This window comes from Salmo trutta, chromosome 14 (assembly GCF_901001165.1).
Source record: "Salmo trutta chromosome 14, fSalTru1.1, whole genome shotgun sequence".
Lineage (NCBI taxonomy): Eukaryota > Metazoa > Chordata > Actinopteri > Salmoniformes > Salmonidae > Salmo > Salmo trutta.
In genome coordinates, this window is record NC_042970.1 from 12,542,692 (window position 1) to 12,614,780 (window position 72,089).

Genomic DNA, 72,089 nt, shown 5'->3' on the forward strand with positions numbered 1-72,089 from the left:
TAGGATAGTCTGTGTTCAGATTTCCATTCAAACTTGTAGTAGGCCTGACAATGTTGCATTAGTAGCTGAAAGGAATTTATTAACTGTGGATTGCATCCTAACTTGAATCGTCTGTAACTTATTATTATATTTATTATTTCTGTGAAGTGTACATGGCTTTCCAGTCAGGGTTTGTCCCTGGAGTTCTCAAGTCCTTCAGTACAAGTATGGAGGGATATGCAGTATCACTAGATACTGTAATATCACTTGTATCTAATTTAGCATTTAACCTCATGTCTGCCATGATAAGGCCAGGTATGTATGCATGAGGGCAGTTTTATTCATGAAGGTTATTATAAAGTGTTACCCAGTTCAGTTACAAAGACAAGAGGATTGTTTTTCTATAACCACATTAGCATATATGCTCGGTCTCTAACTGTGCATCTCTGAGCTATGGGTAACTCAGTCATTTAATGCTAGGACATTGATTTCAAGATTTTGGCTCTTTGATCCTTACCCTCTTAACCCTCCTGCTGTGTTCCGGTCGAATTGGACCGATTTACAAGTTTTCTCTCTGAAAAATGTAGTTCATTTAAGATTCCATGACTCTGTCCACACCGGGCATCTGAAAACACAAAATACATTTTGATGATTTTCATTACATTTTGGGTGTTTTATTTAACTTTTGTACACCTGTGGTGTTCCCGGTCAAAAATGACCGGTCATTAGAAATGAATCGGTGAGACTACAATTAGTGTATAAAATTGAGTTCAGGCACATGCCCAGTCATCAGATGGACACACTTCCTCTCCCAGAGCTCCCATATGCATTTGGGACGGCACGTCGCCAAGTGGCTATTAGGGCGTTGGCCCCGTAATCGAAAGGTTGCTGGATTGAATCACCGAACAAACGAGGTAAAAATCTGTCGTTCTGCTCCTGAACAAGGCAGTTAACCCACTGTTCCCTGGTAGGCTGTCATTGTAAATAAGAATTTGTTCTTAACTGACTTGCCTAGTTAAATAAAGGTTAAAAAAATGCATATGTGTTTGAGCACATGCAAACACACCTCACTCCGCTTCCATGGCAACTCCCATGGGAACCTTTCCCCAATAGAATCTTTCCCCCAAGGGAACCACACATGTCGGCATTCTCACAAACAATTGCAACATTGTTTCTATAATATATAGATTGTCACAGCATGACCATAGAGAGCCCTTGGTTCTCTATGGTATAGTAGGTCAGGGCGTGACTGGGGGTGTTCTATGTTGTTTATTTCTATGTTGGTGTGCTTGGTATGGTTCCCAATCAGAGGCAGCTGTTTAGCATTGTCTCTGATTGGGGATCATATTTAGGCAGCCATTTCCCCACTGTGTTTTGTGGGATCTTGTTTTTGTGTAGGTGCCTATTTGCACTTCACTGTCTTCACGTTTCGTTTGATCATTTATTGTTTTTTAGCTGAAGTTTCACATTATAATAAAGGTGTGGAACGCTACTCACGCTGCGCCTTGGTCCAATCATTACGACGACCGTGACAGAAGATCCCACCACAACAAGAAGGACTTGGGAGGAGATCCTGGATGGGAAGGGATCCTGGACTTGGGAGGAAATTCTGGCAGGACAGGATCGCCTTCCTTGGCAGGAGCGGCAGACGGAAGGTTAAGATGGAGGACAGCGATGACGGCGGGGTTCGTGGCCACATAGAAAGCCCAAAAACAGCCCCAAAATATTTTTTTGGGGGGGGGCACAAGGGGTGGTCGGCAGAGCCGAGGAGTGAGCTCGTCTGGGTGAAGAGGGAGAAACTGGAGGAGAGTGAACGGAGAGAATCAGAGACCGTCAGTGAGTTGAGGGAGTATTTGGAAGAGAGAAATGAGAGAGTTATTGAATTGGTGGAGGATGCACGACATTTGCTCTAAAGAGCGTGTTATCGGTTTAATGCCACCTGAGCCAGCTCTCCATACTCGTCCTGAGGAGCGTGCTATCAGTCTGGTGAAAATTGTACCGGCTCCACACACCAGGTCTCCAGTATGCCTTCCCAGCCCTGTACGTCCTGTGCTAGCTCTCCACACTCGCCTTGAGGACCGTGTATTTTGTCCGGTGCCATGTGTGCCGGTTCTACGCACCAGGTCTCCAGTGCACCTCCACAGCCCAGTACGTCCTGTGCCAGCTCCTCGCGGTGTCTCATCGAACCGGTACCATTGATGCCGGCTATACGCACTAGGTCTCCAGTACGTCTCTACAGCCCAGTACGTCCTGTGTCAGCTCCATGCACCAGGCCTCTGGTGCGCCTCCCCAGTCCGGTACGTCCTGTGCCAGCCCCACGCATCAGGCCTCCAGTGTGCCTTCACAGTCCAGAGCTTCCGGCGACGGTCCCCAGTCCAGAGCTTCCGGCGACAGTCCCCAGTCCAGAGCATCCAGCGACGGTCCCCAGTCCAGAGCATCCAGCGACGGTCCCCAGTCCAGAGCTTCCGGCGACAGTCCCCAGTCCAGAGCTTCTGAAGATGGTCCCCAGTCCAGAGCTTCCGGCGATGGTCCCCAGTCCAGAGCTTCCGGCAATGGTCCATGGCCCGGAACCTCCTGAGATGGTCCACGGCCAGGAACCTCCGGCAACGGTCCACGGCCCGGAACCTCCGGCGATGGTCCACGGACTGGAACCTCTGGCGATGGTCAACGGTCCGGAACCTTCGGCGACAGTCAACGGTCCTGAGCTTCCAAACACGGCGTCCAGTCCAGCTCTATGGCAAGAGCTCTCCTCTGCGTCGATGCCCAGTCCAGACACGGCGTCCAGTCCCGCTCCATGGCAGGAGTCTTCCTCTGCACCGATATCCAGGCCAGGGCCTGTGTCCAGTCCCACTCCATGGCAGGAGCCTTCCTCGGCATCAAGATCCAGTCCAGGCACAGTGTTCAGCCTGGGTCCATGGCTGGATCCGCGGGATGAGCGGTTTCTTCGGCCCGCACCAGAGCCACCACCGATGCTGGCGGGATGAGCGGGTACTTCGTCCCGCACCAGAGCCTCCACCGACACTAATTACCCTCCCTATTTGGTTTCAGGTTTTGCGGCCGGAGTCCGGACCGTTGGGGTGGGGGGGTACTGTCACCCCTTGACTGAGTGTTCTATGTTGTTTATTTCTATGTTGGTGTGCTTGGTATGGTTCCCAATCAGAGGCAGCTGTTTAGCGTTGTCTCTGATTGGGGATCATATTTAAGCATCCATTTCCCCACTGTGTTTTGTGGGATCTTGTTTTTGTGTAGGTGCCTATTTGCACTTCACTGTCTTCACGTTTCGTTTGATCATTTATTGTTTTTGTATTTTGCTGAAGTTTCAAGTTATAATAAAGATGTGGAACGCTACTCACTCTGCGCCTTGGTCCAATCATTACGACGACCGTGACATAGATATACTGTATGTGAGGCTCTTGATCATATCTTTGATCATGACACTGGTGAGGAGGAGAGAGTCCTTGTTAAACTTTGACAGAAAGTAGTCTGTGATAAATAGCACAATATGTTTCATCAGAGTATTGTTATAGTCAAAATAATCCATGCATTATGTTTTTTTTACTCAAAAACAAGTTGTATGAGCTCAGGTCAATGAGGCCTACAGGACATAAATAGAAGTTCAAAACTTGTAATGTTCACAAGAACTTAAGTTGATTAAAAGATCTAACACAAAAAAAGGTGACAATATATGGATTTATAATCAGCTATAATGGGGTGGTCATTTTGGACCGGGAACACAGAATTAATTAACATGAAATGAACACAACAGGAGGGTTAATAACTGCATAATGGTAAACTTAGACACATGCATCTTATAGTATTCTGAGTGGTGACGCAAGGCTCACAACCTTGGCTATACCCACTGGATATGATTATGGACCTATAGCATTCACAAGGTAATGGAGTCAGATTGATAAATGTTGTTTATTATTCAACATCATTGTTAAACGTCTACATAATGGAGACCCCGTCATCCTCAATTGATGGGAATTTCCACCAACTACATAATGGTTGGGCAATTTCCACCAACCCATCCACCAACCCACATAATGGTTGGGAAATTTCCACTAACCCACATAATGGTTGGGCAATTTCCACCACACTATAAATGATGACTCATTCAGTTGATGGGGTGTTCTATATTACACAACATTTACAGGCCAGAAACACACTGTAAATATTTGGGGCAACATGGGTACCTAGAAAAAATGTTGAAAGGCTGTGGAGGCATGTTCTGAATCATAATGTCACATCAGATCCGATAGGTGTGGGGTCACATTAATAGAGAACGCTGGGGTGTATTAACAGATTTGGCAGCGAGATAAAGAGTGCTGCTAACATGCTGATGCAAGTGAGGCCAGAGGAATAAGACACTGAACAATGGAGGTGCAGCAGAGGGTGCAGCAGTTCAAGAGTGTGAAGAACGGAAATAGGCCCATACCCTTCAACTGTAGTGTAACAATACTTTTATATCCAATGGGAATATACAGATGTAGGATTTTAATTTGCCATCACTAGCACATTAGAGGATGCTGCCTATATGCGTAGACTTGAAATCACTATCCACTTTAATAATGGAACACTAGTCACTTGAATAATGTTTACATATTTTGCATTACTCATCTCATATGTATATGCTGTATTCTATTCTACTGTATCTTAGTCTATGCCGCTCTGACATTGTTCGTTCATATATTAATATATTCTTAATTCCATTCCTTTACTTAGATTTGTGTGTATTGTGTGTATTGTTGTGAAATTATTAGATATTACTTGTTAGATATTACTGCACTGCCGGAGCTAGAAACACAAGCATTTCGCTACACCCACAAAAACATCTTCTAAACATGTGTATGTGACCAATACATTTTGATTTGATTTGATTTGGAATTTGAGACAGTTTGCTCCAGAAGGAAAATAATCTTGTAGCAACAGGAAATGTGATTTATTACATGGATTATAATTAATTAACATTTTTGTAGGGGTTGATACATTTTCCATAAGGGAAAATCAAGTCTGAAATTTCAAAGTGGATATTCCAAACTTTAGAAGCCTTTTTACACCTCAAATACACTGCAAATGTTCTTGCAACAGGGGGGTCAAATTAAGATCATAGATCTGTCTGAACATTTATTTCCTAATCTGACAGTTTATTTTTTTCTTACTGTTGTTCCTAATTGGAAAATATTATATGCAATAATTGCTGCCAATGAATAACAGATGAGCAGATTAAGCAGATCAATAATATCTATTCGATGAGGGTCACATTTCATAATCAGAAACAACAGTAGAATGACCCACACATCTAGATATGTCCAGTTAGTTCTGTACTGTATGTGATGTGTATCAGGGCTATCCTGTGCTGCCCCCTCATGCTACCTGGTGACCACTTTGAAGAGACTGGCCCTGTAATAACTCAGATCAGAGGTCACAAGTCAGAGGTAGCCTAATGTTGAACAATGCTCTTTTGTTCTTTGGCGGAGTGGTGCCTGGCAGAGTTCTTCCTGGCGGAGTGGTGCCAGGAAAATAACCTCTTCCTCAATGTAAACAAAACAAAGTAGCTGATTGTGGAATTCAGGAAACAGCAGAGGGGGAACGCCCCTATCCACGGGACCGCAGTGAAGAAGGTGGAAATCTTCAAGTTCCTCGGCATATACATCACTGACAATTTGAAATGGTCCACCCGCACAGACAGTGTGGTGAAGATGGCGCAATAGCGCCTGTTCAACCTCAGGAGGCTGAAGAAATTTGGCTTGGCCCCTAAAACCCTCAGAAACTTTTACAGATGCACAATTGAGAGCATCCTGTCGAGCTGTATCACCACCTGATACGGCAACTGCACCTCCCGCAACCGCAGGGCTCTCCAGAGGGTGGTGCGGTCTGCCCAACGCATCACCAGGGGCAACCTGCCTGCCCTCCAGGACACCTACTGCACCCGATGTCACAGGAAGGCAAAAAAGATCATCAAGGACATTAACCACCCGAACCACGGCCTATTCACCCCGCTATCATCCGGAAGGTGAGGTCAGTACAGGTGCATAAAAGCTGGGACCGAGACACTGAAAAACAGCTTCTATCTCAAGACCATCAGACTGTTAAATAGCCATCACTAGCCGGCTCAACCCTGCAACTTAGAGCCTCCTGCCCTATATACATAGACATGGAATCACTTGCCACTTTAATAATGGAACACTAGTCACTTTAATAATGTTTACATATCTTGCATTACTCATCTCATATGTATACACTGTATTCTATTCTATTCTACTGTATCTTAGTCTATGCCACTCTGACATTGCTCGTCCTAATATTTATATATTTCTTAATTCCATTATTTTACTTTTAGATGTGTGTGTATTGCAGTGAATTGTTAGATATGACTGCACTGTTGGAGCTAGGAACACAAGCATTTCACAACACCTGCAATAACATCTGCTAAATATGTGTATGTGACCAATACAATGTGATTTTATTTAAAGTGATGTCAGACTTCATTCTGGGGTAAGGTGTTAAAATGTTCCTGTGCAAATGCTTTTCTGTGTTTGTGGAAGGGTCTGCATGTACAGTATTAGCAGGGGCATGAGCTACTCATTGTATGTGATGCTGGCTACCATGGGAACTCCTTCAACACTGTCGGAAAAGCATTCCAACGTTCCAACATTACATATTGTGGGGTGGCAGGTAGCCTAGTGGTTAGAGCGTTGGACTAGTAACCAAAAGGTTGCAAGATTGAATCCCCGAGCTGGCAAGGTGAACATCTGTCGTTCTGCCCCTGAACAAGGCAGTTAACCCACTGTTCCTAGGCTGTCATTGAAAATAAGAATTTGTTCTTAACTGACTTCCCTAGTTAAATAAAGAAAAAAAATATATAAAAAAATGTCAGATGGTGGTTGAGAGAATGCCAAGAGTGTGCAAAGCTGTCTTCAAGGCAAAGGGTTCTACTTTGAAAAATGTATTTTGATTTGTTGAACACTTCTTTGGTTACTACATGATTCCATTTGTGTTATTTCATAGTTTTGATGTCTTCACTATTATTCTACAATGTAGAAAATAGTCAAAATAAACAAAAACCCTTGAATTAGAGGGTGTTCTTAAACTTTTGACTGGTAATGTATATATATTGTCAAAAGCACAACTTACCTGCAAAAGAGGCAGGTTGGAAAATCAATTCTCATCAAATTAATAGGAAGTCTGACTGAAATATGGGACAAATCAATATTTTTTTGTAAATTTGTGGTGTTTTAATTTGTTAATAAATTGCAGGACATGATTGATTGGTTTGCGGGACTTGGGACGTGGGTCAAAAACGTGGTGACTGTCCCACACAACCCGGGACAAGTGGTCACCCTACCCTGCCTCTCTGTCTCTGACTGCCTCCTAAGGATGTTCCCTGGGGGATGCTTTCTGTCTTTGACTTGAAAAGTTTGCTGGTGCTTGGGTCCTATCTCTGTTTCTTTCCCATCTTGTGGCCATCTTGTTGGGCTACAGCGCGGCCCAGCTAGGCTTGACTTCAACCAGCACCTGTTTTTGTCTCACCCCCATGTTGAGCTAGAGACTGTAGAACTGGTGTTATAGTGCTATTATTCCAGAATAGGGGACCCTAGGGAAAAGATGCACAATGCCACTCTTGGTTTGTTGATGTGGTTCATGTTTCCCTCTAGGCAGAGCCACAGAGTTAGTGTTGCCGACCACTGCACAGTCACTGGCACTTTGACTAGGGAATCAATGGTGACCTTTGATTTTCAGCCTTGAAATGCACAGACTGCAACAATGAGAGAGCTGTAGCGAGCTGTATCACTCTCCCTGGAGTGCTGCTCACATTGAGGACACCAATCCAATGAGAAGATACATTTCAGCTGTGCTGTTACACTCAATCAAGCTGTGTGAGAAAAGGGCTGACACACTAAATAATTGCTTTGATCCATTGATGGAAATATAATAATAGAATGCTGTATAGAATTATTAGAATTATGACTTTGCTCTTCTGTTAGTACATTAGTTAGGACCCTACTGTCTTGGTTGGAGAATGCTCTGCTGTCTCACAATATGCACTTGTTCTGCAACAGAGGAGGTGGAGGAGGCCGTGGAGAAGGAGGTTGCAGAGAAGAAGGAGGAGGTAGAAGAGAAGAGGTGGAAGAGGTGGTAGAAGAGGTAGGGGAGAAGGAGGTTGCAGAGGAGGAGGAGGAGGAGGATGTAGAGGAGGTTGCAGAGGAGGATATAGAGGAGGAGGAGTTTGCAGAGGAGAAGGAGGAGGTAGAGGAGGTGGTAGCATTTGCATATTTCCATTAGGGAACGCCTACTCGGTGAAGTGCGCGTAGGCAATAAATAAATTCGCTTTTGCATTTCTTCTAAACAACTACATTATTTTAAACGGTTAAGTCTACACATCTTAGTCCACTCTGTTCGTAACAGATTCTAGTTTTGTGAACAGAAAACTACATTGAGATCGAATGTTTTATCGATGAGAACATTAGTAGAATGTTGGCCAAACTCCATCTCGTTCCGTCTTCTCCCACTGCCGGCCACTGGGCTTCCTCGCTCTACCATATTTGGTAGTGAGTGGAAACGCCAAGCAGATGCTTCACATTTACACATCCAGTAAAATATCTGTCTCTGGGTGATTTGAAAAGTTATAGTCAATCAATCAATAATTTAATAATAATTTTAGCAAAATGTTTATCTTTAATTTACAATCTCTAGAAGATATGAGAATAGAGAGGTTCAGTATTTTTGTGAAACATCACAGCACAGTTGAAAAATATATGGTAAATAGAAACCCAAAATGGACGGTGTTAAGAGATAGTTGGGAGGAGTTGAATGGAGCTGAAGGGTGGGACTAATAACAACAAGATAACCAATGTAAAACATACAGGGTCTGTACAATGTATATAGGTTCAGAAATGTTGTGAAATAGCACAGTTACAAATAGAAGTCAAACTGGATGGACATCAATAGAGGAAGGACTAAAAACAAACAAAATATAACTATTGTAAAATAGATTGTGTCTGAAAAATGTGTATAGTATGCATAAAAAGGTAGAAGCCTAAGTGTTATTGTTTATTAGTTTACTCCAATTGGGGGAGGGGTAGTATGGTTTGTGGCGAATAATAAAGGTATATTCTAAAAAAGTATGTATGTGTATGTATGTATATATGTATGTATGTATGTATATATGTATGTGTATGTATGTATATATGTGTATATGTATGAATGTTTATGTACACATATATATATATGGGTATGTATGTGTATGTATGTATGTATATGAATATATATATTTACGCAGAAAATATATGGAAGAAAAAATTGATTTTTTCTTTAATGAGTCCGACGTGAAGGATATACTGCTTTCCCAAGAACAGGTCCAAATCCCAGTCGTTTGCATGAAGAAAAGACGAAGACAATTAGGGAGAAGGTCGGGATGTCTTGTTAGGATTCGTAGGCGAGTGAGTAAATCACCATTACCATCGGTTCTATTGTCCAATGTGCAATCACTGGAAAACAAACTCGATGATCTACGGTCGAGACTATCCTACCAACGGGACATTAAAATCTGTAATATCTTATGTTTCACCGAGTCGTGGCTGAACGACAACACATAATATAGAGCTGGCTGGTTTTTCTGTGTATCGCCAGGACAGAGTAGCTATGTCTGGTAAGACGAGGGGCGGGGGTATGTGTCTATTTGCCAACAACTGCTGGTGCACGACGTCTAATATTAAAGAAGTCTCGAGGTATTGCTCACCCGAGGTAGAGTAACTCATGATAAGCTGTAGACGACAATCTACCAAGAGAGTTTGCATCTGTATTATTCGTAGCCATCTATATACCACCCCAAACCAATGCTGGCACTAAGACCGCACTCAACAAGCTGTATAAGGCCATAAGCAAACAAGAAAATGCCGACGACGTCCCCACAGTGACCGTACGTACATATCCAAACCAGGAGCCATGGATTACAGGCAACATCCTCTAAAGGCTAGAGCTGCCGCTTTCAAGGAGCGGGACACTAATCCGGACACTTATAAGAAATCCCGCTATGCCCTCAGACAAACCATCAAAAAGGCAAAGATTGAATCCTACTACACCGACTCTGACGTTCCTCGGATGTAAACTATTACGAACTACAAAGGGAAACCCAGCCGTGAGCTGCCTAGTGACACTAGCCTACCAGACGAGCTAAATGCCTTTTATGCTTGCTTCGAGGCAAGCAACACTGAAGCATGCATTAGAGCACCATCTGTACCGGACAACTGTGTGATCACGCTCTCCGTAGCCGATGTGAGCAAGACCTTTAAACATGTCAACATTCACAAGGCCGCAGGGCCAGATGGATTAGCAGGGTGTGTACTCAGAGCATGATCGGACCAACTGTCAAGTGTCTTCACTGACATTTTCAACATCTCCCTGACCGAGTTTGTAATATCCACATTTCAAGCAGACCACCAAAAGGCTCCTTAACAGCTTCTACCCCCAAGCTATAAGACTGCTGAACAATTAATCAAATAGCCAGCCTGACTATTTACATTGACACCTCCCTTTGTTTTTACACTGCTGCTACTTGCTGTTTATCATCTATGCATAGTCACTTTACCCCTACCTACATGTACAAATTACCTCGACTAACCTGTACAACCCGCACATTTACTCGGTACTGTATTTCTACTGTGTTACTTTTTATTTTTACTTTATTTTATTTATTTTGTAAATATTTTCTTTACTCTATTTCTTGAACTGCAGGGCTAGGGTCCTTTTTTCTCAATTTCTGCCTGACTGACATGCCCAAAGTAAACTGCCTGTTGCTCAGGCCCTGAAGCCAGGATATGCATATAATTGGTAACATTGGAAAGAAGACACTTTCAAGTTTGTAGAAATGCAGGAGACTATAAAAAATAGATATGGTAGGAGAAAATACAAAGACAAACCAACTGGAATGTTTTTGTTTTTGAGAGCCCTTGCTCTTCCAATGGAAAGTATAGGGAAATAATTAAATCTAGCTCCCAGTATGCAATTCCTATGGCTTCCACTGGGTGTCAGTAGTCTTTGTTCAAGGTTTCAGGCTTGTTTCTTCCAAAACGAGGAAGAATAATGAGTTTTTGTAGAAGGACATCTGCTTGGAAATTCATGTGTGGCCGCGCCATGAAGACAATGCGCACCTGCTAAAATCGCTTTCCTATTGAACATACTTCTTTCCATATTAAATATTATAGTTTGATTACATTTTAGGGTGTCTGAGGATTAAATAGAAATCTATTTCTACTTGTTGAAACAAAGTTTAGGGGAAGATTTTCAGATTCCTATCTTGGCAAGTTGAACGAGTTGATTACTAAAATTGATGGTGCCAACTAAACAGCCTTTTTGGGATATAACCTGTTGGGGATAGGGGGCAGTATTTGCACGGCCGGATAAAAAATGTACCCGATTTAATCTGGTTACTACTCCTGCCCAGTAACTAGAATATGCATATAATTGCTTGATTTGGATAGAAAACACCCTAAAGTTTCTAAAACTGTTTGAATGGTGTCTGTGAGTATAACAGAACTCATTTGGCAGGCCAAAACCTGAGAAGATTCCAAACAGGAAGCGCGCTCTCTGACTATATCTTGGCCTTCTTGATCATCTCTAACCAAAACAGGGGATCTCTGGCATAACGTGACATTTTCTAACACTCCCATAGGCTCTCAGAAGGCGCCAGAACGATGAATGGTGGCTTTGCAGGCCCTGGCTGAAAAACATTAGCGCATTTGGATAATGGTCGATCTGAGGACAATGAGACTGGAGGCGCGTGCACGTGCCGACACCATGTTTACTTTCTCTCTCTTTGAACGAAAACAACGACTCCCGGTCGGAATATTATCGCTTTTTTACGAGAAAAAAAGCATAAAAAATTGATTTTAAACAGCGTTTGACATGCTTCGAAGTACGGTAATGGAATATTTTGAATTTTTTTGTCACGAAACGCGTCGGGCGCGTCACCCTTCGGATAGTGTCTTGAACGCACGGACAAAACGCCGCTATTTGGATATAACTATGGATTATTTGGAACCAAACCAACCTTTGTTATTGAAGTAGAAGTCCTGGGAGTGCATTCTGATGAAGAACAGCAAAGGTAATCAAACTTTTCTAACAGTAAATCGGAGTTTGGTGAGTACCACACTTGGTGGGTGTCAAAATAGCTAGCCTGTGATGGCCGGGCTATCTACTCAGAATATTGCAAAATGTGCTTTCACCGAAAAGCTATTTTAAAATCGGACATAGCGAGTGCATAAAGGAGTTCTGTGTCTATAATTCTTAAAATAATTGTTATGTTTTTTGTGAACGTTTATCGTAAGTAATTTAGTAAATTCACCGGAAGTGTTCGGTGGGAATGCTAGTCACATGCTAGTCACCTGCTAATGTAAAAAGCTGGTTTTTGATATAAATATGAACTTGATTGAACAAAACATGCATGTATTGTATAACATAATGTCCTAGGATTGTCATCTGATGAAGATCATCAAAGGTTAGTGCTGCATTTAGCTGTGGTTTGGGTTTATGTGACATTATATGCTAGCTTGAAAAATGGGTGTCTGATTATTTCTGGCTGGGTACTCTGCTGACATAATCTAATGTTTTGCTTTCGTTGTAAAGCCTTTTTGAAATCGGACAGTGTGGTTAGATTAACGAGAGTCTTGTCTTTAAAATGGTGTAAAATAGTCATATGTTTGAGAAATTGAAGTAATAGCATTTCTAAGGTATTTGAATATCGCGCCACGGGATTACACTGGCTGTTGAGAGGATTACACTGGCCCAGAGAGGATAAAGAAGGATTTTATCTAACAAAACGACACTACATGTTATAGCTGGGAACCTTTGAATGACAAGTCAGAGGAAGATTTTCAAAAAGTAAGTGCATTTTTAAACGCTATTTGTGAATTTATAAAACCTGTGCTGTGGAAAAATATGTTGATGTGGAGCGCCGTCCTCAAACAATCGCATGGCATGCTTTCTCTGTAAAGCCTACTGTAAATCAGACAGTGCAGTTAGATGAACAAGAATTTAAGCTTTCAAATTATATAAGACACTTGTATGTACATACATGTTTAATATCCATAATTGTTATGATTATTTATTTGAATTGCATGCCCTCCAGTTTAACCAGAAGTTGTCCCGTTGTCCTAGCGGGACGCCTGGCACAAAGAGGATTTAAAGGCTTGTAAGTAAGCATTTCATGGTACGTGACAAATACGTTTATTTCATTTGACCTTCCTAATGTTGAGTTGCACCCCCTTTTGCCCTCAGAACAGCCACAGTCCGTTGGTACGTGGACTCAACAAGGTGTCGAAGCGTTCCACAGGGATGCTGACCCATGTTGATTCCAACGCTTCCCACAGTTGTGCAAGTTGGCTGGATATCTTTTGGGTAGAGGACCATTCTTGATACACACAGGAAACTGTTGAGCATGAAAAACCCAGAAAAGTTGCAGTTCTTGACACTTCAAAAGCCCTTCAATCTTTTGTCTTGCACATTCACCTTCTGAAATGCACACATACACAATCCATGTCTCAATTGTCTCAAGGCTTAAAAATCCTTCATTAACCTGTCTTCTCCCCTTCATCTACACTGATTGAAGTGGATTTAACAAATTACATCAATAAGGGATCATAGCTTTCACCTAGATTCACCTGGTCAGTCTATGTCATGGAAAGATCAGGTGTTCCTAATGTTTTGTTCACACACACACACACACACACACACACACACACACACACACACAAACACACCTTCTCTCTTTTCATGCACCCATGTGTGTTGTTCATGACAACATGTGTGGCTGTTTCAGTGAAATGCAATTCCGTATATTCTAAATCTGGAATAGGACAGTAGAATAGGATATAGGACAGTAGAATAAGATATAGGACAGTAGAATAAGATATAGGATAGTAGAATTTAACCCTCTCTATGGCTCTTGAAACCTGAGATCAAGACAAATTGCCTTAAATGCTTCTGATCTGAGCAAAAATAAAAAAAAGGTCTGGTTAAAATCAGCATAACAAAGTGAGTGCCAAAACCTTATTCAGAAAATGGAAGCTACTGTATGTGGTGTGTTGTTAAAAGTGTAACTTTTTTGTCAGGCGGGTGTGTCCCTATATTAATTGAATCTACCCTGAGTTGAAAGAGAGAGTGTATACAGTGTGGAAGAGAGTGTTTAAGCAGTGGTAAAAGACTGGAGAATCTGTTTCTGTCCCTAGGGGCTCAGGAAGGTAAAAGCGATGCAGGTATGGACACACCTAAACCACACCTGCACACCTTCCTTATGTAGTATGACTCACACAGATTCAGGCTGAACCAGACAATGCAGTGTTGTTCAATACCGTCACGGTCTCATCTCAACGGATTATCTAAAACAATAACATGGCGAGTCATAGGTCTATAACCCGTGGGTTAAATACCTCACTGGCTAACTCCATCACTATTGATAGCAACTGCTTGACATGCATGACAGAGCCTGTGTTCGAAAGGCCTGTATATGGACAAGGGACAGAACACCCAGAAGAGGAGAGAAGTGAGCTGGGGGGTAGGAGGACTGGCTGGGGGGTAGGAGGACTGGCTGGGGGGTAGTAGGACTGGCTGGGGGGGAGTAGGACTGGCTGGGGGGGAGTAGGACTGGCTGGGGGGGTAGAAGGACTAGTTAAGGCAGGCGAAGTAGGACTGGATGTTGGGGGGGTGGTATTACTGACTGGGTGGATAGTAGGACTGGCTGGGGGATAGCAGGACTAACTGGGTGGATAGTAGGACTGACTAGGGGAGGTGGGTAGTAGGACTGGCTGGGTAGTAGAACTGGCTGGGGGAGGTGGGTAGTAGGACTGGCTGGGGGAGGTGGGTAGTAGGACTGGCTGGGGGAGGTGGGTAGTAGGACTGGCTGGGTAGTAGAACTGGCTGGGGGAGGTGGGTAGTAGGACTGGCTGGGGGAGGTGGGTAGTAGGACTGGCTGGGTAGTAGAACTGGTTGGGGGAGGTGGGTAGTAGGACTGGCTGGGTAGTAGAACTGGTTGGGGGAGGTGGGTAGTAGGACTGGCTGGGTAGTAGAACTGGTTGGGGGAGGTGGGTAGTAGGACTGGAACAGCTGTTAATCAATACCTTGTTATGGGTGGAGGGGTATATTTTTGTGTGAAAATGAAACAGATATTGTTTGGTTGTGGAAACCAGTTTTGCAATGTTCTACCTAAATTGAATTGTGTCAATAACTGAATTCTCCTTTTTCCCCACCTGGGAAGAAGATGGAGCAAAAACCTAAACCAAAGTAAGTATACTGAACCTAAATTATAATCGATAAATTGAACTCAAAAAAGGTTCAGGAGCACATTTCAAACACCATTACAGCGGTAGTTTTTATGAAGTGTTATCAGAGCTAATGTCTGTTCTTTTTATTATAACTAAAGACAGAAAAGAATGGCAGGTCAAAAAAGAAAACAGAGTGAGAGAAGAAGAGAGCGATCTTAAGTGGACGACGAAAGGAGCTGAATATTGCCCATTTCTGTCACAATGTTCGTCGTCTAAAGAGGAGAAATCATCGGACCAATATGCAGCGGTTAGAATGCTCATCTTCTTTTTATTAGAAGGGAAAAAAATACTCATACAAAACAAACAACGAAAAACAGTCCTGTAAGGTGCTCAGACTATACAAGGAAACAACCACCCACAAACACAAGTGAAAACACACATAACTAAATATGGCCTCCAGTCAGAGATAACAACAAACAGCTGCCTCTGATTGGAGGTCAATGACAAAACCAACATAAACTAGAAAACCCACATAGAACTAGAAAACATAGAACATCAACCAAAAACCCTGAAACACACTAAACAAACACCCCCTGCCACGCCCTGACTATAATAACAAACAACCCCTTTTACTGGTCAGGACGTGACAGTACCCCCCCCCCCCAAAGGTGCAGACCCCGGATGCACCAAAACACAAAAACCCCACAAAAATAACCCCAAACTAAAAGGGAGGGAAGGGAGGGAAGGGAGGGTGGCTACCGTCACCGACGGCTCCTGTGCTACACCCCCCCCTCCCCAATCCTCCAACTACGGAGGTGGCTCAGGCTCCGGCTTTAGTCCCCATTCTAACCTGCCCACCCCCCTTGGAGGCTCATGGCTGTAGACCACTGCTGAATGCTCTGGGCTAAGGTGCGTCGCTGGAGACCTCGGGCTGAGGCGAGTCGCTGGAGACCTCGGGCTGAGGCGTGTCTCTGGAGACCTCGGGCTGAGGCGCGTCTCTGGAGACCTCGGGCTGAGGCGCGTCTCTGGAGACCTCGGGCTGAGGAGCGTCTCTGGAGACCTCGGGCTGAGGAGCGTCTCTGGAGACTCAGGGCTGAGGAGCGTCTCTGGAGACTCAGGGCTGAGGAGCGTCTCTGGAGACTCAGGGCTGAGGAGCGTCTCTGGAGACTCAGGGCTGAGGAGCGTCTCTGCAGGCTCCGGACTGTGGGCCGTCTCTGCAGGCTCCGGACTGTGGGCCGTCTCTGCAGGCCCCGGACTGTGGGCCTTCTCTGCAGGCCCCGGACTGTGGGCCGTCTCTGCAGGCCCCGGACTGTGGGCCGTCTCTGCAGGCTCCGGACTGTGGGCCGTCTCTGCCGGCTCCGGACTGTAGGACGTCGCCGGAAGCACTGGACGGGGCACTGTCGCCAGAAGCTCTGGACGGGGCACTGTCGCCGGAAGCTCTGGATGGGGAACTGTCAAAGGAAGCTCTGGACGGGGAACTGTCAAAGGAAGCTCTGGACGGGGAACTGTCGTCGGAAGCTCTGGACGGGGAACTGTCGCCGGAAGCTCTGGACGGGGACTGCGCACTGAAGGCCTGGTGCGTGGGGCTGGCTTTGGAGGCACCAGAACAGTAACACGCACCACAGGGCTAGTGCGAGGAGCAGGAACTGGATACACTGGGCCACAAATAAGCACTGGAGGTCTGGAGCACACAGCCTGCACAACCCGTCCTGGCTGGATTGTCACTGTAGCCCTGCACGGGTGGAGTGCTGGCACAGGGCGAACTGGGCTGTGCTGAGGCATGATGACTGCCATGCGTAGAGCAGGCGCAGGGTAGCCTGGGCTTAGGAGACACACTGGTGGCCAGATGTGCTGTGCCGGCGCACTTCTCCCTGGCTGGATGCCCACTCTAGCACGGCACTTACCCCCGGGGGGCTGGTATCACCCGTACCGGACTGTGCGTGCGGATGGGCGAGACCGTGCGCACTTCCGCATAGCCCGGTGCTCTCAATGCCAAACGCTCCCCATAATAAGCACGAGGAGTTGGTTCAGGCCTATTGCCTGACTTACTCCAACTCCCTGTGTGCCCCCCCCCAAAAAAATTGGGGGGCTGCCTCCTCACCTGAAATGGAGGATATAATGTCTCATACCTCCGACGCTCAGCCTTTGCTGCCTCCAGCTCCTCCTTTGGGCGCCGGTACTCCCCAACCTGGTGCCATGGTCCCTTTCCATCCATTATTTCCTGCCATGTCCACGACTCTAAGTAGCTCCTCTGTTGCTCCTTCCTCCGCTGCTTGGTCCTCTTATGGTGGGTGGTTCTGTCACAAACTTCGTCGTCTGAGGAGGAAGAATCATCGGACCAATATGCAGCGGTTAGAATGCTCATCTTCTTTTTATTAGAAGGGAAAAAATATTAATACAAAACAAACAACGAAAAACAGTCCTGTAAGGTGCTCAGACTATACAATGAAACAACCACCCACAAACACAAGTGAAAACACACACAACTAAATATGGCCTCCAATCAGAGATAACAACAAACAGCTGCCTCTGATTGGAGGTCAATGACAAAACTAACATAAACATAGAAAAACTAGAAAGCCCACATAGAACTGGAATACATAGAACATCAACCAAAAACCCCAAAACACACTAAACAAACACCCCCTGCCACGCCCTGACCAAACTATAATAACAAACAACCCCTTTTACTGGTCAGGACGTGACAATCTCAAAGAGGACAAACTAATGTAACTGGGTTCAGTTAGAATTCAGCCTCTCTATGTAACTGGGTTCTGAAGCGCTTTACACAGGCATATAGTTCTGATAATAGTATGAGGGACATTATCCAATAATTCATGTTAAAATATTACTCTAACCAGATGAACGAGTACTCTCTCATTATTAATTATACACACTTGTATATGTGTGAAATAGGACAAATGTAAGCCTCCCACCAAATTATTATTATTATTATTATTATGCCACAGATGTTCAGTTAACCACTGAGCAGAATTATAGGGTGTTCCTAATTTCCCCTTTGTTCTATGATTTCCACTCTCTCCCTCAGAGAGAAGGCTACTGAACTGTGGAAGTGGATATATCAACTTGAGGCAGAGAAAAGTGATCTGCAGTACCAACACTCACAGCAGAAATATGATGTAAGGTTGACACTTACTTTTCTTTCTAGACTTTAGGCCATAGTGTCAAACTAAGTAAACAGTATGTTTATACGATTCACATGAAAGAGAAAGTGGGGATCTAGGTCTTTTTTTTTACAACAGCATTGCTTACACATGTACTATAAAATGACATGAGTACATAGATGTATGTACTGCTTTCTCATAAAATTAACACGCATATACATTACCACAAAACCACACCCTCTTCATTACTGGAACTACTGTATATCTCACTTGAATGGACTTGACAGGGAGACAAAGAAAAGTCTGTTGGCTGTGATCCAAGAGAAATACAAAGACATGCAGTGCGTTCGGAAAGTACTCAGACTCCTTGCTTTTTCCACATTCTGTTACATCCCTATTCTAAAATCTATCTATCTATCTAAACACAGCACATGACAAAGCAAAAACAGCTTTTCAGAAGTTTTTGCAAATGTATAAAAAAAGAAATATCACATTCACATAAGTATTCAGACCCTTTCCTCAGTACTTTGTTGAAGCACCTTTTGGCAGCGATTACAACTTTGAGTCTTCTTGGGTATGACGCTACAAGCATGGCACACCTGTATTTGGGGAGTTTCTCCCATTCTTCTGTGCAGATCCTCTCAAGCTCTCAGGTTGGATGGGGAGTGTTAATGCACAGCTATTTTCAGGTCTCTCCAGAGATGTTCGATCGGGTTCAAGTCCAGGCTCTGGCTGGGCCACTCAAGCACATTCAGAGACTTGTCCCAGCCACTCCTGCGTTGTCTTGACTATGTGCTTAGGGTTGTTGTCTTGTTGGAATGTGTGAGGTCCTGAGTGCTCTAGAGCAGGTTTTCATCAAGGATCTCTCTATACTTTGCTTCGTTAATCTTTTCCTCGATCCTGACTAGTCCCAGTCCCTGCCACTGAAAAAAAATACCCACAGCATGATGCTGCCACCACCATGCTTCACCGTAGGGAGGGTGCCAGATTTCCTCCAGACGTGACGTTTGGCATTCAGACTAAAGAGTTCAATCTTGGTTTCATCAGACCAGAGAATCTTGTTTCTCATGGTCTGAGAGTATTTAGGTTCCTTTTGGCAAACTCCAAGTGGGCTGTCATGTGCCTTTTACTTAGGAGTGGCTTCCGTCTGGCCGTCGTACCATAAAGGCCTGATTGATGGAGTGCTGCAGAGATGGTTGTCCCTCTGGAAGGTTCTCCCATCTCCACAGGGGAACTCCTGAGCTCTGTCAGAGTAACCATTGCGTTCTTGGTCACCTCCCTGACCAAGGCCCGTCTCCCCTGATTGCTCAGTTTGGCCGTGCGGCCAGCTCTAGCAAGAGTCAAACTGATGGAGGCCACTGTGTTCTTGGGGACTGTCAATGCTGCACAAATGTTTTGGTACCCTTCCCCCAGATCTGTGCCTCGACACAATCCTGTCTCAGAGCTCTACAGACACTCCCTTGACATCATGGCTTGGTTTTTGATCTGACATGGACTGTCAACCATGGGACCTTATATAGACAGGTGTGTGCCTTTCCAAATCATGTCCAATCAATTTAATTTACCACAGGTGGACTCCAGTCAAGTTGTAGAAACATCTCAAGGATGATCAATGGAAACAGGATGCACCTGAGCTCAATTTTGAGTCTCATAGCAAAAGGATTGAAAACTTATGAAAATAAAGTATTTGCATTTTATAGTTTTAATACATTTGCAAAAATGTCTAGAAACCTGTTTTTGATTTGTCATTATGGGGTTTTGGGTGTAGATTGATGAGGATTTGTATTTATTTAATCTAATTTAGAATAAGGCTGTTACGTAACAATTGTGGAAAAAGTCAAGGGGTCTGAATACTTTCCAAATGCACTGTATGTTATAAATATGATAGATGTATGTATTCACAGTCAAAACTCATTATATAATCACTGTGCTGAGGAATCGAGTCAGTGATCATCAGAAAGTGTGAGTACAAAGACATAACCTAGATTTAAGGTAACTCCCAAAATAAAGGAAACACTTGATTAAATTAGATATATAAAGCATATTGAAAGCAGGTGCTTCCACACAGGTGTGGTTCACTAAGCAATTAACATCAGATCATTCTTAGGGTCATTTATATAAATGCCCAGTGGCCCATTATTTTGGGGTTAGTGCTATCTGAGATTCTTGGGACATCCCTACCCAAAATCCTTACCATAACCTTAACCCTTACCTAACCCTAACCTTAATCGTTTTTAATTTCAACTTCAATGGTGTAAGGACATCCCAAGGATACCACAGAACATTATTTTGGCTACCATGGCTAGATCTCAGTGACTTTGAAAGAGGGACCTCTAAGAACAAAGATACTCTATGACCTATACTGAACAAAAATATAAACGCAACATGCAACAATTTCAACAATTTTACTGAGTTACAGTTCATATAAGGAAATCAATCAATATAAATAATTGAATCAGGCCATAATCTTTGGATTTCACATGACTGGGCGTGTGCTGCCATGGGTGGGGATAGGCCCACCCACTTGGGAGACAGGGCCACCCACTAGGGAGCAGGCCCAGACAATCAAAATGAGATTTTCCCCACATAATGTGTTTATTACAGACAGAAATACTTCTCAGTCTCCTCAGCTGTCCGGGTGGCTGGTCTCAGTTGATCCCGCAGGTGAAAAAGCCGGATGTGGCGGTCCTGGGCTGGAGTGGTTACATGTGGTCTGTTGTTGTGAGGTCAGTTGGACGTACTTCTATATCCTCTAAAACGACATTGGAGATGGCTTAAGGTAGAGAAATTAACATTCAATTCTCTGGCAACAGTTCCAATGTAAAAGCTCACCTTGAGCCTCATCAAGTTTCTGCCCCCTCTTGTCTTTCCATCCTCTCCACTCTCTGCCCATTCCCAGTTGTTTGAAATGAATCTGCTGAAAGCTGCAGGGTGACCCTGAGAGGGGCTGAGTGGGGCTGGCGCTGTGGCACAACCGGCCCACCACAATCCAGACAACCAAGGCCTGGGGTTAAAGAAAATTGTATCAGAAGAGACCAACCTATAGCTGAACAACTAAAACAACAAATGCATGCACCCCAACATGCACACAACACTCACACCAGTGAATGCACACACAGAAACACACACACACAGTGGGTACAATGGAACCGCAACAGCTGAAAGGCCTCAAATCTGCCTGTGAGGTCACCACTAGTAATACACCTTACAATAAAATACAGAAGACCCAACACTGGTATTGTAAGCATGTCAGCCCTACCGTCAGATACCTCATGTAGTGTATCTAATACATTCTATCTTTAGCTCTTATATGACGGTTTAGCTCCCAGGCTCTAACCTGGATATTGACTAGCCTGAGCATGTCAGTAGTGTATGTACTAAGAACGACATGAAACAGTTATTATAAGTCTGTGGGCCATACACTGTTGGAATCGTAAATGAACGGTGTTATACATCAAATTATTTCTCACAGGTTTCAGAACTGCACAAACATTCCCTGACTCAGTCTCACTTCAATATGGGTGTAAACCACATTAATACTATCAATATTGCCTAAAATATCAGTGTGTAGCAAATATCTGGGGAGGTGAACCGGGGGAGGCAAACTGAATGCTGAAATCCCACATTGTAGCATATTACATGTGGCATAATGGGCTGGCTGGTAGTCAGCATTTAGCAACAGGATCACTCACCGGATTAGCTACATAAAATAACTACATAGTTATTCTCACAGGCAGAGTCAAACACTAGGAATTTGCCTAATCCCTGTCCCATGGCACATTTCTTTCAACAGCCTTCACTAGCTTCTCTCTGCAGCCTTCACTAGCTTATCTCTGCAGGTTTCACTAGCTTCTCTCTACAGCCTTCACTAGCTTCTCTCTGCAGCCTTCACTACCTTCTCTCTACAGCCTTCACTAGCTTCTCTCTACAGCGTTCACTACCTTCTCTCTACAGCCTTCACTAGCTTCTCTCTACAGCGTTCACTACCTTCTCTCTACAGCCTTCACTAGCTTCTCTCTGCAGCCTTCACTACCTTCTCTCTACAGCCTTCACTAGCTTCTCTCTACAGCGTTCACTACCTTCTCTCTACAGCCTTCACTACCTTCTCTCTACAGCCTTCACTACCTTCTCTCTACAGCCTTCACTAGCTTCTCTCTGCAGCCTTCACTAGCTTCTCTCTGCAGCCTTCACTAGCTTCTCTCTGCAGCCTTCACTAGCTTCTCTCTGCAGCCTTCACTAGCTTCTCTCTACAGCGTTCACTAGCTTCTCTCAGCAGGTCATCACATTCAAACACCCACTGATAGGGTAGAGGGCATGATCTGCACCATGCTACACATGCCGCTAGGGGGCTAATCATCACCAAATCACTGACCGGGCGCGCAGGGCATGTGCTCTGGGGCGTGACCTCCACGGGGCCCCCCATTGATTTTGTTAGTCACTCTCACACAGCTATCATGAACATGGCATAAGTAATGGCAAATGTGTAGAATTGTTATTGTGAAATTGGAAACATCTAGGAGCAACAACTGCTCAGCCGTGAAATGGTAGACGACACAAGTTCACAGAAGAGGATCGCCGAGTGCTGAAGCGTGTAAAACTCCCTTGGTTGCAAAACTCACTACAGAGTTCCAAACTGCTTCCGGAAGCAACATCAGCACAATAACTGTTTGTCGGGAGCTTCATGAAATCGGTTTCCATTGTCGTGAAGCCACACATAAGCCTAAGATCACCAGCATCGACTGGAGGGCTGTAAAGCTCGCCGCCAATAGACTCTGAAGCAGTGGAAGCACGTTCTCTAGAGTGAAGAATCCCGCTTCACCATCTGGCAGTCCGACGGAAAAATCTGGGTTTGGCGAATGGCAGGAGAACGCTACCTGCTCCAATGCATAGTGCCAACTGTAAAGTTTGCTGGAGGAGGAAAAATGGTCTGGGGCTGTTTTTCATTCTTTGGGAAAGGTCCATTAGTTCCAGTGAAGGGAAATCTTAACGCTACAGCATACATTACATTGACATTATAGACGAGTCTGTACTTCCAACTTTGTGGCAACTGTTTGGGGAAAGCCCGTTCCTGTTTCAGCATGACAATGCCTCAGTGCACAAAGCGAGGGCCATACAGAAATGGTTTGTCAAGATCGGTGTGGAAGAACTTGACTGGCCTGCACAGAGCCCTGACCTAAATCCCATCTAACACCTTTGGGTTGAATTAGAAGGCTGACTGCGAGCCAGGCCTAATTGCCCAACATCAGTGCCCAATCCTCACTAATGCAAGAAGCGTTCTAATAGCATCCGCTAAACCCACATTCGTCTGTTGGAATGCAAGCAAGTCCCCGCAGCAATGTTCTAACATCTAGTGGAAAGCCTTCCCAGAAGAGTGGAGGCTGTTATAGCAGCAAGGGGGAACCAACTTCATATTAATGCCCATGATTTTAGAATGAGATGTTCGACAAACAGCTGTCCACATACTTTTGGTCATGTAGTGTACCTATATGGGGTTTCCCAACAGGATGAATGATGATGGCCAGCTTGCTGATATTACCATGGCGGAGGCGGTGCAGTACCTGTCCAGTGGAGATGTGAACTACCAGCACTGTGGCGCCTCATTCATCCAACACTCTACCTACTCAGAGGACAAGGCCAAGCAGGAGGTGAGGACACAGCCGTGGGTCTCCAGGACACGGACTAAACAATACTGTCCTGTTAGGACGTCTACTTTGTGCATGACACAACTCATTTTTACAACAATTGTTTAGACAGATTATTTCACTAATAATTCACTGTATCACAATTCCAGTGGGTCAGAAGTTTACATACACTAAGTTGACTGTGCCTTTAAACAGCTTGGAAAATTCCAGAAAATGATGTCATGGCTTTAGAAGTTTCTTATTGGCTAATTGACATCATTTGAGTCTATTGGAGGTGTACCTGTGGATGTATTTCAAGGCCAACCTTCAAACTCAGTGCCTCCTTGCTTCAAAAAACAAATTGTAGACCTCCACAAGGCTGGTTCATCGTTGGGAGCAATTTCCAAATGCCTGAAGGTACCACGTCCATCTGTACAAACAATAGTATGCAAGTATTAACACCATGGGACCCCTCAGCCGTCATATCCCTCAGGAAGGAGATACGTTCTGTCTCCTAGAGATGAACGTACTTTGGCGTGAAAAGTGCAAATCAATCCCAGAACAACAGCAAAGGACCTTGTGAAGATGCTGGAGGAAACAGGTACAAAAGTATCTATATCCACAGTAAAACGAGTCCGATATCGACATAACTTGAAAGGCCTCTCAGCAAGGAAGAAGCCACTACTCCAAAACCGCCATTAAAAAAAGCCGGACTACGGTTTGCAACTGCACATGGGTACAAAGATTGTACTTTTTGGAGAAATGTCCTCTGGTCTGTTGAAACAAAAATAGAACTGTTTGGCCAAAATGACCATTGTCAGGTTTGGAGGGAAAAGGGGGAAGCTTGCAAGCCGAAGAACACCATACCAACCGTGAAGCACGGTGGAGGCAGCATCATGTTGTGAGGGTGCTTTGCTGCAGCAGGGACTGGTGCACTTCACAAAATAGATGGCATCATGAGGCAGGAAAATGATGTGGATATATTGAAGCAACATCTCAAGACATCAGTCAGGAAGTTAAAGCTTGGTCGCAAATGGGTCGTCCAAATGGACAATGACCCCAAGCATACTTCCAAAGTTGTGGCAAAATGGCTTAAGGACATCAAAGTCAAGGTATTGGAGTGGTCATCACAAAGCCCTGACTTCAATCCTACAGAACGTTTGTGAGCAGAACTGAAAAAAATTGTGTGCGAGCAAGGAGGCCTACAAACCTGATTCAGTTACACCAGCTCTGTCAGGAGGAATGGGCCAAAATTCACCCAACTTATTGTGGGAAGCTTGTGGAAGGCTACCCAAAACGTTTGGCCCAAGTTAAACAATTTAAAGACAATGCAACCAAATACTAATTGAGTGTATGTAAACTTCTGACTCACTGGGAATGTGATGAAAGAAATAAAAGCTGAAATAAATCATTCTCTATGCTATCATTCTGACATTTCACATTCTTAAAATAAAGTGGTGATCCTAACTGACCTAAAACAGGGAATTGTTACTTGGATTAAATGTCAGGAATTGTGAAAAGCTGAGTTTAAATGTATTTGGCTAAGGTGTATGTAAACTTCCGACTTCAACTGTATATATATACACTGCTCAAAAAAATAAAGGGAACACTTAAACAACACAATGTAACTCCAAGTCAATCACACTTCTGTGAAATCAAACTGTCCACTTAGGAAGCAACACTGATTGACAATACATTTCACATGCTGTTGTGCAAGTGGCTCAGGTAGTGCAGCTCATCCAGGATGGCACATCAATGCGAGCTGTGGCAAGAAGGTTTGCTGTGTCTGTCAGCATAGTGTCCAGAGCATGGAGGCGCTACCAGGAGACAGGCCAGTACATCAGGAGACGTGGAGGAGGCCATAGGAGGGCAACAACCCAGCAGCAGGACCGCTACCTCCGCCTTTGTGCAAGGAGGAGCAGGAGGAGCACTGCCAGTTCCCTGCAAAATGACCTCCAGCAGGCCACAAATGTGCATGTGTCTGTTCAAGCGGTCAGAAACAGACTACATGAGGGTGGTATGAGGGCCCGACGTCCACAGGTGGGGGTTGTGCTTACAGCCCAACACCGTGCAGGACATTTGGCATTTGCCAGAGAACACCAAGATTGGCAAATTCGCCACTGGCTCCCTGTGGTCTTCACAGATGAAAGCAGGTTCACACTGAACACATGTGACAGACGTGACAGGGTCTGGAGACGCCGTGGAGAGCGTTCTGCTGCCTGCAACATCCTCCAGCATGACCGGTTTGGCGGTGGGTCAGTCATGGTGTGGGGTGGCATTTCTTTGGGGGGCCGCACAGCCCTCCATGTGCCCGCCAGAGGTAGCCTGACTGCCATTAGGTACTGAGATGAGATCCTCAGACCCTTTGTGAGACCATATGCTGGTGCGGTTGGCCCTGGGTTCCTCCTAATGCAAGACAATGCTAGACCTCATGTGGCTGGAGTGTCAGCAGTTCCTGCAAGAGGAAGGCATTGATGCTATGGACTGGCCCGCCCGTTCCCCAGACCTGAATCCAATTGAGCACATCTGGGACATCATGTCTCGCTCCATCCACCAACGCCACGTTGCACCACAGACTTTCCAGGAGTTGGCAGATGCTTTAGTCCAGGTCTGGGAGGAGATCCCTCAGGAGACCATCCGCCAACTCATCAGGAGCATGCCCAGGCGTTGTAGGGAGGTCATACAGGCACTTGGAGGCCACACACACTACTGAGCCTCATTTTGACTTGTTTTAAGGACATTAAATCAAAGTTGGATCAGCCTGTAGTGTGGTTTTCCACTTTAATTTTTAGTGTGACTCCAAATCCAGACCTCCATGGGTTGATAAATTGGATTTCCATTGATTGTTTTTGTGTGATTTTGTTGTCAGCACATTCAACTATGTAAAGAAAAAAGTATTTAATAAGATTATTTCTTTCATTCAGATCTAGGATGTGTTGTTGAAGTGTTCCCTTTATTTTTTTGAGCAGTATACATTTGAGCCCATCTCAGTGTACCAATCCATTGCGGAGGCCTAAAAATGTGGTCGGAGGCTCCATATGGAGGGTGTGACGCAATTGCGGAGCCTCCAAAGGCAAGCAGAGGACATATTTCGAGCTCCGTACCACATCGCCATGATCATCCCAAATTTGTAACAATGCTCCTCATTGACATGATTAGTTGACGGTAGATGGGGGCGGTACATCCTGTACAAAACACAAACTCACTTCCTTGACAACAGCTCTGCACTGCTCCACAAAGCGCAAGAAGTATGAATGCCCTGACTTCTGCTGAGGCCGTCACCATAAATGTTGCATGGCCAATGCAGACGTCGGATTCACCATGCGCTCAGATGCACAATGCACTTCTCTCTCAAGAATGCGCTCTCTCCAGCCAATTTATGGACATGCATTGTTTCATAACTTCATTGTGTGAATTGTTTTTCATTTGATTGTTAGTGTATATCAATTCCCCATGACATATATCAAAATTAGGACATTTACCGTTAATTCCTATAATTTCTAATCTACAATGTTTGTTACTTTGGTAATGGTAATTTGTGGTTAATACATTCATTATTATTCCAGTCTTCCCATTATCATTGTCAGAATGGACACATTCTTTGCAGAGTGCACAACCTATGCTACACTTGTGAGAAACAAGTTTTGGTTAATTTCATTTCATTTACGAGTTTTGTCACTTTAGTCATTGTCTTTTGTGTCGAGGGCTATTGTCAATATTGACTAAGGATGTGCACACATAGAACTAGGCCTTTTGGCTACGTGTTCTACGTGCAAAAGTAGGCATATAAATGTGCCCATTTTGGGATTTGATAGTATTTCTGATTGGCTTAATGCACCACCACTAATGACCTGTGGAGCTTCTCTAAGTAATGTTTTCTTCACCTCAAACAGCAAGCAAGCAAAGTCTGTTTTTACATCCATTGAGAATTACACTAGTTCTTCAATTTATTTTTATGGGCTCCTGAGTGGTGCAGCGGTCTAAAGCACTGCATCTCAGTGCCAGAGGCGTCACTAGAGAAATTTTTTACATTTACGTCATTTAGCAGACACTCTTATCCAGAGCAACTTACAGTAGTGAATGCATACATTTCATAAATTTTTTCTCCTTACTGGTCCCCCATGGGAATTGAACACACAACCCTGGCATTGGATACACTGGATACAGTAAATGCTCATGTGTATACAGTATAAATCGGAGAATGCCACACAAATTGTTACATCACAACAAAGCCAAACATTTCTGGTGGTAAGATTTTTTTGCTTTCTGAATTTTTTGATTACCTATTGGGTTTACCTATTACTATTGCATTGGGTTTACCTATTGTGTTTACCACTCATACCTTGCGGTGCTAACCTCTCTAGTGTGATAAAAAAAATGATTTAACCTTTATTTACTAGGCAAGTCAGTTAAGAGCACATTCTTATTTACAATGACAGCCTTCCAAAAGGCAAAAGGCCTCCTTCAGAGACGGGGGCTGGGATTAAAAATAAAATATAAATATAGGACAAAACACACATCACAACAAGAGAGACAACACAACACTACATAAAGAGAGACCTAAGACAACAACATAACAAGGCAGCAACACATGACAACACAGCATGGTAGCAACACAACATGACAACAACATGGTAGCAACACAACATGGTAGAAGCACAAAACATGGTACAAACATTATTGAGCACAGACAATAGCACAAAGGGCAAGAAGGTAGACAGCAATATATCATGCAAAGCAGCCAGAACTGTCAGTAAAAGTCAGGACAGGTCGTTTCACTAAGCAGCCATTATGAACACAGGCTGTAAAACAGTGTTCCCTATGGGGATTATTTGTGAGGATAACATCAAGAAGAGTAACCTTTCTGGGTGTTTGGAGTCATACCGTGTGGGATTGGTAATAATCTGAGAAAGATTTAGGGAGTCCCATTGCTTTAGGACTTGATTAGGTGGTTTAAGCATGTCCCAGTTTAGGTCACCTAGCAGGACAAATTCAGACTTAGTGTAAGGGGCCAGGAGAGAGCTTAGGACAGGTAGGGTTCAGGCTGGTGCTGATGGACGACGATAGCACCCAGCAAAAGTCAACAAAGAGCTATTTGAAAGTTGAATACTTAAAACTAGCGAATCAAATTGTTTGGGGACAGACTTGGTGTAGACAACCGAGCACTGAAGGTGATCCTTGGTAAAGTTTCCCACTCCCCCCACATTCGGAAGATCTGTCTTGCCGAAAAAGGTTATAACCAAAATGGTTAACATCAATATTCAAAACACTCTACCTTAACCACGTCTCAGTAATGACCAACACATCTAGATTGGAGCTGTGAACCCACACTTTCAATTGATCCATTTTATGTAATAAGCTTCTAGTGTTAATGTGCAGAAAACCTAGGCTTTTACGAGAGCAGAAATCAGTGAAGCAGATATCAGAGCACAAGTCAGAATTGGGGTTAGCAAGAGTAGATGGGCCAGGGTGTATACGCACATTTCAACGTGGGTTCAGTATGGATTAACTTGGAGATATACTTGTCTTGTTGGCTGGTGGCCTGGTTGACATAACAGTGCTAACATTGTCTATCTTCTCAGTACCAAGTAGAGCAGGAGCAAACAGAGTATGAGGAAATAGTGTTGCAGATCAGAATGGGGAAAATTAGAGTCTTGCCCGATGGACATCCTGGTACTCTACAGACAAGGAAGACTTTTGTGACATTTTTATTTTATTTTATAAAATAATATTTGTTAGTAACTTATGGGGATTGTTATGTCAGGGGGAAATGGATCATAATAAACTAAAAAATGTGTGATGAGCAACAGCATAAATGACTAAGAAAGTTAGAGGGTGTTGCAATGGAGGAAACAAAATGCTAAACATTGTTATGACCACCCTTACAACTTTTAAATCCTTGATCCTTTCAGTAAAGAAAACGTGACCTCAACATTATAAACATGCAGCCCTGATACACATATCACACAATGCCAAATAAAAACCATTTACCTCACAATACAAAAAAAAGTTTTAAGTGAGAAGTAAGCATTGGTCTGTAGCTGAACAATAAAGGAAATTCACATGAAGACCACAATGCCTACTACACTCATGCCCTACCAAGGTTTTCCAGCCCACAGATTTGATCTACCACAGTACCTATGTATGTTGGTCTATTGTACTTCAAACAATGTGTATGCAGGTTGCTTAGGATTCAAACCTTCTCAAACAGCCTAATGCATTCTCATATATATATATATATATATATATATATATATATATATATATATATATATATATATATATATATATATATATATATATACAGTGCATTGGGAAAGTATTCTGACCCCTTCCCTTTTTCCACATTTTGTTACATTACAGCCTTATTCTAAAATGGATTAAATAAATAAACACACAATACCCAATAATGACAAAGCGAAGACAGGTTTTTAAAAAACAAAAATACCCTATTTACATAAGTTTTCAGACCCTTTGCTATGAGACTTGGAATTGAGCTCAGGTACATCTTGTTTCCATTGATCATCCTTGAGACGTTTCTACAAATTCATTGGAGTCCACCTGTGGTGAATTCAATTGATTGGACGTGATTAGGAAAGGCACACACCCGTCTATATAAGGTCCTATAGTTGACAGTGCATCTCAGAGCAAAGACCAAGCCAAGGTACCAAAACATTCTGCAGCATTGAAGGTCGCCAATAACACAGTGGCCCCAATCATTCTTAAATTGAAGAAGTTTGGAACCAGCAATCTGAGCAATCGGGGAAGAAGGGCCTTGGTCATGGAGGTAACCAAGAACCCGATGATCACTCTGACAGAGCTTCAGAGTTCCAGAGCTCCAGAGTTCCTTCCAGAAGGACAACCATCTCTGCAGCACTCCATCAATCAGGCCTTTGTGGTATAGTGGCTAGTTCGAAGCCGCTCCTCAGTAAAAGGCACATGACAGCCCGCTTGGAGTTTGTCAAAAGGCACCTAAAGGACTCTCAGACCATGAGAAATAAGATTCTCTGGTCTGATGAAACCAAGATTGAACTCTTTGGCCTGAATGCCAAGCATCACGTTTGGAGGAAACCTATCATCCCTACGATGAAGCATGGTGGCAGCATCATGCTGTAGGGATATTTTTCAGAGGCAGGGACTGGGAGACAAGTTGGGATCGAGGGTAAAATCAACTGAGAAAAGTACAGATAGACCCTTGATGAAAACCTGCTCCAGAGCGCTCAGGACCTCCGACTGGAGCGAAGGTTCACCTTCCAACAGGACAACGACTCTAAGCACACAGCCAAGACAACGCCGGAGTGGCTTCGGAACATGTCTTTGAATGTCCTTGAGTGGCCCAGCCAAGAGCCCGGACTTGAACCGATCTAATAACTCTAGAGAGACCTGAAAATGGCTATGCAGTGATGCTCCCCATCCAACCTGACAGAGCTTGAGATGATCTGCACAGAAGAATGGGAGAAACTCCACAAATACAGGTGTGCCAAGCATGTAGTGTCATACCCAAAAAGACTCAAGGCTGTTATCACTGCCAAAGGTGCTTCAACAAAGTACTGAGTAAACGGTCTGAATACTTATGTAAATGTGATATTTCAGTAAAAAATTGTAATACATTTGCAAAGATTTATAAAAACCTGTTTTTGCCTTGTTTATTATGGGGTATTGTGTGTAGATCGATGAGGACTTTTTGTAACGTAACAAATCTTTGTGGCTAGCTAGCTAGCCAGTTAGCCCTATTGACTTACTATGGATTTACCCATTCACTTAACCTTCCTTCTTCTAGCCAGGACAATGGCAATAGAGACGAAACAAGATATACACGAAGTAATCATTTTACTTCAGAACTATCAGCTAGCTATATGTGAATAGCAATAACGTAGCTAACCAGATAGTATAAGAGGCAAAAATGACCTAAAACCAATGTTATCCAAGGTAGATGTCAATTATTCTTGGGTAGCTAGCTAACAATTCTTTGTGGCTATATGGCTAACTAACAGTAGGAGCTAGCCAGTTAGCTCTATTGACATACTATGGGCTTGCAATCTACGCACAGTACAGAAGGCAGGTAACCATGCCAAAATTAACAAAGCATGTATTTACTAACATAGCAAGATAACAACATATTTTAGTCAGGCAACATACTGTATAAAATGTGAATAGTCAACATTTCATTCCGAAGTCCGAGTGTATTTTCTCACACTTCCACCATTGTTTTCATGAAAATTAGCATCATTTTTGCGTGGTTGCTTCATATTTCATTCCATACTTTCCATTAAAGCTTGCAGCGATGCATGCTTCAGAATACATACAAACAGAGTATGCATTACGAGAAGTGCCCTCCGTGCCCCGTTTCGCATACTTTGATTTGGACATACACTCCAACCCTCACGTACTCCAGTTTGCATGCTCAGAGCACGGTAGTACGTATGCATTTTGAAAAACAGCCATTGACTTAATCCTTTGACATGCCTTAGTTCCTGGGATAAATAAATAATTGCACCAATGCATCACATCCAAAAGTGAGAATGTTCTTCAACAGTACAATGATAAGTTTGTTTTAAGACCATTTTAAGTGCATTTATAAACTATTATTCAACCAAGCTTACAATTTGGTAAAGACAAATGCCTATCTCACAATTTTAACCATAACTGTTTATTAATTTGTCAAAAAATATTTAATTGAATTTAATTGTCAAATACACGGTTAAATGATTTAACAATTATTTTGTTTTGGGGGGGTAAATTGAGGGCCAGCTTGTCAGGATGGGTAATGTACTGTATAAGTACACATTCATTACAAGTAAGTACTCCTCAAGATACAATTCATTTTAGCTAGGTAAATCATGTGTAACAACTAGTAATTATATTGTACTTAGGCAAACATTACATATGCTTTGAAATATTATTTGACCCTGCTGGTCATCTATGATCATTTGAACATCTTGGCCATGTTCTGTTATAATCTCCACCCGGCACAGCCAGAAGAGGACTGGCCACCCCTCATAGCCTGGTTCCTCTCTAGGTTTCGTCGTAGGTTCTGGCCTTTCTGTGGAGTTTTTCCTAGCCACAGTGCTTCTACATCTGCATTGCTTGCTGTTTGGGGTTTTAGGCTGGGTTTCTGTACAGCACTTTGAGATATCAGCTGATGTAAGAAGGGCTCAATAAATACATTTGATTTGATTTTAAATAATGTTTTATTCCTCATCTGGGATAACACTCGTATTAAATTTGTTAGCGTTAACTCAACCAAGTTAACCCAGATGGTATGCTTTATTTTGGGGCCAAGTGCTAGCAACAATGTTGACTGGAGATATATTTTGAACAGTGCACATTCATGGTTAAGTAATTAGAGCCTATTGAGCATAGGTTATAATCTCTCAGACACCCAGCGCATCCACAAGGTATCCCAACCTTTGTCACAGTTGTTAATGAATCAGATGCAGCTAAGAAGAAGCGAAACAGTTGAATTTAGTGGAAACCATTAGTAACAAGAATGGTAACAAGCATTTGTTGTTACACGTCTCTAATTACAGACCGCAATTACTACCAGGTACATGTTGTTAGTACATTGTAACTATGAGCCGTTACAGTTAACTACTATACGTGTTACAGTGCAATTACACATGTAATTACACTGTAATAAGGGCCCCTTTAAAAGAAGTGTCACCGAGATGGATAGAGTTTCTCTCATTTTTAAATCAGGCGATCCCAAATGCGGTCGAAACCCCTAGTTTGGAAAATGTTGGGTTAAGTTAAGGGTTAGGGTTAGGTAAAGGCATGCAAGTTACAGGTCCAATTCAGCCGTTCTTATCTCTATATCAAATTATTTCTGGGTAACAATTAAGTACCTCAGTGTACATATTTTCAATTAAAATAGTAAAAAAGCAACAAAAATAGCTTCTTAGTAAAGGGACATTTCTCAAGCAGGAATTAATTTTGCTAAGACTGTATGGGAGTGGTCTGAGTGGGGAAGGAAAAGCTGTTATTGGCAGAGAGGTTTGGAACTATCTTTCTTATTGGTCTATTAACTAATTTACTGCATGGTGATGTCACCATGGAAGGCCAAAACTCCATCCCACCAATACAGGCTGAAATCTCAGGCGTTCTATTCAAAAAGCTCTTACACTGAAATGTCAGCTCTTACATCTTTTTCAAAATGTCACTATTATTCCTACCTCATATTGTGTAAATATATATATAAAAACACAGGAAAGTCACGTTTTTCACTGCACTGGGCCTTTAACATTGGTTTGGCATTGGTTCTGACACCATTCCTTTTCTGCCAGTTAAATATACACTTCCATAATTAGATAATGAAACACCGTGGAGGTAGAATAATGATGTGACAGGGTGGTGCTTCACAAGATCCAGACAGTACAATGCTCTGCCTTTTCCTGATATACAGTATCCATGGCCCTATACCCATGGATGTGTTGGTGAGAACCTGAAGTATCTACGTTAATGATGATTAATGCCATGGTCATTAAAAAAACAACCACACCTTCCTTGAAAACCACTTATATGCCGACCTGGCTAAGTGCCAAGTCTCAGTAGTGTCAATGATCTGGGATTGTTTCACACTGTGGTTCTGTACCATGTGACAGAGTAGGTATTGTGTTCTTTGGTGGGTGTAGTCATCTTTAAAATTAGTTGTAAGCAAAGAATATATCTCAAGTTAAAAGGTCAAACATTACCCAACTCCATTCCCTATACATCCCTCTTAGAAAAAAAGGTGCTACCTGGAACCTAAAAGTGTTCTTCTGCTGTCCCCATATGAGAGCCCTTTCACGAACCTTTTTGGTACTAGGTAGAACCCTTTCGAGTTCCTTATAGGACCCTTTTCACAGAGGGTTCTACACGGAACACAAAATAGTTCTACCTGCAACCAAAAACGGTTCTACCTGGACCTAAAAAGGGTTATCCTATGAGGACTGCCGATGAACCCTTTTGGAACCCTTTTGTATATGGTGTATATTAAAACATTACAATATTCAAACGGGCCAACAAATCTGTACACACCATAGTTTGTTGTTACTTCCTAATCCCAGAGCCATAAATCAGTAAGGTACAGTAAATACTGGATGAAAGACATAAACTGGTATTGTGCCCACAGAACAGTTTGCGCCCTATGCCCAGACACGACATTTTTTTATTTAACCTTTATTTAACTATGCAAGTCCGTTAAGAAGAATATCTTGTTTACAATGACGACCTAGGAACAGTGGGTTAACTTCCTTGTTCAGGGGCAGAATGACATTTTACCTTGTCAGCTCGGGGATTCAATCTAGCAACTTTTTGGTTACTGGCCCAATGCTCTAACCACTTGGCTACCTGACACCCCACGAGACAAGACAGGCAGGGTAAGCAAAACAAATCAAAGTGAGGTAATTGGCGTAGACCAGAGAACAGGGTGTGTCTGCTGCTGCACCACCTGCTGTTATTCAGGTGTAGCTCAACCGTCCTTGTATGACCAAGTGGCTATCAAGAGTCGTCTGTGTTTCTGCAGCATTTACCGTGAATACGATCTCCGTGAAACATTGCCTTTAAAAGAATGTAAACGTTTAGACAGGCAGCCCAATTCAGATTATTTTTTTCACTATAATTGGTATTTTAATCAATCATATTAGCTCTGATAAAGGCTGCATGCAAAAATATTTGATGTTATTGGTCAAAAGACCAAAAAATATAACAATTGGGCCGCCTGTCTAAACGCAGCCCCAGAGTGGCACTCTACATTTACTGATCTGCTGCCTCTGGTTGATATGGTTGTGTTAATCAGGGTTTCCCAAACTCAGTTCTCAGGACCCCAAGGGTTGCACGTTTTGGTTTTTGCCCTAGCACTACACAGCTGATTCTACTAATCATCAAACTTTGGTCATTAAAATCAGCTTTGTAGTGTTAGGGCAAAAACCAAAATGTGCACCCTTTGCAGTCCCGAGGACAGAGTTTGGGAAGCGTTATTTAAAGTAGACCATGCATTCACACGGTATTGACATTGGCACTGTTAAGACTGGTAAAGCCCTGCGATAGACTAGCATCCTGTCCAGGGGGTGTATTTGTACGTAAAGATGTATCACTCTATAGAAATAGGCTCCTGCTCCTATGAGCCAAGACTCGTGCAAGGCTACTTACTGGTATCGTCTTAGAATTTGTGAACTTGGGGAAACAACACAAAAAGCTAACAACACAAAAAGCTAACAAGCATAAAGAGTTCTCAAGAACAAATGTTTTGAAATTATTCTTTATCCATTATCATACAAACAGAATAACAGCAATTATCTTTGGCAAAACATTACATATACAATTTCTCATCTGAATTTAACCCAAGTGTGGAGGTTGGGTCTGTAGGATCCATTTTCAATGTTTACAAAATTAAAAATTATACAATGAAGAGAGACAAGCTCGCAGAGAGACAAGCTAGCTGCAATCAGGTCAGTGTGGGACAAGCGGCTGGACCGCCTTCCCCTGTTTATAACCCTGGGCACAACGTTACTGTTGCCTTAACGTTACTGTTGCCTTAAGCTTATGCCTTAATGAGCCGCTGCCCTTTCAGGCAGTACATACCGTCTAAATACGGAATCAAGATCTGGGCTGCCTGTGATGCTGCTTCATCACATGCGTGGAACTTGCAAGTGTATACGTGGAAGCCAGATGGAGGAGCCCCTGAGAAGAACCAAGGAATGCTGGTTATCCTGGACGTGACACAGGGACTCCGTGGCCACAACATCACATGCAATAACTTTTTTACTTCACACAAGCTGGGACAGGAGCTCCTCAAGAGGAAGCTGACGATGGTAGGAACAGTACAAAAAAACAATCCAGAGCTCCCACCTCAGCGGATCAATACATGGAACAGGCCTATCAATTCCTCTAAGTTTGTGTTCACGGCTGACAAGTGCCTAGTGTCCTACGTGCCAAAGAAAGGCATAAATGTTGTACTCATGAGTACGCTTCATAGGGATGGGAGAATCTGTGGCCAGGAACATCAAAATACAGAAATTTTAATGGATTACAATGCCACAAAGGAGAAGTGGACAATTTAGACAAGCTGCTGACTGGCTACAGCTACAATGCGTTTGTCATCTGGAAGAAATGGCAGCAGTTTTACAGGCGCCCAACCAATTGTGCTATTATGTGTTTTTTTTGCGTTATTTGTAACTTATTTTGTACATAATGTTTCTGCCACGGTATCTTACCGCAAAAAAGAGTTTCTGGATATCAGGACAGTGATCACTCACCTCAGATTAGACAAAGACTTTTTCTTCAACAAACAAGACGCACAAGAAATTCTCCAAACACCCGGCAGGGCCGACATTCACGTTATTTGCAAAAGGAAGCGACGCAGGTACAGAGGACAAAGAGCCGGATGCCTGGTCAAGACCCGGAAAAGGCGAGTGGGAAAGCTGCCGTTACCATCAATACTACTCGCCAACGTGCAATCATTGGACAATAAACTAGACGAGGTACGATCACTAATATACTACCAACGGGACATCAAAAACTGTAATATCCTATGTTTCACGGAATCGTGGCTGAATGACGACATGGATATTCAGCTAGCGGGATTCATGCTGCACCGGCAAGATAGAAAAGCACTAAGATGAGGGGGGGCAGTCTGTGCATATTTGTAAACAACAGCTGGTGCATGAAATCTAAGGAAGTCTCTAGATTTTGCTCGCCTGAAGTAGAGTATATTGTGATAAATTGCAGGCCACATCACTTGTCTAGAGAGTTTTCAGCTATACTTTTCATGGCTGTTTATTTACCACCACAGACAGATGCTGGCACTAAGACCGCACTCCGTCAGCTGTATAAGGAAATAAGCAAACAAGAAACCACTCACCCAGAGACGGCACTCCTAGTGGGCGGAGACTTTAATGCAGGGAAACTTAAATCAGTTCTACCAAATTTCCATCAACATGTTAAATGTGCAACGAGAGGGAAGAAAATTCTAGATCACCTGTACTCCACCAACAGAGACGGGTACAAAGCTCTCCCTTGCCCTCCATTTGGTAAATCCGACCACAACTCTATCCTCCTGATTCCTGCTTACAAGCAAAAATTAAAGCAGGAAGCACCAGAGACTCGGTCTATAAAAAAGTGATCAGATGAAGCAGATACTAAACTACAGGACTGTTTTGCTATCACAGACTGGAACATGTTCCAGGATTCTTCCGATGGCATTGAGGAGTACACCACATCAGTCACTGGCTTTATCAATAAGTGCATCGAGGACGTCGTCCCCACAGTGACTGTACGTACATACCCCAACCAGAAGCCTTGGATTACAGGCAACATTCGCACTGAGCTAAAGGGTAGAGCTGCCACTTTCAAGGTGCGGGACACTAGCCCTGAAGCTTACAAGATATCCTGCTATGCCCTGCGACGAACCATCAAACAGGCAAAGCATCAATTCAGGGCTAAGATTGAATCATACTACACCGGCTCCGACGCTTGTCTAATGTGGCAAGGCTTGCAAACTATTACAGACTACAAGGGGAAGCAAAGCTGCGAGTTGCCCAGTGACGTGAGCCTACCAGATGAGCTAAATTACTTCTATGCTCACTTCAAGGCAAGCAACACTGAGGCTTGGATGAGAGCATCAGCTGTTCCAGGCGACTGTGTGATCACGCTCTCTGTAGCCGACGTGAGTAAGACCTTTAAACAGGTCTACATACACAAGGCTGCGGGGCCAGACGGATTACCAGGACGTGTGCACCGGGCATGTGCTGACCAACTGGCAGGTGTCTTCACTGACATTTTCAACATGTCCCTGATTGAGTCTATAATAAAAACATGTTTCAAGCAGACCACCATAGTCCCTGTGCCCAGGAACACAAAGGCAACCTGCCTAAATGACTACAGACCCATAGCACTCACGTCTGTAGCCATGGAGTGCTTCGAAAGGTTGGTAATGGCTCACATCAACACCATTATCCCAGAAACCCTAGACCCACTCAAATTTGCATACCGCCCAAACAGATCCACAGATGATGCAATCTCTATTGCACTCCACACTGCCCTTTCCCACCTGGACAAAAGGAACACTTACGTGAGAATGCTATTCATTGACTACAGCTCAGCGTTCAACATCATAGTACCCTCTAAGCTCATCACTAAGCTAAGGTTCCTGGGACTAAACACATCCCTCTGCAAATGGATACTGGACTTCCTAATGGGCCGCCCCAGGTGGTGAGGGTAGCTAGCAACACATCTGCCATGCAGATCCTCAACACTGGAGCTCCCCAGGGATGCGTGCTCAGTCCCTCCTGTAGTGCAATAAATTAATTTGCAACACTCACACAGTAAAACGCTGTCCCTCATGTGGTGTCTAGACCGGCCTTAATTTGTGTTCAATGGGGCTCATTTATAATTTCCATAAAATACTGTATGTAAAATTTGTCCTTCTAATTTGTTCACTTCAAAGCAATAAACATCAACAGTGATGAAAACCTTGTTTCACTTATTTTTGTTCAACATAAACATGATTTCTTCCACCCATGTCTTGATTATAATAGATTTTTGTTTCCAAGAGCTTTTATTGATGAATGTGATCTAGCAGAGGTAAATGGCAAATGTATAAAAAAAAAATATTTAACCTTTATTTAACTAGGCAAGTCAGTTAAGAACAAATTCTTATTTACAATGACGGCCTACCCGGCCAAACCCGGACGACGCTGGGCCAAATATTAACCATGTATGCTGTCTATATTGCTTGCAATTGATATAAGTCAACATCTAAGTATTAAGTATTTTTACGTAAATTCTTATGGCTGTATTGTTTTAAATACCCAATAATGTTGTGGGTCCATTAGACCCGAGAACATTGGGGCAATAACAAAACATGTACACCACACAAGGGCTAAATACACAGAAGTGACTAAAATGTCAAGGTTAAACATTGGTGACAAACACAATATGTCAGTTACAACATCTGATCATTTCAGTAGCCTATGGCCTAGATTCAGTCCGGACCGCGGAATATCCATGTTATAGAGCTGTTGATATTTAAAGGCAACATTTCCGTGTTCATGGAGACTGTAATAAACCATACTTTTCAGGCAAGCTAAGGGGCTCTATTCAAGCAAATCCCTTCAGTAAAGATACAATATTCTAAACATTAATCCCTGATACACAATATCATCCAATGGCAAATAAAGACCATTGGGTATCAGAGTACAAAAGGCATACATCCTTATGACATAACCGGATCATTCATACAATATAACAATATTTCAACACTTCAGCAAGGTTGGGTTTAGTTAAGTTAACCTTAAGGTTAGGTATATCTTTAGTGAGGTTAAGGTCAGAGAAAAGCTTAAAAGTTACCATTGGATTAGAGTACCGCTGTCCGCCGCCATTAATTTTCCTGCCAGTTAAATAGACTGCCCAGTTCATTAGACAATGAAACACTGTGGATGTAGAAGAATGATGTCACAGGTTGGTGTATCACAAGATCCAGACAGTACAATGCTCTGCCTGACTCTATCCACGGCTCTATACCAATGGCTGTGTTGGTGGGAATCTGAAGTATCTACTTTAATGAGAATTAATGGCATGGTTATTACTTGAGTCCCACAATCACACTGGTGTTATTTAGTGCTTCAAAACCCTTTTAAACTGTGGGTGTTTACAGATTATTCAATTTATTCTCCATCCATAGATACCAACCATTAGTCTGTGTGATTAATGGCGGCTGAACTAGATGTGTTTGTGAGACATGGGTGGATCCCGAAGGGGCTTTTGTCAAAAGTGTCTGTAGAGACCGAATGGTTTGTGCTACAATCTATGAAAAGCTGAGACTCTCACAAACACACAGATGTAATCTCTATGACGCTCACAAAGAACATCAGAGTCGTTATAATATAATGGGTTCTTCTGCATAGAAGATCATAGGAAATCGCAGGACACAGTGTCTATAATACTGTAATTAGCTCACATGGTTGCTGTCATAAACTCCAAAAACTTGTCACTGACCAGTTGGATATTCATTTCCCACTGAGAAATTATAGCATTCTTATCAATTAATTTTTAGCGGGTTTTTGCTTGGCTGACTTTTTTTTAAAATTGCACATCATTGTCTGTTGTTACTGTACTAATACCTCTTGCTAATCCCAGAGCCATGAATCAGTAAGATAGAGTAAATACTGGGGGAAAGACATAAGCTGGTATTGTGCCCACAGAACGGTTCGCGTCCTATGCCCAGACCAACCACAACATGAGACAAGACAGGCAGGATAAGCAAAACAAATCACAGTGAGGTAATGGGTATGACCAGGGCACAGGGTGTGTCTACTGCTGCACCACTGGCTGTTATTCAGGTATAGCTTAACCGTCCTCATATTTCAAACATAATTCGTCTTCAGGCCTCACAGAGTTGCATTTCCCATTTACTGATTTGCTACCTCTGCCAATGGTTGTTATAGTTGTGTTAAGTAAAGCATGTACAGTGAGGTAAAAAAAGTATTTGATCCCCAGCTGATTTTGTACGTTTGCCCACTGACAAAGAAATGATCAGTCTATATATATCTGACCTCTGTGATTGCCAACAAGGGTTTTGCCACCAAGTACTAATTCATGTTTTGCAGAGGGGTCAAATACTTATTTCCCTCATTAAAATGCAAATCAATTTGTAACATTTTTGACATGCCTTTTTCTGGATTTTTTTGTTGTTATTCTGTCTCTCACTGTTCAAATAAACCTACCATTAAAATTATAGACGGATCATTTCTTTGTCAGTGGGCAAACGTACAAAATCAGCTGGGGATCAAATACTTTTTTTCCTCACTGTATTCACACAGTACTGGCATTGGCAACGTCAGAAGGCCCTGTGATATGCTAGTGCATGTCCAGGGGGTGTACTTGTACATCAGGCTGCATCACACTACAGAAACAGGAGATCATAGGCTCCTATGATCATAGGCTCCTGCTCCTATGAGCAAAGACTCATGCAAGGCTACTTACTGGTATCATCTAGAAAACAACACAGAAAAGCTAACAAGCATAGAGTTCTCATGAACAAATGTTTTGAAAATATTCTTTATGCATTATCCAATGAGATTGTACAAACAGAATAATAGAAAGTATCTTTGGCGATACATACAATACATCAGCTGAATTCAAATACACAGAGGTGACTAAAACAAAAAAACTCAATTCAACCGTAGACAGAAAATTGACCGCAAGAAGCCCAAACAGATCAAATAAAAACGGAATAATTTCATACTTTGCTTATGTTTGTATACAATCAAATACTGTATGTCTCTATTATTCATGGGAATACTTTGGAACAAATTTCCCCCAAAAAAATTCAAAAATAAAATAAAAAAATGGTACAAAATTTTATGGACAGAAATTGAAAATATAACAATATATATTGGGAGATATATATTGTACGGACAAAATAATACATGTATCAAAAATGCTTACAGTATGGCTGTACTATACAGAAGAACATAGTAGGTTAAACATTGGTGACCATCACAATATTTGAGTTTTGTGATGTGCTTTGTGTATGCTTTAATTGATTCTATGAAACCCACGAATCCCTGGAAAACGGTGGCAACTGTTACTTAGTGAACTATTCTGGCTTAATAAATCTAATGAAATGAGTTACATCTGATCATTAGCTTTCAGTAGCTTTTGGGTAATCAACCGTAATTGTCATGCAAGCTAAGGGGGCCTATTCAAGCAATCCCAGTAACCAGCCATTACCAAATCAAAATCTACATGTTTACAGTGCAAAGGAAAACAAATGATTTCTAGCAAAAACAAAAAGAGCCCAGAAACCCCCCAGAAATACAAGATTACAAACCTTTATACGGAGGTAAGATGGATAACATAACAGATGGACAATCTGACTAACTTTAATGTGTTTTGAAATCTAAAGTAAACATTCAGTAACCATATAAACTGGACACAGTCTGACATGTACTGTAGTAGGTGTATAGTCCATAGGTACATTGGGAGGATGTGATGTGAGATCCATGTCAGCTGTCTTCTTGTTACTCAACGACCTGCACAGACCTGTGAGCCACGCTGGTGATGTCATTCACAAAGGAACCCTTATTCATCCCTTGCTGTAGGACAAATGATTAAATAGACATCAGAATCCCCCCCTTGATAGTGATTGTTTTCCTGAATAATGTCATGGTAGCAGTTTCTAGCTCACAGCAGGTTTCTCACTAAGTGAAACTGAAATGTCAAGCAACTGAGGTAAGAGATCTAAGCAAAACTATGTTCAGTATCAGGTAAGCATTAAAATACAAGGGATAAGATGTCCTGCGTGTACAGATAAGAGTCTAACACTGTGGTGTGAACCTGTATCCTTAGATTCCTTGGCTGTACCATTGCAGCAGCTCTACAGCTCCTGTGTACATACCGTTGTTCAGGTGTACTGTATACTGTATTCGCCCACCAGACAGAACATAATACCTCCATTCATTCTCCACTGTTGTAAACAAATGCCTGATCGGGGCGTGGACTAGGTTCTTACTACTGAGGATACAAATGGCACACCTCGCCTAATACAGACAGATACCAGGGATCTCTACAGCTATAGAAACAGCAAGTAGAGACAACATCAAGTCAGCCACACTGAGTCATCCTCCTCTAGGGAAGGAAGGGGTGAAGAGTGATCATGAAGATACCCATCTTTGTCCTGACTGAGCCAGCCTATTCAGATCCTCCTTTCCTACAAGAGTTCTTGCCTCGATTAAAAAAACTCTGCAACCTAATAACGTTGTCTTCGCTGTCATTTTTGAAATGCATTGAAGCGTAAACTGATAGATAAAATGCAATAGCTCGACAAAAAAAAGGTAAATATTTGCAACAGGGATATCCCATATTACTATGACAGAATTTGTTTGAAATATCGGCTGTAAATTCGTACCTTTTTTAGGAAACTCTGTATGTCCTTCTCTGACCAGAGGCTGTAGAGGAGCACACCTGCAGCTTTGCTTGCCTTTGGGAACAGCCTACCGAGAGAAAGAACAATCCCTGTAAGGCTGGAGTATTCTGAGCCCTTACCCTCAAAGTCAAAGCTCTGTTATCTGGCTTCTTTGAAAGTCCCCAAAGAGGCGGTCCACAATTGTTAGATTTTGCAAATGTTTTCTTTACATAGAGCAGATCTTGCACTTTTTTGTTATAAAATATAATGAGCAGGCCTTACTTGTTCTTGCTCAGGTCGTTGAGTGAGTTGACCAGGTTGTTGCTCAGCAGGCGCTTCCCCAGCTCAGGCTCCTTCATCAGAAGACTGTGGCTGGTTTGGCAAGCCATGGCCAGGGTGTCGTCAGACTCCGTCCCTTCCTTGGTCCATGAGCTGAGGATGCCAACTAGCTCTGGTAAGGTCTGTCGGGCTTCAAGACACATCCCATTAGGTCATTCACTTCCCGCAAACACACTCTATGAAGTGTTGCTAACTCGACAACAAGAACAAAATGTTAAAACTAACACAAACTCAGGTCAGGTATAAATGAAATGTTTTCTTTTCTTGTTTAATCCTCTCTGAAAATAGAAGTGGCTAAATTGTTTAGCTAACCTGACCCTGCTGGATGTTTGCTCTCAATGCAAACTAAACCATTATTGAAACAAGGTAGCCTAACATTCTAGGTTCTATCCATTTCACTATGAACATGGTTATGATTGGTGTCCATGCTCACCCATGATGCTCTGAAGGCGTTGGTTCTTGGCTAGGTTTCCCACCAAAGCCACAGCCGTCTTCTGTAGGCTGGGGTTGGAGGATTGCAGCAGGGGAGAGATTTCAGGCAAACCATTCAGCTTCTGGACAATGCTCTGGCTCATCACTCTAGAAACCTGTGAACACAGAGATGAGGGTCTTATAACGGGTCTATGAAGGGTTTCTAAAGATTTTTTGGGAGGACCATGATTTTAATCGTTATTTTTCTACACACATTTGGTACATGTTTTTCTCTATACATTTGATGCATTTAAAATCATTTTTGTGTGAAAATAAATAATTAAATAAAGAGTAAAAATTCTGTGTCGTTCGTACAATGCCTTGGTTAGCGGTGAGGTTCTGCAGGGCTCCACAGCAGGCCTCCAGGGTGTCTTCTCTCTGGCTGGACCTCAGCAGAGACAGGTAACTCTGCATAGTCTTGGAGTGGAAGAGCCAGCCTGCTCCTTTAGGATGCTGCTCCTCCATCACGGGGTAGTCAAAGTGACTCTACAGGAGTAAAAGTTATTATCAATCATCAGATTTTTTAGGTGTTCAGATCTATGATGGAAGTTGATGTACACAACATTTGTGTGTTTTAAAACATTCAATACTGTGCAGTACACGATGATGTCATTGTGTATCTATGTACAGTTTCCATCCATCTCTCTCATCTCTCCCTTGATGTCATTAGACCTATATGCCTGTCTCACCTCCTGCTCCTGGACCTTGCTGCTCTGTTGGCTGAAACAGCCGATGGGGCCGGTCTCAGCGGAGGCGTTGGCCCGGCTGATGGTCCCGGCCAGGGCAGAGATCCAGCTGAACAGGGCCGGGGCCTCATTCTCCAGCTGGAAGCTCAGGTTGTGCAGGACACAGACACAGTTCTCCACAGACTGGCACAAACAGAGGCAAAATAACTGGTTTGGTTAGTTTGCATTAATCTGTACCTACCAAGATAAAAAGTAGGTATCAAGAAAACGTAAGTAATGGAGAAAATGTATCCCATGATATTTTCACATGCAGGTAGAACTTATATTATTTGGAATTGTGAAGAATGGCATTCCATAAATGCATCATCACTTGTTTCACGTTTCACGTTATTTTAAGATATTTAATGTTGCACGCCCACCTTGTCATCTGGCCTCTCTGCAGCTACACAATCCTGGACGTAACTGCCCAGAGAGTCGATGAGGCCTCGACAGTTACGCATGGCCTGCCTGTTGCTTTGCTTCGCACAGCTCAGATTTCTGTTGGAAAAGTTAAACTAGTCTTGTCATGCATCAGGTAAAGGCAGGTCAGCATTGTATAGTCTGACAGTGGAGGACATGACAGATTAGAACAAAACCGTACTTTATCATCCATTTGTGCCATTCACCCAATCCTCTGAGACAGCACCGACAAGTTGTCAGCTGGGAGCCTACTGGTTCAGGCTACTGGTTCAGTCAATGCAGTGCCCCTGGAGCAATTTATGTTAAGTACCTTGATCAAAGGCGCAACAGCAGTAGATACTCCTCCCATTGCCAGTTCATACGTTTGTCTTTGTAACCTCTGGGCTAACTGCTAGTATACAGTAGATCTGTGCAGTGTGCACCCCTGGTCTACAGTATTGATCGATGTGTCTCACCGTAGACATGCTGTAGCATGGTAGAAGACCTCTGGGTCCAGGTTCTTGTTGGTCTCATCTACTCCTCCTGCGTAAGGTACTACCACAGTCTCAGTCAGAACAGGCAGAGCGCTACGCACAAGCTCTGGCTTCAGACTGTCTGCAGACGACAGGTTCCAAAGAAGACCTGGAGAGACAGGTCAAAGTTCTGAACTTCTGAGTTCAGTGGCAGTAGAAACAGCAGTTGTTCAAATAACTGATTACCTCTAATGCTACTACTGTGACATGATCATGGATCTTAGCCAGTTCAACTCAAACACAAAAATTCAACAAAAGCAATACTAGTTAGCCACACAGTGCACTTTGATCAAACTGTCATGACACGGGCATGGCATGTACTTTCCAATGCATAACTAGGCAAGAGAACAAAAACAAGCAATCCCTGTGAGTCTCCAGGACCAGGGTTGACAGGCAATATGAGGTGTTTCAGTGCTTCAATCTACTACATCTCTGTCATTGTCACTGTACAGCATAGACACTGTAGCTACGTACTGTTGCTAGTCAAGAACCAGGGTAAATATTTGATAGCATTAGAGCCAATTTATAGAGCACGGCTTCAGGAAGACAGAACAATAGTGAGAGCAGGATGCTCTATCCTCTAGAACAGCCTACTGTGAGACATCTCACATATCAAGTTTCGCTGGTACAACAGCACACCATAGATCATTTGTGTGACTGACAGCAAGAACTGATTAGGATTAAGGTGACAGGGTTTAGTGAGTGTTTCCCTGTGCTTTATGGCATGAATGCACTTAAAGCAAAAATTAGCAGTTCAAACAATAACAAAGCGAAAACCCTGTTTCGGTAAAAAGCAGAGGGATGGGCTGGGAAAATATGACCAAAATAATAGACATAATAGAGCTATGGATACAAGTGTTACGTTCGTCGTAAAGATTGGACCAAAATGCAGCGTGGTAGGCGAACATTTTACTTTTATTTAAAATGAACACCAACAAAACAACAAAATACAAAACGAACGTAAAGTTCTGCAGGCTACACAGCAACTATACAAAAACAAGATCCCACAAACTAAGGTGGAAAAAAGGCTGCCTAAATATGATCCCCAAATCAGAGACAACGATAGACAGCTGCCTCTGATTGGGAACCATACCCGGCCAACAAAGAAATAGAAAACATAGATTGCCCACCCTAGTCACACCTTGACCTAACCAAATGGAGAATAAAAGGGATCTCTAAGGTCAGGGCGTGACAACAAGGACTGTTTTAACCATGTTTTAAGGCTATATAGTGCTTGTTTTACTTTGTTTACAAACAATGGAGTAAAACAAGCATGCATTTTTGGTTATGATGGGGTACGACAGTTGAACTAAGCTCATGACGCATTTCTAAGTTGTATTTTTCATGAATCAAAGGTATATCATTCATTTAGATGTCCAAAAATGGATGCAGAAAATGCAGATTGCCCCTTCAATTTAAATCTGCACATTTTGGCATCAGAAAGCAACACAAGCGTGTTTCATAACCGCTTGCATTCACACACTGGTGCACATGTCTGCAAACTGTCAACTGTCTATGATGTCACTAGACAGAGAAGTGTTGAGTATAGAAAGAGAACAGTCGTCTGTACCTGTGAGTTGTTTCTGTGTCTCGGTAGAGTCTGTGTCTCGGAGCAGGGCTAGGGCCTCAGTGATGCCCCCACAGCGCTGGACCTCCTCCTTGTTTCCCGCATCTTTAAAGGCAAGGTTCCGCAGGGCGGCCGAGGCTGTCTGTTGGACCTGGGGACTGGGACTCTTCAGCAGGTTCACCAGAGGAGGGATCCCTTTGAGCTGCAACACCTGAGAGACAGGTAAAGCTGTTAGATGTCCTAACAGGACAGTGTTGTTTAGTCCGGGTCCTGGAGACCCACGGCTGTGTCCTCACCTCCTGCTTGGCCTTGTCCTCTGAGTAGGTAGAGTGTTGGATGAATGAGGCACCATAGTGCTGGTAGTTCACATCTCCACTGGACAGGTACTGCACCGCCTCCACCATGGTAATATCAGCAAGCTGGCCATCATCATTCATCCTGTTGGGAAACCCCATATAGGTACACTACATGACCAAAAGTATGTTAACACCTGCTCGTCGAACATCTCATTCCAAAATCATGGGAATTAATATGGAGTTGGTCTCCCCTTGCTGCTATAACAGCCTCCACTCTTCTGGGAAGGCTTTCCACTATATGTTAGAACATTGTTGCAGGGACTGGCTTCCATTCCAATGGACGAATCTGGGTTAAGCGGATGCCAGGAGAACGCTACCTGCATTAATGAGGATCAGACACTGATGTTGGGCAATTAGGCCTGGCTCACAGTCCACCTTCTAATTCAACCCACAGGTGTTAGATGGGATTGAGGTCAGGGCTCTGTGCAGGCCAGTCAAGTTATTCCACATCGATCTCGACAAACCATTTCTGTATTTGTGCACAGGGGCACTGTCATGCTGAAACAGGAACGGGGCTTCCCCAAACGGTTTCCACAAAGTTGGAAGCAGAGAATCATCTAGAATGTAATTGTATGCTGTAGCGTTAACATTTCCCTTCACTGGAACTAACGGGCCTCTCCCGAACCATGAAAAACAGCCCCAGACCATGATTCCTCCTCCACCAAACTTTACAGTTGGCACTATGCATTGGGGTAGGTAGCATTCTCCTGGCATCCGCCAAACCCAGATTCATCCATTGAACTGACAGATGGTGAAGCGTGATTCATCCCTCCAGAGAATGCGTTTCCACTTCTCCAGAGTCAAATGGCAGTGAGCTTTACACTACTCCAACCGATGCCTGGCATTGCACATGGGATCTTAGGTTTGTGTGTGGCTGCTCGGCCATGGAAACCCATTTCATGATGCTCCTGACAACCAGTTCTTGTGCTGACGTTGCTTCCAGAAGCAGTTTGGAACTTGGTAGTGAGTTTTGCAATTGAGGACAGACAATTTCTACTTGCTACACGCTTTAGCTACCGGCAGTCCTGTTCTGTGAACTAGTGTGGCCTACCACTTCGTGACTGAGCCGTAGTTGCTCCTATACATTTCCACTTCAAAGTAACAGCTCTTACAGTTGAATGGGGCAGCTCTAGCAGGACAGACATTTGATGATCTGACTTGTTAGAAAGGTGACATCCTATGACGGTGCAACGTTGAAAGTCAATGAGCTCATTCTACTGCCAAAGGTTTGTCTATGGAGATTGCATGGCTGTGTGCTTGATTTTGTACATCTGTCAGCAAAGGGTGTGGCTGAAATAGCCAAATTCACTAATTTGAAGGGGTGTCCATACTTTTGTCTATACAGCGCATTCAGAAAGTATTTAGACCTCTTCCTTTTTTTCCACATTTCATTATATTACAGCCTTATTCTAAAAAGTATTAAATCAATTGTTTTCCTCACCAATCTACACTGAATACCCCATAATGAAAAAGCAAAAAGAGGTTTTTAGATTTTTTTTTAAATGTATAAAAATAAAAAATGAAATACTTTATTTACATAATTATTCATACCCTTTGCTATGAGACTTGAAATTGAGCTCAGGGGTATCCTGTTTCCATTGAAAAACGATTGAATTAATTTTAGAATAAGGCTGTAACAAGAAAATGTGGAAAAAGTCAAGGGGTCTGAATACTTTCTGATTGCACTGTATAGTGTATCAACAGCTGTTCAGAAACATTTGAAAATCAATTCATCATCAAACCCCAAAGTAGCATTTACACAATATCTCACATTCACTCCTTCCACTCACCCTGCTTCAATCTTGCTCTTGACCGCTGATATCTTGGGCTCGGCCATGGAGGGGTTCGATGGTGACCTCTCAATACGAGTTTGGTTGCTGGTAATTTGGCCGCTACTTTTCGTCTGACGGGTGCCAATCAACTGGCTGTGCTTTTTCTGCACATCGTTGCCGTTGACAATGACCTGAGAGGGGCCGTTGCCATTGGAGATGAACTGGCTGTTGCCCCTCTCAGTAAGGAAGAAGCTGGACCTGTTGGATTGGAGCTGCCGGGCGGGGGCCGAGGACTGCAACTGCTGCAGGGCTGAAGCCGAGGCCTGGGCAGGGCGCTGTGTAGTGGTGGGGAAGGGGTCCACATCAGGCACACTGCGGCTGCTGTTGCGCTGACCCCTGGCTACGGGGGGACTGAGAGGTAATCGTCTCTCCCACTGGCTGGAGCTGCTCATGTTTCTCTGAACAGTAGACCCCTTGGAGGACAGTACCATTCGCTTGGTGCTCTGCTCATAGCTGAGCTGCAGAACGAAGTCATTTTAGTAAATGCTAGCAGACACTTTGGAATCAGGAATATTGCAACACTTTCACCAGCACCTAGCAGCAAGTAGTGTAGCTGTTAAGAGCGTTGGACCAGTAACCGAAAGGTCACTGGTTTGAATCCACCTCCCTGAGGTGAAAAATAAATAAATCCATTGATGTGCCCTTGAGCAAGGTACTTAACCCTAATTGCTATGGGTAAGAGTGTCTGCTAAATGACTACAATATAAATGTAGCACTTACAACTTCATTCGAAAATCATAATATACACAAGGCGGCCCACTGTGAGTGAAGATAAATATTGTGTACTGCATATAATCAATCTATTGTTATTGATAACTATTGACTTGTCTAATTGGCAGAGGTCAGTGGGACAACAAAAACTCCAAAGCTGGTTGGAAACTTGGCTTGGACCAGATTTCAGTTCAGAGTACTCATAATGCCTCATCTATGTGAAAGTACATGATTAAGACAGAGGTGTGTGTTACAAAAATGAGTCAGATGCCACTATGAGAGGATGACTCTCTCTGGAGTTGTGCTGGAGGGAAAGCTGCTTGGAAAGAGCAACATTCCTCATACTTCTGGTGACTGGGCAGAAACTCACATGTTGACTCCCAGTCCTGTGGTTAGTCAGTCATCTGCAACACCTGCTTCTACCTGACTACTCTCATGACAGAATGTTCACATAAATCTAGTAGCTGGTCACAGTGGATATAGTTCTGGGTTCCGAGATTAGTCTCAGACAGACTACCCCATCACCATGGCATTGCTTTCATATTAAAAGCCATCACTCATTAGGAAATAATTTTATGAGATGAACACTGATGCTCACTATAGTCTCCATACTGTATACTGCTAAATACAACTGATAAACCTAGCACAGTTATCAAAAACATGGGGCAATGTATTCTATCTTCATATGTATGTGATGTGAAATGAAAATTAAAAGCTTCATACCGTTCTTGAGAGGCCATTTGTACCATTCGAGAAGGCAAATCCATTGGGACTGGTAGGTGACTTAATGGAGTCAGTGAATACGCTGGTGTACATAGGACCTGTGGAGAGAAACATGAGAGATCGTAAATGACTCTTAAAAGCTGTGTAAATATGAATTATCACGGTAAAATATTGGGTGTAACACTGTTAATTAATTATATTTTTTACGTGATTGAATAAACGCCAAGAAGCAAGACTCCAAGCCGTAATGATTCATGTTAATGCATGTGAAATGTTCAATTGTCTGTGTGAACTGTTAACACGCCGTTCAGGGGCGGGTTCTACTAAGCTAACAAATGGAATTGTTTTAAGATGGTCATACCATGGCTCATTTAGCTATTTGATTTTGAATTTTAGGACACATTTAGGTATATATACAGTATTTTTTTATTTTTTTAAATGTAACCTTTATTTAACTACGCAAGTCAGTTAAGAACAAATTCTTATTTACAATGACGGCCTACCCCGGCCAAACCTAGACTACACTGGGCCAATTGTGCCCCGCCCTACGGTACTCCCAATCACGGCCGGATGTGATGTTCCAGTCCCTGGATTCGAACCAGGGACTGCAGTGACGCCTTGCACTGAGATGCAGTGCCTTAGACTGCTGCCATCAAGGCAAAGTGTGGTTATTTTTGAAGAATCTAAAATCTAAAATATATTTAGATTTGTTTAACACTTTTTTGGTGATTCCATGTGTTATTTCATAGTATTGATGTCTTCACTATTATTCTACAATGTAGAAAATAGTAAAACAATTTGGAAAAACCCTTGAATGAGTAGGTGTCCAAACTTTTGACTGGTACTGTATATTTTTTTAAATAAAATATTTAATTTGGCCTTTACTACTATATCTCATAGAAACGCAGTAAATAGCACATTAATAAATAGCAAAATAGAGAGTTAAAAAAAATGTAGTTGAATATGTTCCAAATGAGACTGATAACTAAGTATTCTACCTATTTGCTGTTTTGACATGATCAATTGATTGGTATTGTACTCCTAACATCATTGTCATGCAATCCACAGTGTTTTATGCAGCTTTTAGATAATGAAAAGGGAACTATGCATTGTAGCGAAATATGTATTGTCGCTCTGGATAAGTGTCTGCTACAAGGCTAAAATGTCATAAAATTATTTAGCTATAATAGTTCAGTCATATAATTGGTTATTTGTTGTATGTTTATACATATTTTTCCTGAACCTGCTTTCTTTAATGTTGTTTTATTATTCAATGTAGGCTACTTATTACATATGAGAAATACAATTGACTAAGATTTCCAATGTAAACTTCTTATTATCTACTTTTTTTTACCAGAGTTGTGGATAACTAACTGATAAATCCTATTTGTCTAATGATTATTATCTCGTTAAGGCAATTGATTACATTTCCTTTCGAACATTTAGAACAGGACTGAGTGGTAACAAACAAATTCATATTTTTGGCATCAATAGGCCTAAACATAATTATGAGATTATAGACTGTCCTTTAGCCTATGTATACTATATTAAAATGACACATGTTGCACTTTGTTTACTTAAAAGAGTTAACAACAGTGGAGCTAATGATATCTAATGTATGGGGGTTATTAATTTACTCATGAATAAATCATTAACAATGCAAATCTAACGGGGGTAAGTCAAAACATATTAAACCATAACCTGATTAGACTGTAGGTCAAATAAAATAGCATTCAAATAACGTAATACGTTTTTATTCTAATAATGATGCTTACTCGTTGGCGATTTCGTTGGCGACGATAAAGATCCATTTTTACTGTACTTCGACTTGCCCCTCTTAATGGTTTGCACCTGATCCAAGACACGCTGCTGTTTGGACCGAAGTTTGTTATCAGACGGCAAAGCAAGAGATGTCTCCTCCACATTCCCAATGGCCATGGCCGATTTCAACGGGTCCATTGTCATCATGAAGGTCTGTTTCCAGTTGTAAATCCAAAGTGTTATGGTTCGTAGCCTACTGTACCTTGCTCCGTACAGGTGGCGTTTGTACAGGCAATCTAATATATGAAATGCGCACTTTACCCTGCCCTCAACAATGAACCACGCCCTTTATAAATAATATACACAGTTGTCTGTGTCTGGTGTGTCTAATGTGAATGTTCATATTACTAGTAATGATTGGTCTTCCTGTGCAGCTACTGTCTAGTGATTCTGTAGAAGACTATAAATGACTCAAACCGATATGAAGTCAGTGCTCAAACCCATCAAAGCCTGCTCTGACAGGTAGCCTGCTCTGACAGGTAGCCTGCTCTGACAGGTAGCCTACTTCTCCCCAGACATTCCAGCTGAGCTCATGTCATATAACCACTGAGGGAGCTGCTGAATCCTTTCAAAACCTCTTTGGGATTGTCTACCTCTCCAGCACATGCTCTTTTTTTGTAGACCTTTTTGACTCATGTGTGGGATTTTATTCATATTTTTAAGAGTTTCATAATTAATAAACATTTCAAAAAAGCTGCCGAGTCAAACGGTTTTGTAACATTTCAGTCTTCTGTGATGTATATAAAGTGTAATATTGGGATGCAAACTCAAAATGTAATACATTTGAACTCTAAATCTGACATTGTACAGATGTCTTATTTTTTAAGCCCATAACCATGTGTGTAAGGAGTATATTTTTGTTTCAAAGTAGATTTGTTTAAGACTACCAAGAATCACTCTGTGTGAACTTGATTTAGCCCACTGCAGTAAAAATATGACCTCTGATGATCATAGGCCTATTGTTTTGTATTTTCTTGTGTGCAAATGTTTTTTTCTATTTTACCCTCACAGCACTGTTTCAAATGTTGAAAACATTTTTTTAAAATAAAAGACAGCTTGAATGACCCTACAGTTGTAGGCCGATAACAATACAATATTAAAATGTTGAGATTAAGATCACTGTATTGGTGAATTACATACAAGGTCCAACTGAAGTGTAACTTCCGCTTTTAACCCAACCCCTTCGAAAGACATACAGTGCCTTCAAAAGTATTCACATCCCTTGACTTTTCCCCCATTTTGTTGTGTCGCCGCCTGAATTTAAACATTTTGATTATGTGTCACTGGCCTATACACAATACCCCATAATGTCAACGTGGAATTATGATTTTAGAAATGTTTACAAATTAATAAAACATTTAAAGCTGAAATGTCTTGAGTCAATAAGTATTCAACCATTTTGTTATGGGAAGCCTAAATAAGTTCAGGAGTAAAAATTTGCTTAACAAGTCACATAATAAGTTGCATGGACCCACTCTGTGTGCAATAATAGTGTTTAATATGATTTTGGAATTACCTCATCTCTGTACCCGACACATACAATTATTTACATTTACATTTTACATTTTAGTAATTTAGCAGACGCTCCTATTCAGAGCAACTTACAGTAGTGAATGCATACATTTCATAAATGTTTTCTTCTTCCGTACTATCTGTAAGGTCCCTCAGTCGAGCAGTCAATTTCAAGCACAGATTCAACCACAAAGACCAGGGATGTTTTCCAATGCCTCGCAAAGAAGGGCACCTATTGGTAGATGGGTAAAAAATAAAAAAAGGCATTGAATATCCCTTTGAGCATGGTGAAGTTATTTATTACACTTTAATGGTGTATGAATACACCCAGTCACTCCTAACTCAGTTGCCGAAGAGGAAGGAAACTGCTCAGGCTTTTCACCATGAGGCCAATTATGACTTTTAAACAGTTACGGAGTTTATGGCTGTGATAGGAGAAAACTGAGGGTGGATCAACCATATTGTAGTTACTCCACAATACTAACCTAAATTATGATTGAAAAGAAGGAAGCTTGTACAGAATAAAAAATATTCCAAAACATGCATCCTGTTTGCAATAAGTCACTAAAGTAAAACTGCAAAAAATGTGGCAAAGAAATGTACATTATGTACTGAGTACAAAGCGTTGGGGTTGGGGAAAATCCTACACAACACATCACTGAAAACCCCAATTCATATTTTCAAGCATGGTGGTGGCTGCATCATATTATGGGTATGCTTGAGTTTTTTAAGATAAAAATAAACGAAATAGTGCTAAGCACAGGCAAAATCCTAGAGGAAACCCTGGTTCAGTCTGCTTTCCACCAGACACTAGGAGACAAATTCCCCTTCAGCAGGACAATAACCTAAAGTCCAAATATACACTGGAGTTGCTTACCAATACAACATGGAATGTTCTTGAGTGGTCTCGTTACAGTTTTGAATTAAACCGGCTTGAAAATCTATGGCAAGACATGAAAATGTCTGTCTAGCAATGATCAACAACAAACTTGACAGAGCTTGAAGAATTCAAAAAAGAATAATGTGCAAATATTGTACAATTCAAGTGTGCAAAGCTCTTAGAGTCTTACCCAGAAAGACTCACAGATGTAATCACTGCCAAATTCTAATATGTATTGACCCAGGGTTGTGAATACGTATGTAAATGAGATATTTCTAAAATGTTCTCACTTTGTCATAATGAGGTATTGTGTGTAGATGGGTGAGAAAACACATCTATTTAATCCACTTTGAATTCAGGCTGTAACACAACAAAATGTGGAATAAGTCAAGGGGTATGAATACTGTCTGAAAGCACTGTATACACATACATATACATGTTCATATTATTTTAGTGTTTTTGAGGTGTGGGGGGCTGCCAGACTAGGCCCTGGGATCTGTTGTGATAATAACAATATGCTCAATAATAACATTTCATAAATACAATTACTGAATTCACCATGGTGATCACTACATTCATCATAATACCAACATCCATGACAAACTGTGATTTCAACACCAGACCAGACGCTAGACAGCTGAGTCACCATGGCAGGTAGCCAAGTGGTTAGAGCGTTGGGCCAGTAATTGAAAAGTTGTTGGATTAAATCCCTGAGCTGACAAGGTAAAAAAAAATCTGTAATTTTGCCCCTGAACAAGGCAGTTAACCCACTGTTCCCCGGTAGGCCGTCATTGTAAATAAGAATTTGTTCTTAACGGACTTGCCTAGTTAAAAATAATTTTAAAAGAATTCTGCCTTTTCACACACCTGCCTGTACTGTGACAACCCTTCACCTTTTTGACCCTCAACATGTTCATGAAGAGAACATTCTGTACTGTATTATTCACTCTCTCTCAAGCCTGTGACACATTTCTAACAAAGCCTCAGTGAAACAACTGGACTGCTATTATAAAGGTGAGATAGACAGCAACTGGACTGCTATTATAAAGGTGAGAGACAACATCTTGACTTCCATTATAAAGATGAGGTAGACAACTGTCACGAATCTCTCTGGAACTTTCATTGTGCACACCTGGCCCCTATTCCCACTGATTGTATTTGTATATAACAACTTGACTGCTATCATCACAGTGAGACAGACAACATGACTGCTATCATCACAATGAGACAGACAACAACATGACTGCTATCAACACAGTGAGACAGACAACATGACTGCTATCAACACAGTGAGAAAAACTTTTATGAGGCATGCGTGAGAGAGAGTTCAGACAGGAGTAATCATATCCAAATGAATAACATTCCATTTCAGCCTTCACTGAGTGTTTTGAAAAGCACTCTGCCAATTATTGAATATGGTGAACCTATTTGCCAGAGTTGTAGATAACCAAATTTGTCTAATGACAAATTTAGGGCAGTTGATTAAACATACTCCATTTTGAAGAACAATCGGCGTAAGAATACCCTGGGAAAATACCACGATGGTTTAATTAAATTGTCAGATTTGATGGTGTTAACCCGGCCACTCATCATCATTGTAAAAATGCACTGGTGTAGACAGAAACAACAAGCACCACACCCATGGGTATTGGCATAGCTTGGCACCACAGTCAAAGGTACAGATTTTAGTGGTGTCCAACCTACACTTGGCAATCTGCACCAAGCATTCATTTCTCACTTTGGTGAACCCTTAGAAGTGCTGTGACTTCAATACAACAGTAAAACTCTGCTCTAACGACTCTTTAAACATGCCTGAACATCAACACCTAATTCCATCCGTCATTCATCATGCTTTCGATACAGACTAACAGTTTGTAGTTTCCAAAAGTCAGCAGTAGACCGAGGCTACATTACATTATAATCAAAACCCAATGACAATGTAAAGGGCAGACAACAAATACTATTTAAATAATGGAAGTGAATGTACAAACTAAAAAATAGCATTCATAATCTTGATTTCACTTGACATTTAAATGTCCTGTTTAAGTGCATTTCCTCCAAAGACTACACCACAGATAGGATACATTACATGGTTCATATTTGAAATATGGATCACCTTACACTCCTAATTTGTTTAGATTTGAACGTGATTGCAATCCACAGATGGTCAGTATCTGTTGGCTTCTGTACATGTGCAACATTGCTCTCTGGTGGTGAACAAGAGGCACATGTAGAAATGGAGAGATCTTCATACTGCATGATCAATCAATCATTAAAATGTATTCAGGGAGCAGATGTCACAAAAGTGCAATACGGAAACCCAGCCTAAAACCCCAAACAGCAAGCAATGCAGATGCATGACTATGAATTTACATTTAGGTCACAGTCTTGAAGGAGTTCCCACATATGCTGAGCACTTGTTGGCTGCTTTTCCTTCACTCTGCAGTCCAACTCATCCCAAACCATCTCAATTGGGTTGAGGTCGGATGATTGTGGAGGCCAGGTCATCTGATGCAGCACTCCATCAATCTCCCTCTTGGTCAAATAGGCCCTACACAGCCTGGAAGTGTGTTGGGTCATTGTTCTGTTGAAAAACAAAATGGAAGTCCTACATCTTCCTTTTCATATATAATTAGTTTTAGCACTTCATGCCATTTTAATACCACAGTAAAAATAATTATTTCCATTATCAACATGTTTTTTTTTTAAGATAAAAAAAATGAATTGTCCATCTCTTTATGGACATGGTCTTATGTTATCCCTTGTCCTAGTTTGTCGCACTGGTAGCTTATTTGGCACCTCTGGGAGCCTCAGGGCCTCTCCCGGCACCTCTGTGTTGTTGGGAACCTCTGGGAGCCTCAGGGCCTCTCCTGGCACCTCTGGGATGTTGGGCACCTCTGGGAGCCTCAGGGCCTCTCCTTCCTCTTCCACAGCCTCCTGAAATTGTGGAGGCACGGTCTGCAGAGATAACATGCCCTGGTGGGGTCTACCCCGTCTCCTCATTATGTGTCCTGCCCACACCATCCAGAGGATAGTCACAGTCTTCCCTTGTGGCCCTCCTGTGCCCTATGTTCTCCTGAACTGGGCGCATGTCCTTCCGGTTCCTTCCATACTTTTGGCCCTTTACTTCCACTTCATATGACCTTGCGCTGGTGTGCCCTATGCATGTGCCAAGACTCCATGTTGCATCCCTGGCATGAGGTGACAGGAGCACTCTGACAGCTTGGCCTTGTTTTACTACAGGCAGATTTTTTGCATGCTGGTCATAGTAATGTTTTGACTTGTCCTGAAGTGCACGCTTGTGTACCTGAACATCCCTAATGACCTTTAGTGCGAGGAGCTTGGGAGCTGTTGGCAACAGAGAGTGGGTGCGTCTAGACATTAAGCACTGTACAGGACTGCTGACGAAACCCTCTGTGGGAGTATTTCTCCACGCCAAAATGCCTTGCCACACATCTGTGCCTTCCTTCATAGCCTGTGATGAGCCATACCATTACTCTGACTGTGGTAGGGTGAGGAGGTCACATGATGGAACTCCCAGGCTTTTGCAAACAAAGCAAAGTCTTGACTCATGAAGTGGGGCCCATTATTCGTAACTACACCACTGTCAGGTATGCCATATCTGCTAAACTGCTGCGTACAACAGTCAATGATGCAATCGGCTGTTGTGTCAATCACTTTCTCCACCTCCCAAAAATCTGAATAGTAGTCTACTACAATCACAAAAGGAACGTTCTTGACTGTGAACAGATCCATTCCCACTTTAGACCAAGGACGTGCTGGTACATCATGTGGGTGCAGCGTTTCCTTTTGCTGCTTAGGTAGATTAGCATTACATATGTTGCACACAGCCACAAAATGTTTGATTTATTGGGTCATATTGGGCCAGAATACTGAGTCACTAGCTTTCCTGAGACTGACTTTGGCCCCTGAGTGCCCTGCATGGATACGAGAGAGAATCATCGGGCATAGAGTTTCTGGCACTACCACCCTGTAACTTTTGTAGACAACCTCTTCCTGCATTGTGAGTCCATCTCTGTATGTCCAGAAGTCCCTTACCAGGATGGGCGTACTCTTTCTTGTGCCCTGCCAGCCTCTCAGGATAAAAGACTGAAGTCTTGTCCTCTGCTGAATGAGCTTTAATAGTATCCCATGTCTGCAGGGACATGTTTTCATCAGTAGCATGGTTCATATCTTCAAACTCAGCCTGTAGAGCATGTACAGTCTCATTTGACCTATATTGCGGCTGACTAGTTGTTGGTAGTGCTGCTGTAGTCAAGAAATCTGCAATGTGAAGCTCTACTCCTTTCTTGAATACTACCTGTAGTTGATAACGCTGAAGCTTTAGCATTATCCTTTGAAGTCACTTCAGGGCAGAAAGAATAGTTTTTTTTTAAGATAACCTCAAGCGGCTTGTGATCAGTGTGCATACCATGAAGGTATTGATAGAAACGGTCACAGACGAACACTATGGCTAGGCACTCCTTTTCAATTTGGGCATATCCTTTATCCATGAGTGTCAATGTCCTTGAAGCAAATGCAGTGGGCTGCGCCTTCTGCAGGAACGCTGCCCCTAGGCCTTTGTTACTTGCGTCACATTGTAGGGTCACTTCCTCAGAGAGGTCATAGTTCCTCAGTATTGGTTTGGTTGTTTACCAATTTCTTGATTTTCTCCAATGCATCATCATGTTGAGGAAGCCATGCCCACAGCACATCTTTATTGATCAGCCGACGCAATGGCTCATGTTGGGGTAGGTTCCTTGTTCCTTGTCAATCATTGGCTTATTGGTGAAATCAGCAGTCAGACAATATCTTCTTTAAGTAAATCAATCAAACCTTTATTAATGCAATTGCAGACAGAAGTTGACAACGGAAACACAGCATGAATGTTTCAGAGTAAGTTCTGCAACCAACCAAAGGGTGCAGCTGATTATATACTGTGATCACTTCCCTGGTGGTGTGACCATCAGTGTATATGTGCAGCAGTAAGCTGAGGTTACCTTATGAGGTAACCTAGTACAGTAGCTTCTCTGAATTCATTAGCATTGTCCACTGTCACACAAGATCAAAATGTCAAAACCAGACAGTGTTTACTTCACAGCTCTTTACCTAGTTCTGGTCTGACTCACACCTAGCCTGCAGGAACGTTCTTGCAACAGCTAGAGCATAACCACAAAGACTAATATAGATCGCTTGCGCAACGTATAGTGGCTTAGTTTTAGACACAGTATCTATTTTAAAGCCTGCAGCAAAAAATATGAATCTTAAGGTTCCCTTAATCAATAATGGGGAGGGTTTTTGGGACCCTACTCCCTACACTCACATACATCAGACAGGTGAGGTAAGAATTTGGCTAAGTAATTTACAAAACCAAGCAGTCGCTGCACTGCTTTTTTATCTGTAGGTGGCTGCATTTGCTGTAATGACTCCACCTTCTTGGGGTCTGGCTTCAGGCCTTCAGGTGTCGAAAGATGTCCCATGTATGTCATTCTTGTCAGCCTGAGCTTAGCTTTGTCTTTATTCAGCTTTACATTCATCTCCCTTGCTCTTTGTAAGAGCTGAGTCAGGTTGTGGTCATGGTCCTGCACTGCTTCTTCCATTGTAGCACCACAGACATCATGAGCTATGACGCTTATTCCTGGCAGTCCCTGAAGTGCATCAAGTTGCCTTCGCTGATATTCCTCTGCAACTGGTTTCACTCCAAAAGATAACCGTGTCCACCGGTATCTACCATTAGGTGTTCAAAATGTGGTGAGGTAACTACCCTCTTCATGCAAATGTACCTGCCAGTACCCATTCTTTCCATCCATAACCAAAAAGATTTTAACTTTCTCCAAGCTTGGCAGTACCTCTTCAATGGTAGGAATGTGGTAATGTGCCCTACATAAGGCTTTGTTTAGGGCACTTGGATCGAGGCAGACTCTTATTTTGCCAGACTTTTCCACCACAACTATGTTGCTTATCCACTTAGTAGGTTTGGTGACCTTCGTAATGACAACCTGTTCCTCCATTGAATCAACAGCCTTTAGTATATTTTACTACAGTACATGCACCCATCTTTAGTATTTTTCTGCCATGCATCACTGTCCGATGAATTATATTTAAATGTTCTATCAACATGGTCTTTGTATTTGTTCTGAGTGGCATAATTGACAGATTCTGCCTGTTCAGGGACAGTGTTCATCTTTTTTAATTGGATCTGCGTCTGTTTGCTTGCTCTGGATATATGGCTTTAGTTAGCATAAATTGTTGTTCGCGCAGGATACTTGCTCTAACTCTGTTATCTTTACAGCCAATGATCATTTCATCTCTCATTTACCTGAAATCACATGAATCAGACAATTGACGCAGCGTCACAACATATTGACCAGACATCTCTGCTTGAGTATGTTCACGTGTTAAAAATGAATCTTTCATAAATCACATTACGACTGGGTTCAAAATGAATCTTTCATAAATCACATTACGACTGGGTTCAAAATGAATCTTTCATAAATCACATTACGACTGGGTTCAAAATGAATCTTTCATAAATCACATTACGAGTGGGTTCAAAATGTTTTTGTAAAACGTCAAGGATTTTCTAGGTGACGCTGAAGCATATGGCACTCTCTTTCAATAACACTGAGCAGTGTTGCCAATCGCACATGCAGGTCTTTTTAATCTAAGCCTGTAGCGATTTTATAATTCTCCCACTGATGACGGAAAAACAACCAGTTTTGATACAAATCGGCATTCATGTCCATGGCGCTAGGCACCGGAATTTGACTGAGAGGCCTTGCAGGCTCTTCGTCCTCGCTCATCTTTTCCACTCGTTTGCGTTTATCCGACAGCGATTACATTATCCACATACCTTATCCTCTTTTCAGTAGCGCTTGGCTTTGGGTTCATAGCTCTGACAACATGTTTTTATGTGTATGTAAATAACTCACATCGGAGAGTTTGGTAAAGTTCAAGCATAATCCTTTACTCAGGTATTACATGTTACAGGTCACGACATCTTAATCAGACACTCATAACGCACCTGTTTATATATCCTAGATAGGTTCCCCACTAGCGCCATCTCTAGATTGGCATTATGCCCATTATCAGATTTCCACTGGTCTAATGTCCATTGCTCGTGTTTCTTGGCCCAAGCAAGTCTCTTCTTATTATTGATGTCCTTTAGTAGTGGTTTCATTGCAGCAATTTGATCATGAAGGCCTGATTCAAGCAGTCTCCTCTGAACAGTTGATGTTGAGATGTGTCTGTTACTTGAACTCTATGAAGCATTTATTTGGGCTGCAATTTATGAGGCTGGTAACTCTAATGAACTTATCCTCTTACGTATATCCTACCATAGGGGGCGCCACAGCGCATTTTGGAAAAAAATTGTTCCCATTTTCAACGGCCTACTAATCAAACTCAGAAGCTAGGACATGCATATACTTATTTTATATGGATAGAAAACACCCTAAAGTTTCTAAAACTGTTTGAATGGTGTCTGTGAGTATAACAGAACTCATATGGCAGTCAAAACCCCGAGACCGATTGAAACAGGAAGTGGGATTCTGAATTGTGCACTCGACTTCACAGCCTTGCCTGTAATTCACAACGTGAAAAATCGTTCATTGAGCACTTTCTAGTGCTTCCACTAGATGTCCCCAGTCTTTACAAAGTGTTTTGAGGCTTCTACTGTCGAAACTCAGTGAAGGAGACGCTGTGGCAATTGGTCACAGTAGGAGGGCCATCAGCATTGTGACGTCGGCGGCCGTGTCTACCCCCACCTTTGGAAACGTTTTGAACCACAATGAAATCGTCCCACTCAAATCTTATTGGCTCTCTTGTTGAAACAGGCCCTGAAGATTAATGTTATACAACGTTTGACATGTTTGAACGAACCTAAAGGAGGGAAAAAAGTTATTTTTCGTAACCCAAGTCCCGCGCACGGATCAACATTTGGATACAGCCTTCAGACGCGCTAACAACAGCAAGCTAATGGAACATAAAGGATGGACTTTTTCGACCGAAAATACATTTGTCGTGGACCTGGGAAGCCTGGAAGTGCTTTCTGATGAAGACAACTAAAGGTAAGGGATTATTGACAATATTATACAAGATCAGATGTGATTTGCGATTGTTCCAAGATGGCGCCGAGCTAGGTTTTCTAGCTCATTTTCTGAGTATCGCATCCCCTTTTATCTCAAAGTGTGATTACCCTGTAAAGTTAATTTAAAATCTGTTATGACGGGTATTTTCAAGAGATATTCATCTATAAATCTTAGATTGACAATATAAAATAACAAAATCGTTTTCGAATAGTAATTTATGAAATTGTAGCACTGTTTCCCGGGACGCATTTTATGGGAAAATAGTTAGCCAACGTCAGACGCCGATGTAAAATGCTGTTTTTATATAGAAATATGACCTTTATTGAACAAAAGAATGCATGCTGTGTGTAACATGATGTCCTAGGTGTGTCAACTGATGAAGTTTGTAAAAGGTTAGTGCTGCATTTAGCTGTTTTTTGGTTATTTGTGATGCATGTGCTTGGTCGGAAAATTCAAATGATGCTACTTTTACCATGTACTCCTCTAACATAATCTAATGTTGTGCTTTTCCTGTAAAACCTTTTTGAAATCGGACGACGAGGGTCGATTCAAGAGAGGTGTATCTATAAAACGATATGAGACAGTCCTATATTTGAAAAAAAAAAATATTGAATTTCGTTATGCTAATGTCGCTAGGAGTTTTTCGCTGGAAAATGATCCCGCTAACGGGATGAGACGCTCAAGAGGATTTATCCTCTGCAGCAGAGGTAACTCTGGATCTTCCTTTCCTTTAGCAGTTCTCATGAGAGCCAGTTTCATCATCGCGCTTGATGGTTTTTGTAACTGCACTTGAAAAAACTTTCAAAGTTCTTGACTTTTTCCGTATTGACTGACCTTCAAGTTTTAAAATAACGATGGACTGTCATTTCTCTTCGCTATTTGAGCTGTTCTTGCCATAATATGGGCTTGGTCTTTTACCAAATAGGGCTATCTTCTTTATACCACCCCTACCTTGTCACAACACAACTGATTGACTCAAACCCATTTTTTGTCTTCAATATTCTACAATGTAGAAAATAGTAAAAATAAAGAAAAACCCTTGAATGAGTAGGTGTGTCTGATGAACACGATGGGAGACAGAGAGCTGTTTCAAGCGCAGGGCGCAGCAGGTGTTAATTTGTAAAGGACCACAGGAGGAGGCAGGTAGCTGGGTCCAGGGGCAGGCAGAAGGTCATACACAGGAAGAGGCAGGTAGCTGGGTCCAGGGGCAGGCAGAAGGTCATACACAGGAGGAGGCAGGAAGCTGGGTCCGGGGGCAGGCAGAAGGTCATACACAGGAAGAGGCAGGTAGCTGGGTCCGGGGGCAGGCAGAAGGTCATACACAGGGGGTCCAAAAAGGCAACAGTACAGGCAGGGAAAAGGCTAGTAACGTTGTCCGGGAGATCAGGCAATAGGTTGATAACAGGAAATCCGATAGGCTAAGGTACAGGCAGGGAATAGGCAAAATGCGTCGTTAGTGAGGCAGGCAAAAACTATCACACACAGGAGGATAAAATTACAGTAAAAACAGCACTCCAACTAGAAGTGTGTCACAAAAGAACCAATACCTCACAATGATGGGGTGCAAAGAACTGAACTAAATAGTGTGTGATAATGACATACAGGTGTGTGAACAGGTGATCAGAATTCAGGTGATTGGGATCTGGAAAGTGAGCTGCGTTCAGGGTATCTATGTGTTTGAGAGTGTGAGTTGGAAGCAGACGTCACAGTGTCCAAACATTTGACTTGTATACTGTATATATAAAACATATATCACTTAGACTTTTTCCATCATTAATTTAGGAATGTAATATACAAAAAAAATAAAACATATTCAGTATTTTTCCATCATTCTTTGCACTAAACTGAACCCCTGACAAAAGCATGACAGGGTTACAGTTCTGTTCTTTTTAGAATTGCATATTATATTTGCATATGCAGCAATGGTTGCACTGGTCTTCATTTTACAGTACATTCAATTACAAGGTAGATACATTAAAAGTGTTATCTTCTTAATGAAGTGCAAGTACACAAACAACTTGATCTTATCAGATATTGTGAATCTTTAAATACGTGTGCATTGATTGGTTACCATAAAATGTGTTAATTTCATAAATAATGATTAGAGCAAGTGACTTGATAAATCAATGGTTTCTAAACACTGCATAAAACAAGCAAATGCATCCAAATCTCTCCTTTTGGGACAGCGCACCAGTCAGCGATCTGATCGTCTCCTCCAACACGTCTACGAAATAAAAGCCTTCTGTACAGGTTAAGAGGGGAACTGTGCATTGTCCCCAGTTGTTTTGTACATTTGAAACTGGCCATGTCACAGCATCTCTTGTCCTGCAGGGCACTCTGATGCTGAATTACTCACCCTTACACCATGCCCAGACCGGACGCGTTTGGGCATAAATGTATTTTGTCCCCTTACACCAAACGCGATCATGACACGCAGGTTAAAATATCAAAACAAACTCTGAACCAATTACATTAATTTGGGGACAGGTCGAAAAGCATTAAACATTTATGGCAATTTAGCTAGTTAGCTTGCACTTGCTAGCTAATTTGTCCTATTTCGCTAGCTTGCTGTTGCTAGCTAATTTGGCTAAGCCTTTATCGTTCGTTGGCTTTTCTACAGAACTATTTGGTGATCGTCTAGGAATGCCTTGAAGATCGACCGGTTGGAGACCACTGGTTTAGATGGTACAATGATTTTCTATACTATACTTGCTTGTTTTGTCAGATAAACTGAAATTAGGCAAACTATTCGACTTTTAGCAACCAGGAAGTGTCAGAGCGATTTCTGCATAGTGCACCTATAAGGGTATGCTTCCTACAGAAGGACTTTATAACACATTCATAACCTATATACCTATGTACTGCTTATGAATGTGGTATGAGTCATAATGTCCTAATGTAGGTATCGTTCAAGTAAAGGGTTTAGGCTAGTCCTATTTGTCTTATCATGTTTTACAGCTACAAACCTCTAGTAATAATAAGACTGCAAACTACACCAGTCCAGATATAGTCTATGTGCTGCAAAGTGTATGTGACTTCTGAATAAACTGTAAGAACAAACTGACTAAAATCAGCTGACTTTAACATTTGCTCCACTCTTTTAGAGAATTACTGAGTGGATTTGAAATGCAAGGCCGTTGAACTAATCTCCATCTTGTGCCTTGGTACAGAGGTCAAACAAGTATTTTTTTTTAAATAACCTAGCTAATCCTGCTTTGAGGTCATTCTATTACAAACGAATTACCTCACAAATGAATATGAATGTTTCTTGTGGTTGACATTAGAATGCAGTGTACAATACAGAGCAGAGATCACTGTGTGTATGCTGGGTTCTGATTGACATAAGGCCTTAAAGCTAGGATCCGCGAAAGGTAAAACAGTTTTTGTTTTAAAACGAGAAGATGAGCATCCAGCAACTTAATAATGATTAAAATCATCAAGTGCTGAAAAGCTTGCTCAATAGAAAGGGATTGCTCTGGGGTGAATTTGCGGTATGGATGTGGTACATGTATGTACATGTATACAGTACATGATATGAATGTAAGGGTGACTCTACAGCTTTGGCAGAATGCCCAGGCGTTGTAGACAGCTGTGAGATTAGTGGAATGGGGTGTAACATAGTGGACCTCCCTCACCAAAATATGAATACAACAGACCTGTGTTTGTGTGTGTGTGTGTGTGCTCAACAGCTCTCCGATCATGGCGTAGCGCTGCAGACAGTGCTTGCTGAGGTAACGAATACCCCTGTGAAGAGGAAGGACAGACATCACAACATTCTAAGCCTAAAAGCCTATGTGTGCCATGCAACATGAGATGCATACTCTCAAAACAACACTCCCCAGCAGTTGAGGAAAAAGGCCTGGTGGTGTTGCTGTCAGCCATGCTTATAGGAATGAATGAGCTGATGGCAGACATTAGCGGAGGTCAGTAGCTGCCTGTGTGGTTAGAATAGTCCCTGTGGGGTTAGAATAGTCCCTGTGTGGTTAGACTAGACCCAGTGTGGTTAGACTAGTCCCAGTGTGGTTAGACTAGTCCCAGTGTGGTTAGGCTAGTCCCAGTGAGGTAAGGCTAGTCCCAGTGTGGTTAGGCTAGTCCCAGTGTGGTTAGACTAGTCCCAGTGTGGTTAGACTAGTCCCAGTGTGGTTAGACTAGTCCCAGTGTGGTTAGACTCGTTCCCGTGTGGTTAGACTAGTCCGAGTGTGGTTAGACTAGTCCCAGTGTGGTTAGACTAGACCCAGTGTGGTTAGACTAGACCCAGTGTGGTTAGACTAGACCCAGTGTGGTTAGACTAGAACCAGTGTGGTTAGACTAGCCTCTGTGGCAGCGGAGGTTATAGTCCGTGAAGTAGAGTATATTGTGATAAATTGCAGGCCACACTACTTGCCTAGAGAGTTTTCAGCTATACTTTTCGTGATTGTTTATTTACCACCACAGACAGATGCTGGCACTAAGACCGCAGTCAGCTGTATAAGGAAATAAGCAAACAGAAAACCACTCACCCAGAAGCGGCGCTCCTAGTGGCCGGAGACTTTAATGCAGGGAAACTTAAATCAGTTCTACCAAATTTCCATCAACATGTTAAATGTGAAACCAGAGGGAAAAAAATTCTAGATCACCTGTACTCCACACACAGAGTACAAAGTTCTCCCTTGCCCTCCATTTGGTAAATCTGACCACAACTCTATCCTCCTGATTCCTGCTTACAAGCAAAAATTAAAGCAGGAAGCACCAGTGATTCGGTCTATAAAAAAGTGGTCAGATGAAGCAGATACTAAACTACAGGACATCAGTAACTGGTTTTATCAATAAGTGCATCGAGGACGTCGTCCCCACAGTGACTGTACATACATAAACCAACCAGAAGCCATGGACTACAGGCAACATTCGCACTGAGCTAAAGGGTAGAGCTGCCGCTTTCAAAGTGCAGGACTCTAACCCAGAAGCTTACAGGAAATCCTGCTATGTCCTGCGACGAACTATCAAACAGGCAAAGCGTCAATACAGAGCGAAGATTGAATCATACTACACCGTCTCCGACGCTCATCTTCTGTGACAGGGCTTGCAAACTATTACAGACTACAAAGGGAAGCACAGCCGCGAGCTGCCCAGTGACACAAGCCTACCAGACAAGCTAAATCACTTCTATGCTTGCTTCGAGGCAAGCAACACTGAGGCATGCATGAGAGCATCAGCTGTTCCGGACGACTGTGTGATCACACTCTCCATAGCTGATGTGAGTAGGACGTTTAAACAGGTCAACATATACAAGGCTGCGGGGCCAGACGGATTACCAGGACGTGTGCTCCGGGCATGTGCTGACCAACTGGCAGGTGTCTTCACTGACATTTTCAACATGTCCCTGATTGAGTCTGTAATACCAACATGTTTCAAGCAGACCACCATAGTCCCTGTGCCCAAGAACACAAAGGCAACCTGCCTTAATGACTACAGACCCGTAGCACTCACGTCCATAGCCATGAAGTACTTTGAAAGGTAGGTAATGACTCACATCAACACCATTATCCCAGAAACCCTAGACCCACTCCAATTTGCATACCGCCCAAACAGATCCACATATGATGCAATCTCTATTGCACTCCACACTGCCCTTTCCCACCTGGACAAAAGGAACACTTATGTGAGAATGTTATTCATTGACTACAGCTCAGCATTCAACACCATAGTACCCTCAAAGCTCATCACTAAGCTAAGGATCCTAGGACTAAACACCTCCCTCTGCAACTGGATCCTGGACTTCCTGATGGGCCGCCCCCAGGTGGTGAGGGTAGGTAGCAACACATCTGCCACGCTGATCCTCAACACTGGAGCTCCCCAGGGGTGCATGCTCAGTCCCCTCCTGTACTCCCTGTTCACCCACGACTGCATGGCCAGGCATGACTCCAACACCATCATTACGTTTGCAGACGACACAACAGTGGTAGGCCTGATCACCGACAACGACGAGACAGCCTATAGGGAGGAGGTCAGAGACCTGGCTGGGTGGTGCCAGAATAACAACCTATCCCTCAACGTAAAAAAGACTAAGGTGATTATTGTGGACTACAGGAAAAGGAGGACCGAGCACACCCCCATTCTCATCGACGGGGCTATAGTGGAACAGGTTGAGAGCTTCAAGTTCCTTGCTGTCCACATCAACAACAAACTAGAATGGTCCAAATACACCAAGAAAGTTGTGAAGAGGGCACGACAAAGCCTATTCCCCCTCGGGAAACTAAAAAGATTTGGCATGGGTCCTGAGATCCTCAAAAGGTTCCACAGCTGCAACATTGAGAGCATCCTGACTGGTTGCATCGCTGCCTGGTACGGCAATTGCTCGGCCTCTGACCGCAAGGCACTACAGAGGGTAGTGCGTACGGTCCAGTACATCACTGGGGCTAAGCTGCCTGCCATCCAGGACCTCTACACCAGGCAGTGTCAGAGGAAGGCCCTAAAAATGATCAAAGACCCCAGCCACCCCAGTCATAGACTGTTCTCTTTACTGCCTCATGGCAAGCGGTACCGGAGTGTCAAGTCTAGGACAAAAAGGCTTCTCAACAGTTTTAACCCCCAAGCCATAAGACTCCTGAACAGGTAATCAAATGGCTACCCGGACTATTTGCATTGTGTGCACCCCCTCTTTTACGCTACTGCTACTCTCTGTTCATCATATATGCATAGTCACTTTAACCATATCTACATGTATATACTACCTCAATCAGCCTGACTAACCGGTGTCTGTATGTAGCCTCGCTACTTTTATAGCCTCGCTACTGTATATAGCCTTTGTATATAGTATAGTCTTTTTACTGTTGTTAAATTTCTTTACCTACCTATTGTTCACCTAATACCTTTTTTTGCACTACTGGTTAGAGCCTGTAAGTAAGCATTTCACTGTAAGGTCTACACATGTTGTATTCAGTGCACGTGACAATTCAACTTGGATTTGATTTGATTTGCTGTGTGAGGATGGAGCCACATCCCTGGTTAGGATCAGCAGTGAGAACTGAAAACTATGACTGGAACTCCTTCAACAAGACATTCACAGAGCAACTGAGAGTCAACTTTGAGGCTGAATGCTCACCACTGTCTATAGCCAGACTAATCAACTTTTATGGTCACAGTCTATGCTCAAAGTCCTATGTGAGATAGAGGTGAGAACATTATACAGAGGTTCAATAAAACAGCTATGAAGGCACCTGCCTGTCACCTGGCAGCACTATAAATCATGAATCCACACAGACTAACAATGCAGAGGGCCACCACACTGTCTATCTCCTCTCTTGCAGTGGACCATTGCAGACTGACCCTACTAACACACTGCTGACATAGGACACACACTGACACAGGACAGAGGAATGGGGGCCGGTGGAAAGACCAGGAGGGTCACAGTCAGAATGAGGGGTCTTCTACTGAATACAAAGGGTGAGCCTAAGCTTTACCCAGTGTCAATACTTACTGCCTTAGTCAACAAAAGCAAAACACATTCCTAAAAGAGGCCTTTAGTTTACAGGTAGGCCATACAAACATCATGTGAAAACCCAAAACTGTTCTGGCATTGTCAATACCCACATTTGACCTATGGTTTAATATATGTTGATACCCACATTTGACCTATGGTTTAATACATGTCGATAACATGTCGATACCCACATTTGATCTATGGTTTAATACATGTTGATACCCACATTTGATCTATGGTTTAATATATGTTGATACCCACATTTGACCTATGGTTTAATACATGTCGATACCCACATTTGACCTATGGTTTAATACATGTCGATATCCACATTTGACCTATGGTTTAATACATGTCGATACCCTCATTTGACCTATGGTTTAATACATGTCGATAACATGTCGATACCCACATTTGACCTATGGTTTAATACATGTCGATACCCACATTTGACCTATGGTTTAATACATGTCGATAACATGTCGATACCCACATTTGACCTATGGTTTAATACATGTCGATACCCACATTTGACCTATGGTTTAATATGGAACAATACGTCTAAGTGAATTGAGAATTTAGAAAATGTTTTTATTTTTTTGCTAAAATTGCCACACTGAGATGAATATTACATGAAATTGCTACTGCCATGCTGTAATGTTTGTTAAGTGTGTTTCTGACCAGTAAAAGGGGTTTCCTGACCAGTAAAAGGGGTTATTTGTCATTGTAGTTTGGTCAGGGCGTGGCAGGGGGTGTTTGTTTTGTGTGTTTTGGTGTTTTTGGTTTAGGTTCTATTTTTTA

The 72,089-nt window shown here is 42.6% G+C and overlaps 1 protein-coding gene and 1 long non-coding RNA gene across 2 annotated transcripts; both read right to left on the reverse strand.

Annotated features, from left to right (window-relative positions):
- Positions 1-20,750: 20,750 nt before the first annotated feature.
- LOC115207410 (uncharacterized) lies at positions 20,751-40,689 on the reverse strand. Its single transcript, XR_003881007.1, has 3 exons — positions 40,312-40,689; positions 21,197-21,368; positions 20,751-21,116 (listed from the first exon to the last, which is right to left on the reverse strand). It is a non-coding gene; the product is annotated as an uncharacterized LOC115207410 (long non-coding RNA).
- A 1,316-nt stretch (positions 40,690-42,005) lies between these two features.
- LOC115207411 (plakophilin-1) lies at positions 42,006-53,826 on the reverse strand. The gene is made up of 13 exons (XM_029774476.1): positions 53,302-53,826; positions 51,527-51,624; positions 50,051-50,550; positions 48,201-48,342; positions 47,908-48,115; positions 46,281-46,446; positions 45,786-45,903; positions 45,370-45,549; positions 44,996-45,166; positions 44,643-44,796; positions 44,153-44,339; positions 43,874-43,958; positions 42,006-43,061 (listed from the first exon to the last, which is right to left on the reverse strand). The coding sequence occupies exons 1-13, from the start codon at positions 53,492-53,494 to the stop codon at positions 42,987-42,989; spliced, it is 2,277 nt and encodes a 758-aa protein (XP_029630336.1). The 5' UTR covers positions 53,495-53,826; the 3' UTR covers positions 42,006-42,986.
- Positions 53,827-72,089: the final 18,263 nt, after the last annotated feature.

Excerpts from the sequence above, each read along its gene's own strand:
- LOC115207411 (XM_029774476.1), bottom strand. The coding sequence starts at position 53,494 with ATGATGACAATGGACCCGTTGAAATCGGCCATGGCCATTGGGAATGTG. Across the intron at positions 45,550-45,785 it reads CAGAGAGGCCAGATGACAAG|TCTGTGGAGAACTGTGTCTG; the intron begins GTGGGCGTGCAA and ends TGTTTGTGCCAG. Across the intron at positions 45,167-45,369 it reads GCAAGGTCCAGGAGCAGGAG|AGTCACTTTGACTACCCCGT; the intron begins GTGAGACAGGCA and ends TTACTCCTGTAG.